At 38.5% G+C, this 72,089-nt stretch overlaps 3 non-coding genes across 3 annotated transcripts; all 3 read right to left on the bottom strand.

Annotated features, from left to right (window-relative positions):
- Positions 1-41,410: 41,410 nt before the first annotated feature.
- LOC149242276 (U5 spliceosomal RNA) lies at positions 41,411-41,529 on the bottom strand. The gene has a single exon (XR_016246864.1). It is a non-coding gene; the product is annotated as a U5 spliceosomal RNA (small nuclear RNA).
- A 14,126-nt stretch (positions 41,530-55,655) lies between these two features.
- Positions 55,656-55,773, bottom strand: LOC149242275 (U5 spliceosomal RNA). Its single transcript, XR_016246854.1, has one exon. It is a non-coding gene; the product is annotated as a U5 spliceosomal RNA (small nuclear RNA).
- A 14,253-nt stretch (positions 55,774-70,026) lies between these two features.
- On the bottom strand, positions 70,027-70,142 carry LOC149242274 (U5 spliceosomal RNA). Its single transcript, XR_016246862.1, has one exon. It is a non-coding gene; the product is annotated as a U5 spliceosomal RNA (small nuclear RNA).
- Positions 70,143-72,089: the final 1,947 nt, after the last annotated feature.

Here is a 72,089-nt window from a genome sequence, read left to right as displayed (position 1 = left end):
TGATCTATAAATTAGTGTAGTCATATAAATTAAATGGTTGGTAAATGTGGATATTTATTATAACACTTACTTCATCATACGTTGCATATTGCCTGGTAGAACTTTTCTCTGAAAGCATGATAGAAAATATCATATCACTTAGATATAATCTATATAAATTGAAGGTGTCAAAGGATGAAGGGATATTGTCATGCCTTTCAAAAGCATCTCAAATAAAAGGTCAAATGCCGGATCTATGAGAGATGGTATATGATAATGAAATGATATCCGTTATTCTAAATGAACTGACTGATGAACAAGGTAACCTCCTATCTACTAAAGAAGGGGAAGTTATCCCATTCATCAAATTATGGTCTCTTTGCAAGGTAGAAGAAGACAAGTTGAAGAAATAAAGTAACAAAAGATCAGATATAAGGGATCAATCAGTGGCAAAAAGAAAAGGGAAATTTGGAAATTTTGGTTCTCCAAAGAAAAAGAAGAATATAGCTAAGGAGAGATGTTATGGCTATCAGAAACATGGGCACTATAGAAGAGATTGTCCTAAACGTAATAGGGATGGGGAAGAAGCCCATATTATTGAGGAAGTGAAATAACCTAAGACAAAGAAGCTTAAAAAGAAAGAAGCAAAAGATCTCTACTATGACTGAGATTATATTCTTCAGAATGTATTTTTCACTTGTAATTTATAGATAGGAAGTAGTCTAAATAAGATAGGATGCATCATGATAGAAGCATTAGAATTAAGAGCTCTTGACATGGGAAGCATAAAGGATGTATGAAATAAATTCTATTGATCACAAATAAGAGCTCTTGGAAACCTCATTGAAATCTCTAGTGATACTTATAGAAAGAAGTAAGAGGTCATCATTGACTGGGATCATCATACAATAGTAAAAAAGGAAACATCCTCAAAGGATTCATCGATCTAAAAGGAAAGCAAGAGTTTCATCAGGAATTCTAACTCGTGGGATTCAAGGGATGATGGTATGATGACATAACAAGAAAGCAGGTATAAAGGATAAAGTTATTTCGTTCAAATGAAGCTGCTACAAGAAGTCTGGATGACTGATAGGAAAGATGAAATATGTATGCTTACATAGGATATCATGAAATTCATGTCATATGGTTGTAGATTAGATGGATCACTATTTCCATCTTGGGAAATATGATCAAAAGAAGAAGGGATCTCCTCCTCTGAAAGATTGCAGAAATACATAAGTCACACTAGATGAAATCAACATAATATGTTCCCATATGAATCATGAAGGAGATGACCACAATTGAGGAAAACTGATTAGAAGCTCCTGGGAATGAAGTGTGAAAGGAAAGGAAGAGATTGTGAAAATATGCAACAAAGGTAGACGACATTCAACATCTGAGACCAAGAAGAGTTGACTAGAATATCTCCCAGAAAGATATGAAGACTCTGATAGGAGTCGGAAAAAGATGGAGACCCTTAACAATGGATATCTTTGGGAGATATGTTAACATGCATGCAGGATGTTGATACCTACAGGAAGATGTCATGATAAAAGACCATCACAAAGGTAATGATTTATGTATTCATTTATTATTTTTGAACTAATATCTGAATGAGCTTATGTAGGAATACCAAAGGGAAGATATGTAGATAACTTCCAAGAGGACCATAAAGAAGGATGTAAGATCCTTCCGGAAAATATGGCATGAAGGAAGCAGCATGACATGAAGCAGATCCAGATGGAAATCTGATGGATCACTTCAGTGATGAAATGAGGACATGAATAACTCATGGATGAAAGTGATGGATGGTATGTGCCCTATGAATAATTCCCCGAAGATGAAGACTCCATGACAAAGAATAAATTCATGACATCAAAGGATGGAGATCTTCAAGCAACTAGTTGTTCCATGATCTCCACATGAGGAGTTGTTATAGGTCCCTAGTTAAGAGGGAGCCTGAAAAGAATTTTCTTACTCAGAAGAAACTTGGAAATTCCTAAGCTAAGAGGGAGCTTAGGTACATTCCTTTTGTAGGAATGAGTACATTCCTTTATTGGAATATGTCCTCCCTATTTGAGAGGGATAGATAGACATGTCATTTTGGTCTTCACCTGGGAAGACAAAATGGAGGATTGGGTAATCATTTGGCATCTGATACTCTTTGAGGATGAGGTAGGGCATCCAACAGGAGAGTATTCGCGAAGGACCGATATTCTTTGAGTGATGGGGATTCCAAGATAAGAATAGTCCTCATGGAACACACCCTGAGTACCTAGGTAGGGGATGTTCTAAGAGAGACAATGATGAGAGTGTCTATAAATCATTGGCCTCACCAACATTGAGCTCAGATCTTGTGGAGATATGGTGTTGTTAGTCAACGCCTTGTTATGTAACAATGTTAGTTGATATAATGCTATACAAATGAGTTACCAATATGAATTCTTCTTATGAGAATTTTTTCAGATTGAAAAAGTCCAAGTACCATTATGAATACCTTCCTAGTTAAGAGGGAGAGTTGAAAAGTGTAACAAGGTTCGATCTTCATAATGACATGTAATTATGATTTTATGTAATGTGATGTAAAGAAGAAAAATAAATTTATTGTATTGTTTGCTTCATGGGTTTCATGTGAAAGAGATTTTATTTTTGAGTCAAGGCTCCCATTGAGATTTTTTAGGAATTATTTGTCATCTAGTCATAAAATGATAAAGTCATTGTCATGTCATGAAGTCATGTTACACTTTGTAAAATGTCAATCTTGTCAATGTAAAGTATCCTTCAAGACCTTGTCACTTATCATCTTCAAGTTCGCCTACAACGATGGAAGAACATGCTAGAAGAAGTCGGCCTTACTACTTGTCATCATGTTTGCCTAAGGGTCATGAGTTGATGTGTATAAGTAGCCTCACTTGAAGGCAAGTAACTCGACCAACATTTGGTGAAGAATTACAAAGAAGAAGGCTACAAAGAGAAGTGTGAAGGAGGTTTCTTTTGGGGTAGTGAAAAAGAGGTTTCTTATGGGACAACGAAAAAGAGATTCCCCTGGGACAGGGATAAAGAGATTCTTCTAGGACAGCGAAAAAGAGTTTCTTCAGGGGCAGAAAAAAAGAGGTTTCTTCTAGGGTAGTGAAGAAGGATTCTTCTAGGGAAGCTAAGCAGAGTTTCTTCTGGGGCAGCGTAGGAGGTTTCTTCTAGAATACTTATTTTGGGTCACTGAAATAGAAAAATAGAGACCAAGATTCTCTATAGGAATCCAGTAAGATCATAGAGACCAAGTTTCTCTAGGGAAATTCGAGAAGAAGCAGCGTGAAGTATAGAGACCGAGTTTCTCTAGAAGGAGTCGAGGAGAGAAGTTTGAGATCAAGAAGAAAGTTGAGAAAGGGAAAAGGCATCAAGGTTAGTGACAAGGTTCTTGCGAGGATACTAGAGTCAAAGGTCTTTGTCATGGTCTTGGTACTTATCAATTGAAGATCTAGACTCAAGAATTTTGATCAGATTTTCCTCTCAAGAGGTGAGAGGTTTTGGCCCTAACTGATAAGCCTACATACTATGTCACTTGTCTTTTCTTGTGCATATTGGTAATGGTCTTTATGAAAAGAACTCAATAATAACATAACGAAGAAAAGACTGTAAGCTAAGAAGTAATAGTATATCACAAGAAATTATCAAGCAGAGAAATATTTTAACTATTCATGCCCTAGATTTCTCAACACTATCATGGGCCCGTCTCTCCCTTGAAGATGTCAACATGGCCGACAGAATGTGCATTCCCATGGGCACGACTACGACTGTGAATATGTCGGAGCTCCTTAAGCTATCACGTGAAATGGTGCATCCTATTCATTGTGTTCTAGTCATTTGTGTGCCTTTCGCTAAATCTTCATATTAGCTAATGGTCATTATCATCAAAATCATAATGTGTTTTTTTTTTGGTAGTATTAGTAGGCACTACGCATTGTCGCTCAATTTTCCCTCGCGGTCATGTATCTTAGCTTGCAGGCGGAAGGAAAGAGGTGGGACGATAGAACACGACTGGCTTTGAGGCTTTACAAAAAAATGAAAGTTGGGAGTCAATTTGTTAAGGTTGCCTTATATATGTTATTATACAAAAATTAGTGGCTCAGTGGCTTCTTCAAGTGGCACTGTAAGTAAGATCGTGCATCGGTTGCAAAACATCCAAAAAGAAATGCTCCATGGTTTCAAAAGCATGCAAGAATAAATCATTTCATAGGTGTTTACACTATTAGGTGAGGTGAGTTAAGCCGATAGTGTTAGGTCAATAGTGAGTGAGTCATATTCCCTTGGCTTTGAAGTTTAGCAATACAAAAGTGAGGCTAAGTAACTACACAAGACCATCAAGTTGGACTCATGGTATAGCCCCAACAATAATTTTTCCCTTCTTAAACATCCCTTTATTTCCAACCCCAAATTTGAGCCCCTCATTAAAACCCTCGACCCCTCATACCCATTCGTAGAGTTACCCACTCCAGGCACTCTTTTGGGGGCTCACTCGTCAAGGAGTATAGGTGGAGAAATGTGGATTGCTGCTGGGAGTTCCAACCACCCTAAACTTTTATCTTCGGACATTATCCCGAGTGCAGAGGATATTTGTGAATTTGTTACGACAACGTAAAATTTGTATCATCTTTTTTATGGAGAAATTACGTATATAACAACACAAGTCCAGGGTAGGGGTTGCACGAAAGAGAATAGATGGACACCAAGTCTCCAATCTAATGTTGTAACCGTACACTCTCCTCTTTCAAATCAAGAAGAAAGTTGAGAAAGGGAAAAGGCATCAAGGTTAATGACAAGGTTCTTGCGAGGATACTAGAGTCAAAGGTCTTTGTCATGGTCTTGGTATTTATCAATTGAAGTTCTAGACTCAAGAATTTTGATCAGATTTTCCTCTCAAGAGGTGAGAGGTTTTGGCCCTAACTGATAAGCCTACATACTATGTCACTTGTCTTTTATTGTGCATACTGGTAATTGTCTTTATGCAAAGAACTCAATAATAACCTAACGAAGAAAAGACTATAAGCTAAGAAGTAATAGTATATCACAAGAAATTATCAAGTAGAGGAATATTTTAACTATTCATGCCCTAGATTTCTCAACACTATCATGGGCCCGTCTCTCCTTGAAGATGTCAACATGGCCGACAGAATGTGCATTCTCGCGGGCATGACTACGACTGTGAATATGTCGGAGCTCCTTAAGCTATCATGTGAAATGGTGCATGCTATTCATTGTGTTCTAGTCATCTGTGTGCCTTTCGCTAAATCTTCAGATTAGCTAATGGTCATTATCATCAAAATCATGATGTGTTTTTTTTTGGGTAGTATTAGTAGGCACTACGCATTGTCGCTCAATTTTGCCTCGCGGTCATGTATCTTATCTTGCGGACGAAAGGAAGGAGGTGGTACTACAGAACACAGCTGGCTTTGAGGCTTTATGAAAAAATGAAAGGTGGGAGTCAATTTGTTAAGATTGCCTTATATATGTTATTATACAAAAATTAGTGGCTCAGTGGCTTCTTCAAGTGGCACTGTAAGTAAGATCGTGCACCAGTTGCAAAACATCCAAAAAGAAATGCTCCATGGTTTCAAAAACATGCAAGAATAAATCATTTCATAGGTGTTTGCATTATTAGGTGAGGTGAGTTAAGTCGATAGTGTTAGGCCAATAGTGAGTGAGTCATATTCCCTTGGCTTTGAAGTTTAGCAATACCAAAGTGAGGCTAAGTAACTACACATGACCATGAAGTTGGACTCATGGTATAGCCCCAACAATAATATTTCCCTTCTTAAACCATCCCTCTATTTCCAACCCCAAATTTGAGCCCCTCATTAAAACCCTCGACCCCTCGTACCCATTCGTAGAGTTACCCACTCTAGGCACTCTTCAGGGGGCTCACTCATCAAGGAGTATAGGTGGAGAAATGTGGATTGCTGCTGGGAGTTCCAACCACCCTAAACTTTTATCTTCGGACATTATCTCGGGTGCAGAGGATATTTGTGAATTTGTTATGACAACGTAATATTTGTATCATCTTTTTTATGGTGAAATTACGTATATAACAACACAAGTCTGGGGTAGGGGTTGCACGAAAGAGAATAGATGGACACCAAGTATCCAATCTAATGTTGTAACCATACACTCTCCTCTTTCAGACAAGTCTCTCTAATGGAGCAAGGTGGCTCTGACTTATTTCTCTTATCTATCTTAGGGAATTCCTATTGTTGGTAATAAGGGTCATAAATAACATCTTTCCTATAACTGAAATACCATACTTGACTGCTCCTGATCTTCCAAGGGTTGGTTCCACTACAGCACCTCTACAGAAATAGTTTGTTGTTCGATCAAAGGATTCACCCATCCCAACCTAGTGCATCTGCCTCGTGATAACTATATTGTTTTGCTCTCGCAAACCACCATAATTTTTCTGGGATAATCTCGATTATGGGTTGCGTTTCAATGGCTCTATTCGTGACTAACATATTTGTGTTACTATTGGATAAGTGCAGAGAGGGAAGGTGGGGTTCCACCTACCGCCTCTGTCTATGATAAATTCTTTCTTGGTTGGCGCTGGCCCTTCTGTCTCGTTTCACAAAAGTAAGTAAACCCAAATTTCCCTATTTGAATGGTATCGTATGCCAGTCAACCAACGACTACTCCGGGCACCAAACGACGGGCCAAAATAACCCATTTTCAAACCCAAATATCCCTGGACTGAACCGCACACCCCTGGCCATCAACACACAAACCTGAAGGTAGTTGGTATGCCCAGTCTAGGTGGCTCTCTCATTCGTTCGCTAAGGTAGGCATCATAAGCAAGTAAGTCACCAAGAAAGTAAGCAAAATAGAAATTGATTATCATAGTAGGTAGTGTAGGTTGGACCAACCAAGAGTCCTTGTCGATCTAAGAAGTGTCTTTCGTGCAAGGGGATGGAATGGGGTACTACACCTATAGTGGGTATATTGGAAACGGGGGGGCTTCTCTTTCTTTGATCGTACTGAAGCTTAGAGGAGTAGTATATTCGTTGTGCCACTCCACCTCATATTTTGTTTATTCTTCTTGGGCTACCATGTGGAATCATCAGCCACGTGCATTGTCTCCTCTTATATCGGGGAACTACCCCTCCCATCCAAGATTCGTTCGCTTTTCACCCTCCTTTGACTGATCCTTTCGACCCCATACTCATTAGGATGAATAGGCCTATTAGTGAAACATTCTTTGTTTAGCAGTCCTCACCTAATGTCTAGTGTGAGCGGTGCATCCAGTCTATTAGCGAGATTTCGTCATTTCCTCTCCTTAAATTGAGAGCCCTGCCAGGGACATCCTTTCACTCTCCAATACTCATTTCATGAATTAATATTATTTTATTTAGCCTATCTAATGTCATCTACTACTTATAATTTTTCAAAATCTATCAAATATTTGCTATTAGAACTTGAAATATCATCTTTGAAGATTAATAAACAATCTATAATGGAAAGGTTATATGATGGAGGAGCATCTAGCTCACCATGACCGGGTGAAGTCTCTGCCAGGTTGGAAGATTGTTTTAGTATCTGGATTTTTTTTTAAATTAGTTTATGAAGTCATGAGATAGGATTTTAGTTTATTTTTAGTTGCTATGTGGTCAAAGTTAAATGTCAGTTAGGGTTGTTATGGTTCAACAGTAATAAACAGTAGTTTAGGAATTGATCTGTCAACATTAGAAAAGAAAAGACAAAATTGTCTAAATGTAGATCTTGTAATGACAACCGAACTGTAGTTACACAACCATATCATTTCTGTTCAACTGACAAACAATTGCAGTTTCAATTAACTGTAACCAAAATGTATAAAAGCAGCAATGTAAGACAAGAGAAAGGTTCAACAATTCCATAATAGAGAAATAAAAAGAAAAGACAGATCTTATTTCAAAAATAGTCCATCTGTATCATTGCCTATCACTGTAATGTTATATTTTTATCTATTGTATGATTAAGAACAGTTCCAGCAGACCAAGATCGACCATTGCGGGTCGTATTTCTAAATATTCCCATCAAACAGCAATTCACGAATGAATTCGCATAACACAGCAGAACGAGAACACGCAATTGGAGAGCGTAACAAGAAAAACCAAGCACAGTGGGATTTCTAATGAAAGTATAGCGGAACAGAGTGTCGGAGGTAACAAAATACAACACAGGTAACTTCTGATAAACCTTCCAATTCTCACAAGTAAACAAATATTCACAGAACTGTATCCATAACATTATTGTTCAAACCGTACTTATATTACAGTTGCTTATAAACAAAAAGACGAGTATCAGTGTCCAGAGAGGACAAACCCTAGGTGAGGGTTTCATAACAGGGTCCGTTTATTTTAACCAAACAGAACAGCTAACCAAAAACAGAAGTCGAAGCCAGGTTCGAGTCTCATCCTTGACAACGGTTCGAACTGAATGTGACTATCAGACAGCAAATGACAAACCCTACAAGGACAAAAAAAAACCCTAACTGTAAATTGACGGGTCCCAAGAACCAGAGCCTACCGGCAAAGGGTCGTTGCATTTGAAGGTCGAAGCACAGACCTGCATCAGCCAAACAAAGTTCTGTTAATCTACTACTACAGCAAAGCCTGAATTATGAAACTGAATGGAAGGCGAGTGGAAGCCCTAACGTACCTGAGCAAGCCGGACCAAGGAGTTGTGGAACAGAGCCACTGACAAATTGACAGAGACAGAAGGAGCATTCCTGGTCAGATTCAACGCCAGACGAAGGTGGAATTAAATCAAGGAGAGGAGCATTTACCTGTTCGTAGTTGAAAAAGTCTTTTACCCTGTTACCTGTGTTCAAAATCACAAACAATTAAACCGTTTTACAAATCGAGCAGAGACCAGAAGCAGTGAGAACAACAGCAAGGGGAAAACACTGGACGAGAGACCAAATTCCGGAAACTAAACGACTGAACAAGGCCGAGGAACTTACTTCCTGGAAAGAACTCGAACAATCGCACCTCCAGAGCCCTGGCAGATTCGTGCCATAGAAGGGGTCCGTAGACAACCACACCGCCAAGCTGAGAAGGCTAGCATTCATTTGCAACCATAACCGAAAGAAAAACAGAGACTGCCATATGCGCCTGAGGCGAAGCCATACAGAGTAGCTATCAAACCCTCACCGGACCGCACAGTAGCATAGAAGAGTCGCGAATGACCAGACAACAAAGGCATTTTGGCAAAGAGTGAACGGAGGGAACCAGGCCCGAGGCTTGTAGTTGGGCATTGAATGTTGCATTAAAACATTCCCATTACCAACACAAAATATCTATTACCCACACCACATACAACCGCCGGTGACAACAAACAAAATCTGCCACGTCATAAAGCCCGAAACCAGGTGTAAAGTGTGGGCTCGTGTGGGTTGGGTCACATCAGAGTGGTATCAGAGCAGTTGTTTATGTTAGTAGGAAGAATGGAGAGAGGAAGGCAAGGTCGTGGCAGAGGTGCTCGAAGATTGGCTGAGGAAGGGTTGAGAGAGGAAATTAGAATTCTTGCTGCCCGTTTGGAGGTAGTAGAGGCAGGTAGACGAAGAGATCCAGAAATAGGCGATGACAGTGAAGAGGAAGTTGAAGTAGCAGCAGATGGACCAGAAGGTGAGTCTGCAGAAGTGAGATTGTTGAGATCTGTTTTAGTAGCAAGCAGTAAACCCAAGCCAGAACTCCCGACGTATGACGACAGCCTGTCTATCGAAGTTTTATTGGATTGGATCAGTGAGATGGATAAGTACTTTGAGTGCGAGGAAGTCAGCGAAGACCGCAGAGTTAAGTTCGTTGCGACAAAATTGAAGGGACACGCAGCCCTATGGTGGGATAGTGTCCAGAACGAGAGGAAAAGATTGAACAAGGCGTCGATTAAAACCTGGTCAAGAATGGTGGCCAAGTTAAAGGGCAGATTTCTGCCGAGAGACTATCAGATTGCATTGCACAGGCAGGTGCAGAATCTGAGACAGAAAGGATTGACGGTAAGGGAGTACACAAAGGAGTTCTATCGAGTGAATTTGCGAGCCGGATATACAGAGGATACAACAGAAAGAATAGCTAGGTATGTTAATGGGCTAAGGTTAGATATTTTGGATGAAATCAGTATTTTGTCCCCGAACAACACTCAGGAAGCGTATCAAAGTGCGATGAAGGCTGAAGAAAAAATTACCAGAAGGCAGAATGCCCGGAGAGGACGAGGAGCCAGCAGAGGGAAAGGCCAGTCCTATGACAGAGGCCGGACTGCTAACAGCAATGAGGAAGGCAGTAGTTCTAAAGCTTCCGGATCAGCAAACAGAGGTGATAGCACAAGAGGTTGTAGGTCATCCTAGTGAGGCAGGGGAAATGGCCGAGGTAGAGGGGCTGGTTACCAGTGTTATAGGTGTCATAAATGGGGGCACCAATCATTTGAATGTCCAGAAGCAGATCAAGCTTGACAGTGGGGTGCATATGTGGCGCAACCAGAGGAAGCAGCAGCACCTCCCCAAGAAGCAAAGAATGCTCCAAAGATAGGAGAAGCTCTGGTGTTGCACAAGGTGTTGTTAAAACCAGTCAAGGAGGTCACCGAACAGACGCAGTGGAAGGCTTTGTTTAGGACAATTTGTAAGTCGCGAGGTAAGTGTTGTAAGTTAATTATTGACAGTGGTAGTACTGATAATTTAGTGTCCACAGAGATGGTGGAAAAATTGGAGTTGAAACGCTCGAAGCATCCCAACCCTTACAGAGTTTCATGGCTGCAAAAAGGCCATCAGTTGCTGGTGGATGAACAGAGCGAGGTCGAGTTTCAGATAGGCAGATATAAGGACAAAGTTGTTTGTGACATCATGCCGATGGATGTATGTCACATACTGCTGGGCAGGCCTTGGCAGTACGATAGGAAAGTGGTACACGATGGATTGACGAACTGTTATAAATTTGTGAAGGATGGAATCAAGCATATGCTTGTGCCCATCAAGGAAGAAGGGACAACAGAGACTAGTGAACCAAGAACGTTGTTGGTTAGCGAAAAACAGTTTTTAAAACAGGTTGAGGACAGTGAGATAGGTTATGCGGTTGTAAAGAAAGCAAGGACAGTATTGTTGCATACAGAGGTATCAGATTTACCTATGGAGATCCAACAAATGTTGCAGGAGTTTACAGACATAGTTGTGGATGACTTGCCAAACAAGTTACCCCCCAAAAGGAGCATAAGTCATCACATTGACTTCATACCCGGAGCCAGTTTGCTGAACAAGGCGGCATACCGAATGAACCCAAGGACAATGAAGAAATCAGGAAACAGGTGCAAGAGACGTTGGATAAGGGATTGATAAGGGAAAGATTAAGCCCTTATGCTGTTCCAACGGTCCTCGCTCCCAAGAAGGGAGGAGAATGGCGGATGTGCACCGACTCAAGGGCCATCAATAAAATCACCATCCGGTACAGGTTTCCACTACCACGGATGGATGATATGATGGATTGTTTAAGCGGGGCAGCTTATTTCTCTAAGATAGACTTGAAGAGCGGGTACCATCAAATTCGGATACGAGAGGGGGACGAATGGAAGACAACCTTTAAGACGAATGAGGGGCTGTACGAATGGCTGGTCATGCCATTTGGGCTGAGCAATGTGCCCAGTACATTCATGAGGTTAATGAATGAGATGTTGAAGGAGTACATTGGGAAGTTTGTGATAGTATATTTGGATGACATACTTATTTTCAGCAAGACAAGGGAAGAACACCTTCAACATGTGCGTAAGGTGCTGGAGAAATTACAGTAGAATAAACTGCTAATAAATTTGAAGAAATGTACTTTTCTGCAGAAGGAATTGATTTATTTGGGGTTTGTAATAGCATAGAATGAACTGAAGATGGATCCGGAGAAGGTGGCAGTGATAGTGAATTGGCCATCTCTGAAAAATTTATTTGAGGTACGTAGCTTTCACAGATTAGCGAGTTTTTACAGAAAATTCATAAAGAATTTCAGTGAGATTTGTGCACCTATGCTAGACACCATCAAAAAGGCCAGCCAACCTTTTCGATGGATAGAGGCGGCGGAGAGAAGTTTCCAGTTGTTAAAGAGAAATATTACTGAGAGGTCGATCCTGAGATTACCAGATTTCAAGAAGTTATTTCAGGTTCACTGTGATGCCAGCGGGACAACAATTGGAGCTGTACTTAGTCAGGAGGATAAGCCTGTAGTGTTTTTCAGCGAGAAGCTGAATGAGAGTCGACAGAAATACTCATCGTATGATAAGGAGTTCTATGCTGTTATAAAAGCATTAAAACACTGAAGGCATTATCTATTGGGAAATGAATTTGTGTTATTTCCAGATAATTCTGCACTACAATATGTAATGCAGCAGCACAAGATAAACCACAAACACGCCAAATGGGTGGAGTATTTGCAGAGTTTCAATTTTGTATTGAAGCATATTAGCCAGCAAGCAAATAAGGTGGCGGATGCGCTGAGTAGGAAAGCTCTACTTCTGCAGGAAAGCACTGTGCAGGTGCTGGGTTTTGAGCACTTACAGGACTTATACCAGACAGATACAGATTTTAAGGAAGCCTATGAGGCATGTCAGAACCCTTTAGTGAGAGATAACAGTCCTTGGTTGGACTACAATCTACAGGAGAAGTTGTTGTTTAAGGGAGGACAGTTGTGCATACCTGACTGCTCGATGAGGGAGAATATTATTCGAGAGAAGCATAGTGGAGGTTTGGCCGGACATTTCGACATGGACAAGACCCTCGAGCAGCTTAGTCATTTTTACTTTTGGCCAAAGATGCGGAGAGATGTACAACGATTTGTGGCCAGATGCAAAGTGTGCCAGTTAGCAAAGGGTCACAGTCAAAATACAGGACTGTATACATCGTTACCTGTTCCAGGCAGACCATGGGACTCAGTCAGCTTGGACTTCGTCTTAGGTCTACCTAAGACACAGCGAGGATACGACTCGGTAATGGTAGTAGTGGACAGATTCTAAAAAATGGCGCATTTTATTCCTTGTAGAAAAACCAGTGATGCCACCCACGTGGCCCACTTGTTTTTCAATGAGATTGTCAGGTTACATGGATTGCCTAAATCTATCCTTTCGGACAGGGATGTGAAGTTCACGGGACACTTTTGGCGTACCTTATGGAAAAAATGGACACACAGCTAAGCTACAGTTCTGCATATCACCCGCAAACCGACGGGCAAACAGAGGTTGTAAACAGGAGTCTGGGAAACCTGTTACGAAGCTTGGTCGGAGAGAATTCTGGATGTGGGATTGAGCACTTGCACAGGCAGAGTTCGCTTACAACGACTCGCCTAACCGCAGCATAGGTTTCAGTCCATTTCAGATCCTGTACGGCATGCATCCTTGTGGAGTGCATGAACTGCGGGACCTTGGACTGCAGGAAAGGCGAAGTGCAGACGGAGAAGATTTTGCTAACGCGATCAGAGATTTGCATGAACAGGTAAAATTTAAATTATAGGACAACAGCTTAAAGTACAAACAGCAAGCAGATTTGAAGAGAAGGGAAGTACAGTTTGACGTGGGGGACGAAGTCCTCGCGCATTTGCGCAAAGAACGCTTCCCTAAAGGTACATACAATAAATTGAAGTATAAAAAGATAGGACCTTGCAAAGTCCTTCGGAAGTTTTTAGCGAATGCCTACGAGATACAGTTGCCACCTGGAATAGGCATTTCACCTATCTTTAACGTAGCAGACTTGTTTCCTTACACGGCTGACCCAGAGGAGAAGGAAGAAGATGGAACCACGCGACCTACATGGAGTACCCAGGAAGACGGAGAAGCTTGGAAGAGACAGATGCCTTACGTTCAACCTCCCGAGATCGAAAGAATTCTCGACACTCAGGTGGTTAAACGAACTCGGCGGAAGGAGTATGTGCAGTACCTGGTCAAGTGGAAGAACCGTCCTATTGAGGACAGTTCGTGGCTTGATGCCAGGCAAATTGAACAGACAGGTACTTCAGTCGAGAAGCTCATGGACCGGAGCCATGATTTCTTTTTGCCCCGGGAGCCTGATGCAGGAGCATCTAGCTCACCATGACCGGGTGAAGTCTCTGCCAGGTTGGAAGATTGTTTGAGTATCTGGATTGTTTTTTTAATTAGTTTATGAAGTCATGAGATAGGATTTTAGTTTATTTTTAGTTGCTATGTGGTCAAAGTTAAATGTCGGTTAGGGTTGTTATGGTTCAACAGTAATAAACAGTAGTTTAGGAATTGATCTGTCAACATTAGAAAATAAAAGACAAAATTGTCTAAATGTAGATCTTGTAATGACAACCGAACTGTAGTTACACAACCATATCATTTCTGTTCAACTGATGAACAATTGCAGTTTCAATTAACTGTAACCAAAATGAATAAAAGCAGCAATGTAAGATAAGAAAAAGGTTCAGCAATTCCATAATAGAGAAATAAAAAGAAAAGACAGATCTTATTTCAAAAATATTCCATCTGTATCATTGCCTATCACTGTAATGTTATATTTTTATCTATTGTATGATTAAGAACAGTTCCAGTAGACCAAGATCGACCACTGTGGGTCGTATTTCTAAATATTCCCATCAAACAGCAATTCAAGAACGAATTTGCATAACACAACAGAACGAGAACACGCAATTGGAGAGCGTAACGAGAACAACCAAGCACAGTGGGATTTCTAATGAAATTATAGCGGAACAGAGTGTCGGAGGTAACAAAATACAACACAGGTAACTTCTGATAAACCTTCCAATTCTCACAAGTAAACAAAGATTCGCAGAACTGTATCCATAACATTATTGTTCAAACCATACTTATATTACAGTCGCTTATAAACAAAAAGACGAGTGTCAGCGTCCAGAGAGGACAAACCCTAGGTTAGGGTTTCATAACAGGGTCCATTTCTTTTAACCAAACAGAACAGCTAACCAAAAACAGAAGTCGAAGCCAGGTTCAAGTCTCATCCTTGACAACGATTCGAACTGAATATGACTATCAGACAGCAAATGACAAACCCTACAAGGACCAAAACAAAACCCCTAACTGTAAATTGACGGGTCCCAAGAACCAGAGCCTACCGGCAAAGGGTCGTTGCATTTGAAGGCCGAATCGTAAGGAACCGCGTGCCCAGGTCGAAGCACAGACCTGCATAAGCCAAACAAAGTTCTGTTAATCTACTACTACAGCAAAGCCTGAAATACGAAACTGAATGGAAGGCGAGTGGAAGCCCTAACGTACCTGAGCAAGCCAGACCAAGGAGTTGTGGAACAGAGCCGCTGACAAATTGACAGAGCCTGAGACAGAAGGAGCATTCCTGGTCAGATTCAATGCCAGACGAAGGTGGAATTAAATCAGGGAGAGGAGCATTTACCTGTTCGCAGTTGCAGAAGTCTTTTACCCTGTTACCTGTGTTCAAAAGCACGAACAATTAAACCGGTTTACAAATCGAGCAGAGACCAGAAGAAGTGAGAACAACAGCAAGGGGAAAACACCGGACGAGAGACCAAATTCCGGAAACTAAACGACTGAACAAGGCCGAGGAACTTACTTCCTGGAAAGAACTCGAACAATCGCACCTCCAGAGCCCTGGCAGATTCGTGCCACAGAAGGGGTCTGTAGACAACCACACCGCCAAGCTGAGAAGGCTAGCATTCATTTGCAACCATAACCGAAAGAAAAACAGAGACTGCCATATGTGCCTGAAGCGAAGCCATACAGAGTAGCTATCAAACCCTCATCGGAGCGCACAATAGCATAAAAGAGTCGCGAATGACCAGACAACAAAGGCATTTTGGCAAAGAGTGAACGGAGGGAACCAAGCCCGAGGCTTGTAGCTGGGCATTGAATGTTGCATTAAAACGTTCCCATTACCAATGCAAAATATCTATTACTCACACCACATACAACCGCCGGTGACAACAAACAAAATCCGCCACGTCATAAAGCCCAAAACCAGGTGTAAAGCCAAGACCAGGTGGAAAGTGTGGGCTCATGTGGGCTGCGTCACATCATTATAGAATGTGTCGTAAGTGATTTCTCTTTATCTTCTAACTTTGAATGGCATTTTGTTTACTAATTTTTATCTTCAATGATATTTTATGTCATGATTCTTGCTTACTTATGCCTTAAGGCATTTGCTTTGCAACATCTGGTGCAATTGCTAGTATTATGCCATGTGGGCATTGAGATATTTTATTTATGATTGAGAGCGAGTAAAATATTCTTACCATATTGGGTTGTAATATCAACAACATATTAAATGATCATAGTGATGATAAGATTATTGATGTTTTATAATACTTTTAATTAAAACTAACTAAACATGCATATTCATTTTTATTTTTTTATTATAGTCGACACTGCTTTTCTATTTAGAGAATATTTTATTATTATTTTAAGGACACTTGTCAACTACATGTTGACGGAATCACACATTTCCCTCATACTGCGTTGTAAAATGCATCTATGGACGCACTAAATAAGATTTGTTACAATAGCATGGGCCTATACAATGGCTTATCAATATCACATGCAAAAAAAAGTCATAATGCATTTCATATGACTTGTTCATATTACATTTTTTCAAACATTCAATTTAATTAAAAGAGCAAAAAAAACATAACTATTTTGGAGATAAATCTCAACCTTTGATTTGTGTAGCTTAAATCACTACCATCCACCTATTAATTATTGATAATCGCTCAAAGAGGTGCTCTCCAACCTAGTATAGTAGAGATGTTGGAACCCTGTAAACATTTTTACTAGGTTAAAACAAAATAAAAATAACTCTACATTAAATAAAAATAACTTTAAAATAATAAATTAAACTTACATTAAAATAAAAATAACTTTAAAATAATAAAGTAAACTTGACTTGGTATTGACCCATGAGGTGCTCTCCAACCTAGTATAGTAAAAATGTTGGAACCTTGTAAACATTTTTACTAGGTTAAAACAAAATAAAAATAACTCTACATTAAATAAAACGAACTTTAAAATAATAAAGTAAACTTGACTTGGTCATAGTTTTTTTACTCGGTCAAAACAAAATAAAAATAACTTTACATTAAAATAAAAATAACTTTAAAATAATATAGTAAACTTGACTTGGTATTGTGACCCATGGTATCCATGTGGAAATGAGCCTATTTAAAGGAGGAAATTGAATTAGTGTAAATCTATCTTAACTCCGGATCTACCAAGCCCTCAGAGGGTCAAATCTCTATCAAATTTATTTCCAAAGAGATTTGATCCTCTGGGACTTGGTAGATTTGGAGTTCAAATAGATCTAGACTTGTTAAATAAAAATACTAGAAACCCTATAAATAGACACTAAGATTTATTTTCATAAATTTTTAAAATATTTTGGATAGTTGACGTAATTATTAAATATTTTGAATGTATTTTTTGGGTAAAATAGAATGTGGTAGATCTTTCCACCTAATAAAAGGTCAATAAAGTTAACCAATACATTATTAACACGATAATGTAAAATAACATTTTAGATAAAAGAGTTTATATAAACTTTTAATAAAAATTTATTTTTATTTTTATTTAAATATAGATTTTGTTCTGAACAATTTTGTATTGTTTTAAGAGTATGAGAAAAAATATAAAACTTAAAAACTAAGTTAAATATATTGAAATCCAAAAAAATATTTATTTTTAGCTAAGTTCCTACTCGATAAAGATAGTAGCGAACTAAAAACTAAGTTAAATATACTGAAATCCAAAAAAATATTTATTTTTAGCTAAATTCCTACTCGATAAAGATAGTAGCGACCACCTTTAATAAGTACCCTTTTAATAGGATTAAGTATTTCAAATTAATAATTAATTAACCTTTTTAATAGGATTAATTACTTACGCATTTTGGTCATTTTGTATAACATTGCCATTATTAGTTCTTATAACTCGAAAAGGGCAGTAACCCATTGCAGGTTTTATTACAATCTTTTTTAGCTGAACAAATTTTGAAATCTAAAGCAACAAATCTTGAAACATACCTTTCGACCCCATTACAGGTTTTATTACGATCTTTTTTGGCTGAACAATTTTGAAATCTAAAGCAACAAATCTTGAAACATACCTTTCGACCCCACAGCAGGAACTTGGAGAAGTCACGAAGATATGTGGAGATGGGTTGTTGGCAGGAATATCTACATGTCTAAAGGAAGGATTGTGGTGGAGGAGCTCCGGAGCGCGTTGGGACGGGAGGGCCTTGTACAGTGAGCAGCTGTTCTTTCTCAGCCAACCGGCATGAGCCTCAGTCATCCAGCATGAGCCCCAGCCAACCAGCTTGAGCCTCAGCCTTTCAACATGAGTCTCAGCCAACCAGCGTAAGCCTCGAGTTATCTCAAATCAGGCGTTTCGCCTCTCATATCTCACAGGCGTCAACTTATCTCTCTATGCATGGCCACCTAAACCATCAACTGGACACGTTTTTCTCGGTTCATCTTCATTGGAACAGTTTTTTAGTCCCCCATGCATGCAGGGTGACACCTGGTTGTCTTTCGCCTTACCACTCTACCTACGTTCCTCTCTATAATTATCGACTCCTGTGGGCAGTAAACGGTTTCCCCTCTGGCCTTCCTGGCCGGAGGTAAGGTTGTAGGAGGAGCCATTGATCAAACTTTCTGCTTTTTGCTCCCCATCTCGTGTTTTTCATGCTCAGACGCTCCTGTTTTCAGTTTTTCGACAAGGCTCTTTGGTTCAGACATGCTTGCGGACTCCTTTTTCTGGTTAGTTATCTTTCTTCCTTATTATGTCGTTTACAACATACAGTAGAATATCATGATTGTTAATGAGCTTGGAAAGTTTTTCTCAGGAAATTTTCCATATTTTGTTGTTAGACTTTGTGAGGATAGTTTTATTTTAAAGGATGATTTAAATGTGGATTTCTGCATATTGCTTGTCTTTGGCAAAATATGTTGAAATCTTTCATTAATAAGATTAAGGCGTCTATCTTCATCTATAGCCCATGCTCAGACATCTGTTTTCGAATTGGGAGGTGGTGGTGTATTATTCAAATCTATTGTTGCTGTATTGATTGTCATAATCAGCCAGCAGAATAGTTTCTTTATCCAGTAGCTCCTGGTATTTCAGTTTTTACGGTCCCTCTGGTTCGAATCATCCCTGGTCTCTTAGGTTTCTCGGCAGGATTCCTTTTGACGGAGTTTTTTTCAAAACTCTTTTCCGGCGATCCCTTGGGCTATCATTAAGTCTTCTGATCGTTCTGAGTCATCCTCAGAATAAAATTCCCATCAACCTCTGCTCCGATTTTCTCCCCCTTCTGCAGTTGACATTTTGACGGTTGGTTTCCATCCCCTCCTGTCTTCTCACAGCATGCGAGCAGTTGAACTGGAGCTTTGAATTTATTTTTCCTTGTCCTTGAAGCTTCCTTTTCGAGAATCCGGAATCCTTTTCCAGCAGTTCTTTTAATTCCATATCTAGCTTTGTCCTTCGTTTACTGATAGGATCTAGCGGGAAAGACTTCCAATTGTACTTTCTCCCATCGCTTTCCTTTTCAGTGGTTATTCCATCCAGGTTTTTCTTGCAGAAGGATCCCTTTTGGCTGGATTTGCTCTAGTCTCCGTGCTGTACTTTCTTTCCAGCACCTTCTGAGCCTTCTCTTTGTTCAAAGATGTCGGATGATAGTGACTCTCCTGCCACGCAAGCCCTATTTAGAGCTGCTATCGAGGCTGAATCTGCACGTGAAATTTCCAATCAAGGCATCAGCTGGCATGCCACGGTGGAAGAAATGCTACTCCCCGACATTCGGGACCAATCCATTCCTGCCCAGCCGGTACCGGATTTGGCTCAACAGAAAATTGGGTTGGACATCTCTAGAAAAGGCAAATCTCATGCCCATGCCCAGCATTTTAACAAATCTAGAATCCCGGTCAAAACGATCCCTCCGCCAAAGGTTGTATCTGTGGTCAGTGCTACACTGTCCGAACGTATTGACAGCCTGCAAAAGCTTGCACTGATTGGGAAGTGGCATTTTCCGGAGATGACTGAGGAAGAAATGAGGAAATGGCTAGCAAATAAATGGTCTCCACTGATTGGATACACTCCAGTCATATCTCGTCTAATGAAAGACTGGTTCTCCTTCCACTTTCTGAAAGCATCTGACCTGGAAATCGTCCTTAACAGACCATGGGTGTATGGTAGAAGTTTCTTGTCTTTATCTCGGTGGTTCATGGGTTTTGACCCTCTTAAGAATACGCCATCTAATTGCATGATTTGGGTAAAACTTCCTAACTTACCTCTAGAATTATGGTCGATAGAAACCCTTACTGAGATTGGCAATTCAGTTGGCAAATTTATTTATGTGGATCCCTGGGTCAGAGGTGAGAAGGATAAAAGGATCGCGTGGATTTTGATTGAAAAACCTTATAAAGGTGGTTATCCGGATCATATCGAGATAACCTGGGAGGGTGTCAAAATATGTCAAAGACTTGATTTTTGGGGCATCCCCTTTCGATGCTCTCTCTGTCATCGAACTGGACACCTCATCAAAAACTGCAGTCATCGTTTTAATCGCAGGCCAAAGAGGCATTCTCTTTATAGGGGCAGAATCTCCGGTTCTGATTCTCTTTCTGAAGATGCAAGCAATCATGATAATCAGTTATCCTTTCAAGCCGTGGATCTTCGCTGCTCTCAGCTCAATCCTCAAGATCAGTCAGAAGCTCCATTCACGGCGGAATTTGAATGCCCTCTTATCCCCGAGCCTCATGATGAGAATGCGGTGCCCTCTCCTCCTGCCATGAATCAAGGGGATTTTGTAGTGGGGTCTCACCCCATTCTGATTGCCTCTTCGTCGCCCTCTTCTGCCAATCCATCAACTGGTTTGTCAAAAGGAAAGGAGCTTATGCCATCACCGACACCTTTCAACTCCCCGACTGAATCCCCTGTGAATAAATCCGATAGTGACATTGATCTTTTCCTTCAGAGGAACCCATCGGTTCTTGAACCATTAACCATTCATAAACCCTCTTTCCCTTCTATCAGTCCCAATTCCGCAAAAAATATTACCGTCAGGAAAAAGCATAGAGGCGGCAGTCGCCACTTCAGAGGTAGAACAATTGTTTCTGATCTTGGTGTCACAAACCTGTCCCTTGTAGATGTTCCAATCCTGGAATCAACTGATTCTCAGCCTCTTAGAGCATGTATGGCTGGCCAGTCTTCAAAATGACATTCTTAATATCATTGAATATCAGGGGATTGGGCGCCCTCCCAAAATTTTTGGCGCTAAAAGAGATCTTTGTTCCAGCTCATCCTCATATTATCTTCATTCAGGAAACAATGCACTCAAGCATTGTTTCTTTGGCTTTCTTCAGAAGAATGTTTCCGACTTGGCATATGGTTGCCACTGAAGCTGATGGTATGTCTGGCGGTTTGGCAGTTCTGTGGGACCCAGCATGGATAAAAGCAAAAGCTTTTAAATGTTGCGCTGGGATTCTTATCTCGGCTTCAATCAGAGGCCGGCCTTTGATCCTCAACATCTTGAATATTTATGCGCCCTATAGGAACAGATCCTCCTTCTGGGATAATTTGTTTGCCTCAGAAATCCTAGATATTGAGTCGTTAATGATAGCAGGTGATCTAAACGTGACTTTAAATTCTGATGAATGTTGGGGCAATTGCAGGAAGAAAGACCCACTGGCTGATAGACTCCGACAGGAATTTTTGAATAGGAATCTTGTTGATGTCATTCTGAAAAAATGATTCCAACTTGGGACAACAACAGGTCAGGTCCGGCCTTCATTGCAAAAAGAATTGATCGTTTTATTATAAATGCCAGCATTATTGCAAAATGGGGGATGCCTGTTGCTAGTACCGGGAATGATTTTACCTCGGACCACAGACCTATCTTTCTTGAATGGAAGGATATGGATTGCAGGATGGGTTACTCCTTTAAATTTAACAGAATCTTTTTAGAAGACAAATCCTTTAATGATGTCATAACAAAAAAGTGGAAGGATCTTCAACAATCTGAAATGGCTCTCTTGTCTACTTTTCGGGAAAAGATTCAATCTCTAAGGGATGTTGCTAAGGATTGGCAAATTAAGCGGAGGAAGAAGGATAAACAGGAGCTGATCGACATCAAAAAGGAGATAGGTATCCTCACAAACTCAGTAAATTATGATTGCTTGTCTTTTGACCAAAAGAATCTCATCAGAATTTTGGAAAAAAAGAAACAAGCGCTGCTGCAAAAGGAAGAAGCATCCTGGAGGCTTAAAAGCAGAGCGACCTGGCTCAGGGAGGGTGATCGAAATTCAAAGTTTTTTCATAATTTCGCAAATGCAAGAAGGAGGAAAAACTCTATCTGGAAGATTGAAGACGGTAATGGGGGTTTCTTTTTCTCTCAGCATGACATATCGGCTGAAGCCACAAGATTCTTCCAGAATCAATATAAGAGGCAGCGGAGTGAAATAAATGACATCCTGTGGGCTGTGGATTTAGTGCCTGTTATGTTTGACGAGGATGCAAACGCTGAGTTTTTTAAGCCTATTACGGAAGAGGAACTCCATGATGTTATCAAGACATTCAAAAAGGACAAAAGTCCTGGGCCAGATGGCTGGCCGATTGAGTTCTTTTCTCATTTCTATGATATGTTCAAGGAGGACATGCTGCGGATGGTGGAGGCCTCTCGCATATCTGGGAATATAAACAGTGCTTTAACTGCCACATTCTTAGCTCTTATTCCCAAAAAGGACCAATCAGAATCATTATTGGACTACAGGCCTATTGCCCTATGCAATATTCTATTTAAAATCATCTCCAAAATTATAGCGGAAAGGATGAAGCCTGTTCTAAACTCTTTTATCACAAGGGACCAGCATGCGTTTTTAAAAGATAGGAACATACTGGACGCGGTTGCTATGACTCAGGAATGCTTATTTTCAATATTATCAAATAACATTGATGTGGCCATTCTAAAGATAGATTTGAAAAAAGCGTATGATTGTGTAGATTGGGGATTCCTTAGAATCCTACTGGCCAAAATCGGTTTGAGGTCTCAGGGTATTAACTGGATAATGGCGTGTGTCGAAAATGTTAAATATTCAGTTATTATAAATGGTATCCCTTCATCCTTTTTCCAAGCGGAGAGGCGACTTCGCCAAGGTTACCCTCTCTCCCCTCTCCTCTTTATTCTTGTGATGAACTCTCTCAGCACTCAGATCAATAATGCAGTGGCTGAACGAAGATGCAGGCCGATTAAGATATGCAAGGATATATTCCTATCTCATAATCTTTTTGTTGATGATATTCTTATCTTTGCCATGCTATGCAAATCAACTTGGCTCTGCCTAAATGAGATCTTTCAAAAGTTCCAGTCTGCATCTGGCATGGTCATAAACAGGGACAAATCTATGTTGTATCACAATGAGTCCAATCTGGAGTTAGTTCAATGGATTGCAGCGCTGTTCGGCATCAACCAGGCATCGATTAAGGAGGGCTTTAAATATTTGGGTTTCATTCTGAAAGCAAAAGGAAACCGCAAACAGGACTGGCAATGGCTGATTGATCGCTTCTATAAAAAAATATCAAGCTGGGAGATGAGATTCCTATCTCTGGCGGGCAGATTTATCCTGGTTCAGGCAGTTCTATCTCAACTGGCGGTTTATTGGGCCCACCTATATCTTCTTCCTGCTTCCATTATAAGCAAAATGGTTTCATTAGCTGCCAATTTTTTATGGGGTGGAAGATCTTATCAGTCCAAGTTCCATTTAGTAAAGATGGATTCCATCTCAAGGCCGAAGAAGGTGGGCGGATGGGGCCTTATGCACATGAGATCTTTTGGCAAAGCCCTTCTTTGCAAATCTCTTCATAGAGGCATCTATGGTGAGGGTAAGTGGAGCAATATCATCAATCAAAAATATCTAAAAGGCAGGAGCATGGTTTTCTGGTACAGAAGAAAATCTCTGGGCATTAAAAGAGGATCAGCCATCTGGCAAAGTTTCAGGAAGATTCAGTTTTTCTTCATGGGAAATTTAAGGTGGAGATTTTTTTCAGGCTCGAGCATCTATATCGGCATTGACTCAACAGTGAATGGTCTGGAATCACTGCTTCCCCCCGGATTGATCTCCTATTTCCACTCAAAAGGCTATTTTACGTGGAACAAGCTGATTAAATCTTGGTCCTCATCTTCTCCAGTATGGAAGGACGGGGATGACTTATCATTGCCTCTTTCTCTTCGTCCCATTTGGTTGTCGGTTGTCAATAATCTTGCAGGCAAAGGTATCAAGCAATCGGGCTCAAAGGATGTGCTGGTGTGGTCTCTGCAGAATTCTACACAGCCTATTCGTGTCAAGGACTTATATGCAGCATTTTCATCTGGCCTTCCGCCGCTCTCCGTTCCCATCTTTCCTCCCAAATTCTGGAAAGCGTCTTGTCCGCTCAAAATGATATTATTTTCATGGTTGCTCTTTTCTAACAGGAACCTCACATGGGAGGTCCTTCAAAGGAAGGGATGGCAGGGTCCAGGCAGATGTCCAATGTGTCGTTTTGCGGCTGAATCAAATGCTCACATGTTCTTTCAGTGTGCCTCAACTTCACAAATCTGGTATGAACTGTCATTGTCTCATGGTTTTCCTCACCGGTTTTTCTCATCTGTACAGGAAGGCTTCAAATGGTGGAGCGAACAGCGACCAGCTTGGCGATCATTATTCATCCTCACATGCTGGTTTTTGTGGAAATGGAGGAATGCTCATATCTTTCAAGATTCCAGGGTGCCCCTTGCCTCTATCCTGGTTCACATATCGGCATTCCTTGATCCTGCTGGTTAAATCTCCGGCCTATGGTTTCTGTTTATATGGCCATTATCGTTTTTCTCGGTTTTTTGTGGATGTTTTTCTCTTTTGAACTATCTCTATGCTTTTTGGATGGTGTTATAAAATGCTTCTAAAGAAGGTATATCTGTAAGCTATCTGGATAGTCATATTTTTTGTGGAAGTATCTATATAATCTATTGTTTTTGACCTATCTGATTTTGTTCCAGGATGGGACGGTCATGTTATGTATTCAGAACTTTATATTCTCTTAATATAATCCATGATGATTTTCTCTCTTAAAAAAAAAAAAAAAAAAAGATATTTGTGGGGAGATTGTGGGGAGATTTATGGAGAAGTGGTGTGGTTTCTTTCTCTTCTGGGCAGTTGTACGCTTTTAGTGAATAAATAGGTCTTGAAGTAGGATGGTGAGAAAAACGATGGGGTGTTTTGGTTTTTTTTCACAGCCTGTTGCTAATGTTATGCGTGTTATAGAATGGCACAACTAGATTTTTGTCAACAGTGTTTTCATGCAGGAAATATATTTTTTATCTGTTTAATTGGTCAAACTGATAAATTAAAAAAATAAGAGATGTGTTTCATTAGCAACAAGTTGTGGAAAAAAAGAGGGCACAACAACCCAATCTCTTTTTCAACATCATACATCATCACCTCTGGTTCAATATTTAATCAATCAAATTGATAAATTAAAAAAATAAGAGATGTGTTTCATTGGCAACAAGTTGTGGGAAAAAAAGTCCACAACAACCCAATCTCTTTTTCAACATCATCACCTCTGGTTCACTGAATATGTACAACTCCCCCAAAAGAGAAAGCAACCGCACAACTTCTCCATAAATCTCTCTCCAATCTCTAGATATCTTCCCCGTTTCTCGAAGTTCCTGCTAGGGTCAAAATTTTAATATTATTTCCTAATTATAAAATTAATTAATGGAACAATTATTAGTATAAATTCCATTTTAATCTTAAATCTATTAAATGTTAAAAGGGATAATAAAAAAAGCTTAAACTTTTTTTTACAATAAAAAATTTGAGAAAAAATTTTCACCTTAAAATATTTGATGGTTTTTTTTTTTTTTTTTAATAGATTATGTGTTTAGATGTTTGACAGATGAGTAACTAATGTAGGAATTTACAGGATAAGTTCTTGAGATAGAACACCAAAGGACACCGCTCACAAACAGATCACAGATCAATACATTAGTATTCTTGACGTGGTTAAAACCCTCAAAGAGGGAAATAGTCCATGGGCTGAGCCAACACGATCGCTTCAGGCAATTTATTAATGTGAAAGAAATAAAATTTACATAAACTTCTCTTATGAACGGTCACCTTACAAATGACCCTCCATGCTCTTTAAATAGAGATCATGGACCAATTGGGTTTAAAGCCACGAATCAAGTATCGCTAATACTGAGGAGAGAATGAACCGTCAGATCACTTCATGTCTAGAACATATCGTGACTTTCGGATTGTAAGTTACAAATTTACATAGTAAAGAAACACATTTTACCTAACTCTACACTAGACCAAGTTATACTTAACTATTTCCTATGTGTCGGAATATCCTAACATCTCCTCTTAAGAACAACTTGGGATAGGATTGAAGGATGTACAAATATGACACAATAGGAGAAGGAAGGAAGCATTAGAGCCTATCCCCCCTTAGTGACAACTTCCTGAACTCCAACCATAAATCAAAGTTTAGTAAACTTTGTCTCTGTGAGAGCCTTTGTAAAGATGTCTGCAACTTGATCATCAATTGAATAATATTGCACTTCAATAACATGGTCATGAATGAGATTTCTAATGAAATGCATGCGTAGTTCAATGTGTTTTTTGCGCTGATGTTGGACTGGATCTTTGCATAGTTGAATGGAATTTTGATTATCACACCAAAGTGTGGTCGGATTTTTCTACTGAAAGCCAAACTCTGACAGGATCTGACGAAGCCAAAGGACTTCCTTACTAGCTTCTATGGTGCCACGATACTCTGCTTCTACTGAAGAAAGAGAAATGACTCTTTGTTTCTTGCAAGCACATGTAATAGGTCAAGAACCAAGAGTGAAGACATAACTTGCAGTAGACTTCCGATCATCCTGGTCACCAGCCCAATCAAAATCAGTGAAACCAACCAATAAAGGAGATGCTTCTACAATGTAATGAATCCCAAACTGAATTGTACCTCGAACATAACAAAGTATTCTTTTAGCTGCTTTCTAATGACTTTCATGTGGGTTTTACATAAACCAAGAAATAAGGCCAACAACAAAGGAAAGGTCAGGATGGCTATGGGTTAGATACAAAATTTTTCCTACAAGTTGACGGTATAAGGTAGCATCAACTTAATGGGAAGTACAAGTGATTGAAAGTTTGGCTCCAGACTGAAAGGGAGAAGGGGTTGGCTTACAGTCTTCCATGTGAAAGTGGCGTAGAAGATCACAAGCATAATTAGATTGGGAAAGGGAAATACCTTCCTTGGATTGCAAGACTTGAAGACCAAGAAAATAATGCAAGTGTCCTAAGTCTGTCATTTCAAACTGTTTTTTAAGGTTGGACTTTACATGGTTTATAAGGTTTAGATCACTACCAGTAAGGACAGGATCATCAACATAAAGAAAAAGAATTATAAAAGACTAACCCATTTTCTTGGTGTAGCAGTATTGTCAGAATGACACCTAGAAAAACCAGTATCTAAAAGAAGGCTATCCATTTTGGCATACCAAGCCTGAGGGGCTTGCTTGAGACCATAAAGGAATTTCTTAAGCCGACATACAAAGCTGGAGTCTATTTGTATAAAGCGAGGAGGTTGTTCCATATAGATTTTTTCATGCAAGTCCCCATGCAAGAAGGCAGATTTAACATCCAGCTGATGAACTTCCCATTTGAAAGAGGCAGCAAGGGAAAGAACAAAGTGGATAGAGTTCATTTTGGCAACAGGGGAGAATGTTTCAGTATAGTCAAAGTCTTCAATTTATGAAAAACCTTTAGCAACAAGACGAGCTTTATGTTTATCAAATTTTCCATCTGGTCCAAACTTGGTTCTGTAAAGCCACTTGCATCTAACACATTTTCGTCCCTTTGGAAGAGGAACAAGATCCCATGTATCATTTTCCAATAATGAACGATATTCTTCATTCATAGCTACGTCCCAATTTGGATGGCCTGAAGCTTCTGCAAAGGTGTCAGGATCATAATTCGCTGAAGCTTGAGCTAGTAAAGAAGAGGCTCTATCAAACTGAGAACATGTGCGACGATGATCTATAGGATCACCTGCAAGAGCACCCGCTGCATCTCGAGTAGAAGAAATATTTTCAGAAGTTGAAGCGACAGAGAGAGGTGGCACATCCGCTGAACTAGGATCGTAGGCCGATATATTTTCAGCAAACTTTACATCTCTTCTAATGATAACATTTTTGGATTTAGGTGGAAGAAGTCTATATCCTTTGACATCTTTAGAATATCCAACAAAAATACATTTTTCACTCTTAGGTTCTAAGGCTTTATGTTTCTCATCTGGAATATGGGCACATGTTTCACTTCAAAAAAACACAAAAGTGACTTACATCTTGTTTAATTGAACTCCATGTTTCTTCTAGAGTGATATTCTTTAAAACCTTAGTAGGAGTGTGATTTACCATGTAATTTGCACAGTTAATTGCTTCTGCCCAAAAATTAAGACTAAGTCCTTTAGATTGAAGCATACAATTAGTCATTTCCTTCAAGGTGCGATTCTTCCTTTCAACTACACCATTTTGTTGTGGAGTATATGGAACAATATGTTGCATTTGAATTCCATGCTCAGTGCAAAAGTTGATGAATTTTCTGTTAACATATTATTTGCCATTATCAGATCTTAGCTTAAGAATTTGATGTCCAGATTGTTTCTCAACAAAGGCCTTAAAATCCAAGAACATGTTAAATACTTCACTCTTGAGTTTTAAGAAGTATACCCAAGTGCGTTTGGAGAAATCATCAATGAAAGTTAAGAAATACTTGTAGGCAGAGAATGAAACAAATGGAAGTGGACCACATAAATCACTATGCACAAGCTGTAAAGGATTTGAGGCATGCCAACAGGCAAGTTTTTCAAAACTATCCCGATTATGTTTTCTAAGTACACATTCGGAACAAACACCATCTCTGCAAGATAACATAAGAAGACCTGCCACCATATTTTATTTACATAGATTTTGAAGGGAGCGATAGTTTAAGTGACCAAATCGCTCATGCCAAAGTTTTCTCACTTCATCATTATGAGCAACAAATATCAAGGGAAGAGTTGATGACCCAAAGTTGTTAAACTTATACAACCTTGTAGAATCATCAGCAATTCCAGTAGCTAAAATCTGTCTAGGATCTCTTAGGTCCTTAATTACAATATCATGAGGTGAAAATTCAACAATTTTACCTTCACCTGAATGAATTATCTGATATACAAATAGAAGGTTGCAGGATAAGGTTGGAACACATAACACATCATTAAATTGACCATTGTCTAGATGAATAGTTCCAATCCCTACAACACTAAAAGATCTATCATCACCAACTTATATGTTTTTGGTGTTACAATCGTTTAAAGAAGAAAACATAGATTTGTTTTTTTCCATGTGATAAGAAGCTCCAGAATCAATGAGTCACTCATGAGAATGAGAAGAAGAAGATACATTTAGTGCATAACCAGACCGAGATGCTTGACAACCACATGCAAAAAGCGTTATTCTTGAAGATGAAGTTGAAGTTGAAGAGTGCTCCAAATGGATGTTATGCTTCTTCATTGTTACTTCCAAGGCTTCCATCTTCTTAAAAAATTTGGATTCTAAGTGGCCATCTCGATTACAAAAGTTGCAATGTCTATCAGTCTTCTTCCCTTTGTTTTTATTTGCCTTATCATTTTGTTGAATTGATTTTTCATTTTGAGACTGAAAGTGTTTAGGACCCTTAGTTGGTTTAGAACCATTCTTTTTAGGATGCTACTTCTTAGTATTCTTTGAACTTGGTTGTTGTTGGGTGGTTAAGGCTTTCTTAGAAGAGTTTCCAAGATTAAGAAGACCAAGATGTAAGAGTTTTTCTTATTCTCTTATTAAAGAATCACAAAAGGCATCAAAAGAGGGGGACTTGTAGTCTTGTTCTTGAGAAATAAAGGCTTTTCTAGTAGAATGGAAGGTGGAAACAAACACAAAGTAGGTTGGTCCCAACTTAGTAAGAATGTAATAGATAAGGCTACCATCTTCGTTCTTTACCTTAACACCTTCCAAGAGAAATCTAAGGATCTTGAACTTGGACAAAAAATATTCAATGGAAGAAAAATTATTGGGGTCCAACATAAGCAACTCACTTTCGAGTTGATGGGCTTTAATTTCATTTTTAATTCCAAAAACTTTATTGAGTTGTTTCATTGCTTCATAAGGGGTATCATGTTCTGCGATATGGAAACTAAGGTTTGGAGAAATAAACATTTCTATCAACCCACGTGCTTGATCTTTCATATTTTCCATTTGGCTTGCTTATCTTCATCTTTAAGTTTAGACTCTTGGCCCGAGGCTATTCTATAAAGACATTTACTTCTAAGTAAACCCTCCATGTATGACACACATTGGAAGTAGTTGGTGTTGTCAAGAATAACTTGGTATGGACTTTCCATTTTAACAGAAATTGAAGTTGTAGATGTTGAAACTAAGTGTTCCAATGGAAAGATCTTGAAAAAATAGGCCGATTAAAAAAACGACTCTAAAAACACCTTCCGGATAAAAAAGTTATGGTTTTTTGAAGAAAAGTTGTTGAAGATGTCGACGAAGTACGTGAATGTGCGAAAGTGAATGATAATATTATATTTTAAAAAAAATCTCTCATCTTTTCAAACTTAATCTAATTAACTCACTTAAAAGATATATATATATATATATATATATATATCTGTGTGTGTGTGTGTGTGTGTGTGTGTGTGTGTGTGACCCACTTTTATAAATAAGTGAAAGTAACTTTTACAATGGTACTTTACGAGCTACCCACTAAATTGTAACTTAAATAAAAGATAAAGAGACTTTAGAGTTATAAGTAACTCACTTTTTATAATGGGTGAAAGCACTTTTACATAAAGTAACATTAAAACATAAGTTACATGTGTTTTTTGAAAAAATAACTCAACAAAAAAAAAGACTTAAACTCAAGACCTCTATTCTCATAAAGTAATTTTAGACCAAGTGGGTTAGTTTAAAAGGTTAATAATTTTTGGAAAAGATTAAGGGTTATTTTTTTTTAGTCACTAAAGCTTTGGAGTGTGTGCTTACTTGAGAAAACCCTTTTTACCTACAAAACAAAAAACCACACGACTCAAAATGGACATGCAAAAATAACCAAAACTTACGGCTTGAAGTTAGATTTCACCAAAAACAAAATATTTTTCTCAATGTTTCTGATTTTCCAAGATCATACTAAGGCACGACAGAAAACAACATACGCATGAGAAAAATCCTTCATTTTTTATTTGCCTAGATCGCACAGAGTTGCAGGGCAAAAAGCATATGCATAAATGAAAGACATAGATTTGGTAATGAAAAACAGAGAAATAAATAAATCGAAATAAATAGAGAGATAAATAACTAAAAGTGCAAGTAAAGACTATATACCTCCAAATCTTAAAAACAACGTAGCTAAGGCTACCGAAAACTTTTTCGCGTGAAACGAAAGGGGTTACTCACTGGAAAAAATGCTCCTAAGATAATAGAGCAGTCCTCTCGGCCCGAAAGCAGTCAAAGACAGTAGATCTAGGAAACGACAGTTGGACGCAGTTGTACCAGCTTCGGATTTAAATCAGCAACGGATGCGGCCCTCAAATAACTTCGATACCATGTAGGAATTTACAGCGTAAATTCCTCAGATATAACACCAAAGGACACCGCTCACAAACAGATCACAGATCAATACACCAGTATCCTTGACGTGGTTAAAACCCTCAAAGAGGGAAACAGTCCATGGCCTGAGCCAACGCGGTCACTTCAGGCAATTTATTAATGTAAAAGAAAGAAAATTTACATAAGCTTCTCTCATGAACGGTCGCCTTACAAATGACCCTCCATGCTCTTTAAATAGAAATCATGAACCAATCGAGTGTTAAGCCACGGATCAAGTGTCGGTAATACCGAGGAGAGAATGAACCATCAAATCACTTCATGTCTAAAACATATCATGACCGTCGGATTGTAAGTTACAAAAATACATAGTAAAGAAACACACTTTACCTAACCCTGCACTAGACCAAGTTATACTTAACTATTTCCTATGTGTCAGAATATCCTAACAACTAAAATAGATTTTCTACCATATATCAACTATATATTGAGCATGGAAGAAATTACATATGTTTATTTTCAGAATATATATATATATATAGTAGAATTAATGGTCAAGGAATCTAGGAATTGAAGATAATCTAGGAATCAACAACCTAAAACCTCAAACTTTACAAGGGCTTCAAATCACAACAATCACCAATTGAACTACCCATGAAGACTATTCCACAACATATAATTAATAAGTATATAAAACTTAATAAATTTAATTAATAAATATATAATTAAAAACGAAAATATTTCTAAATAGAAATAGATAGATAAATTGATTTGACCATATAAATTAACATAATGATTCACCATATTTAAATTTAATTAACCGTTATAAATCTATTTTAACCACACCGCTAGAAACCCCATTTATATATGAAAACTCATCTTGGTGTGTAAAACTTGAAAAACAAACTATATCTCAAAAGAGTTAATTCATATATATATAGAGAGAGAGACCATGTGTAATTTTTAGTTATTTAAATTGCATTTTTGAATGTATAAATAAATACGATGTCTTGAAAGCGTTATTCTCAATTGATTGTGTAAACTACACAATTTAAATTTACAATTCTAACATTTCTTTTTCAATACTTTCATAAAAAAATTCATTGAAAACCATTGAATATTTTTATTTTTATTAATATTTTTTCAATGTCAAATAAATTTATATTAAGAATGGAATGAATTACACCTCATTTTATCAAGAAGTAACTAAATTCAACTACCATTTTCTTTTGGAATTGAAATATATATATATATATATAAAACAAGCATATTCAAACATCAGTTTTTATATATATAGAAAATCCCATTTTTAGCATGCGCCCAGATAATCTCATCCTCCCCCTTCTACAATTCTGATGTGTGATTCTATTAATGCTGAAATATAGCCTGCCCAATATTGATGCCAGTGCTATGGGATGTGTAGGCTGCAAGTATTTTTCCAAGCCTGATAAAATACGGTGGAATGTTCCATGTCTGCAATGTGGCTGATATGTGTGATACCTGAGTTGGCAAGATGGAGCTTGAGCTCTTCAGGCAGCCTGTGGGCGTTACCACACCAGATCCAAGGGTCTAAACCGATGCGCACTGATGTGCCCACTTGGATTCTCCAAGTGAGTCCTCCTTTGATGATAGACATAGAATTTAACACATCTTTCCAGATGACAGAAATCCTTGTTTTGTTCCAGTATGGTTGTCTGAGCCAGTCCATCAGGTTTAGGGGGGCTATGTATTTAGAAAAAGCCACCTTAGTCCAGAGGCCATTTGATGTGATCAATTGTCAACCCGGCTTGGCCGCCAATGCAAAGGAGAAGTCTTCCAGCCTTTTAATACCCCAACCTCCCCATTTCTTTGGGAGAGTAAGCGACTCCCAATTGGCCCAGGCAAATATTCTCCCTAATTGTTTGCCTTTTTAGAGGAACCTACAACAAAGGTTTTGTATTATGGAGAGGATTCCTCTAGGTATCCATGCCAGTGTCATCCAATATACCGGGGTGGCTTCAAGAACAGCTTTTATGAGTATAAGTCTTCATGCTCTGGAGAGGTACTTATGATACCATATGTTGCGCCTTCTTTCCGTATTGGAGATTAACCATGTCCAGTCTGCTATATTGTAGCCATGGGGCTTCAGCCTGTACCCCAGGTATCTAAGGCCATCCTCCATCTGTAGAAGGGTGAAATGGAATCTGTGGAGTGCATGTTGAGTCTCATGATGGGAGCATCCAGTGGCTGTAATGGTGGATTAGTATTATTGATGACCATATCTGTAGCAGTTTGAAATAGGGTGATGGTGTTATGTAAGATAGTCAGATCCCCAATACCACCATTGAGGAAGATCAATACATCATCCACGAAGAGTAAGTGAGTCAAAATGCATCTGTCAGTGATCCTGATTCCCTTAAGCCGTCCCCTGCTATGCTCTTCTTTAATAAGTCTGTTGAGCCCCTCCATGATAAGTAAAAATAATAATGGGGATAGAGGACACCCTTGCCTGAGACCTCTTTCAGAGTGGAAGAAAGGCGAAGCTGCTCCATTGACAAGGACACTAAAAGATATATTTGTTATACAACACATGATCCATTTTATAAACTCATAAGGGAAGCCTAGATGAGTTAGAAGCATTTTGAGGTATAACCAACTTACCTGATCAAAGGCTTTTGAGAGATCTACCTTTAAGATCATACCTTTCATCTTCTTCATCTGAATAGAGTGTATCACTTCTTGTGCAGTACCAACCGCTTCATGTATTTTTCTATCTTGGAGAAAGACAAATTGTTCAAAAGATATGTGGGTGGATAGGATGGGTCGGATGCGATTGGAAATGATTTTGGCGATGATTTTGTAGATACAGTTGCACAAGGAGATGGGGCGGAAGTCATCAAAGGAGGCGGGCATGTTTGATTTGGGGATGATGGGGATGAATGTAGAATTGAAGGCCTCATACATTCTTCCAGAGATCCGACAATCTTCAATGACCTTAAGCAGATCTTCTCCAAGGATGTCGAAAAAAGATGTGTAGAACTCCACCGACCAACCATCTGGTCCTGGGCTCTTGTCGCTCTTGAACCATTTCAAGGTAGCCTCAAGTTCCCCCATTGTGACCTCCCTGTTCAGCTCCATGGCAATCTCCTGATCCATAAACCGAGGAAATAGTTGTGCCACTCGAATGACTTCTGCTAGAGTGACATTGGGAGGTGCCTTGTAGATCTGCTTGAAGTGGGATGTGGCCAGGGAAGCTAATTGCTGGAAGGTATTCACAGTATTCCCCTGCTCATTTGTCAGTTGCCAAATGGAGTTGATAGCTCTTCGACCATTTGCATGTTTGTGAAATTTTTTTGTATTGTCATCTCCTTCCAGCAACCATATTGCTTTCCTTCTCAACCTCCAGGTTTCTTCCCGATCCTTTAGAATTTTACCTCTCTTAGATATTAAGATAGTGAGCTTTTCCTTCTGTTCATTTGAGGTGAAGACCCCCCTTGTTCATTTTCCAAGGCCACAATCTCTGTTTCAATGTCCCTTAGGGTTTGATCATCCTATTCTCTCTTGTTGTGAGCCCAGATTTTAGATAGTCCCTTCAGCTCTTTAAGGTTAAGTGCAAAACCTTCAGCTATATTCCCACTAGCAGCAAGAGGGTGGGTCTTCCAGTATTCAGTTACCAATCGAGTATAGGCTGCATCCTTCAACCAATTGGGGTTGAATTTGAAAGGGGATTTGGTTTGTTCAGTCCTCCTCTTATTTCAAGGTATATCGGGAGATGGTCTGATATACCTCCTGACTTGACCCACAGTCTGTAGTTATAGCCCATACACAGTAATCGCTCCTTGATGAGAAAGCGATCAAGTCTTCTAGCGAGGCTGTCTTCTCCAATCCTTCTGTTCCTCCAAATAGGTTGTATTTTTGCAGATGGGATATCAATAAGACTGTGGTTCTCCAAGATATTTTCAAAGTAAGCAGATAGGGGGTCAATCTAGGCATGATGTCCCCATGATTCTGAGAAGCCAATAGAGAAGTTTAGGTCCCCTCCAAGGATAATGTTGTCCTTTTGCAGAAGGTTGGAGTTCAATAATTGTTCCCAGAATTCTCCACGGTGTTGACATGGCCCTTATACATTGATAAGGCTGATTTCGGTGCCCAGTTCAGACAAGAAAATGTCAGCCCCGATGTGTCCAATGCCTCCCCATATGTTACAAATTCTAATAGTTCGAGAGTTGAAACCCATAGCAATGCCTCCCGAGCGGCCATTGACATCGAGGGCTTGAAAAGACCAACCAAGAAGCATGGATTCTAGAAGGTGAGAGATAACTTCAACAAGACCCAGGGTTTCTTGTAGGAATATGACATCTACAAGTTCAGTCCTAAAAAGTCTGCGAAGAGCTAGTTTTTTCTCAAGGCTAGCTAACCCTCGACAGTTAAAAGATAGCAACTTCATAGGGGAGATGTACCCAGGGTGTTCTATGCTCTAAGAACCTGATCAATAGCAAGTTGTCGCCCCGAGGTAATCTCATCCCCTACCTGCATCTTGCCTTTGGATAGGGAGGAAGGTATGCCTCTTGGTGGCTTCGAGGAGATGGAGGGAGATACTAGACCAATGCCTATGGAGTTAGGAGGTAGTGATCAAGATAGGGATCAGAGAGAGTATATGTGGGATGGAGACCCTTAATCAGTTTCAGAGGATTTAGATGGGGTCGTCTCTGGGAAAGATGGGGGAGTGCAAGAGAAAATGGGAGGAGGGGGGTGGCAGTATGAAAGCAGAGACCTGATGATTCACTGAAGATAAAGCTATGGTATCAGATGAAATAGAGAGATGAATAGAGCACGGGTTAGAATTGGACATACCCAAAGACAGGGCAACCTCCGCAGCCACCCTTTCCCTAGTCAGAGGAGGAGATGGAGGCCAATATGGTGTTTTGCCACACTTATTTGGAGGCTCCTTGGCCGGTGTTTCCACTGCTGCTTCAGGGGCGGAGTGTTCCATTGTTGCTTTAGAAGAGGTGTGGTTCACAGGTGCCTGAGTATCCTTTGTAGGGATTGTCTTTCCCTTTTCCACTGCTCTTTCTTTGCCATTCAAGGGGCAGTCCATGAATAAGTGACCCACCTTATGGCATCTTCTGCACCTAAAAGGGACCCCCTCATAATCGAGGATCTGTGTCCGAGTGAAATTTCTCCATCGTAATGTGATGTGTTCCTGCAACCCTTCCTTGATATCTAGATGGACCAAAATCCTCGCATATGCCATGATGCCTGTGGAGAGGTATGATTTATCATACTTCAAATAGGTACCCAGAGAGTTCCCAATGTGTCTGAAGTTGTCCTCAGATCAAAAATGTAGTGGCAGACCTCAAAGACAGACCCATAGTGGCCCAGCTCCTAATTGCTCCCTCTCAGGGTCAAAAAGAGGGTTCCATCGCCTAAGAAGCACAGGGGCCTGTTCAATGTGCCAGAAAGATGACAAGACCCAATTTGTATGCTCAGCTCTGACGAATCGCAGCGCAAACCATCCATGGACAAGGGTTTGTACGAAGGGTAGCTCAACCAAATGTTTCCCCCACACTTTTGTTGTCCATTGCTTTAGCCATGCCGCAATGTAGCTCCTCCCCCAAACCCTACCAACCAAGACTCAATCGGCAGTATCCATGGTTTCGCCCCACTGAATATCTTCTCCCAGGTTGATAATTATGTCTTGTGCTCTAGATTTGACACACTTTTGTCTTTTGCCCGACTTGTGGCCCGCATCGGTGGCGTCCTCCTGTGATCCGTTAAGATGAGGGCTTGGTTGAGGGTTTGAACGATTCAGACTAGGCCAAGAGGGGAAAGCATCTGAGAGAGGAGGTATGTCTGTAAAACTGTCGGAGGGGGGAGATGATAATGGTACCGAGAGAGGGGTACCTTGAGCAAAGACCGAGGGTTCCCCAAGGGGAGAAGATGAAGGGAAATGGGATCCGGCGGATGGAGGGAATGGTGGGCAGCGCGAGGAGAAAGTGGTGAGGTCCGAGCCTATGCAACGGGCCACAAATTGTAGGGAGGATGGCCGCGGGTGATGGGTAGCAGAGACCGACCAGGAGGAAGGGACCGCAGGTAGGGTTACAACCAAACATGAGGGCCCTGAGATCGAGGGTAAGGGAGCGATAACCTCTAACAATTCACTGTTGAAGGGGAGTAGTCCTTCCATGTTTGAGTGGGGGGATGTCCAGATGGAGACATCCTCAAGAGGGTCTTCCGAAAAATCAACTAAGTCCAAATCCATAACCGATCCGGGTTTTACGTGCCAACTGTCGTCATAAGTGTAGAAAATCGTTGCTGTAGGAGTGGCCGACTGTAGAAAGGTGAAAACGGTGAGGGGCACGACGGAGCCACGGAGGTAAAGCTCAAAACCGCAAATGGGAAACGGAATATGCGAAGAACGGCATCAAGGAGGTACAGCAGGAGGGAGGTGTTGGAGCTGGTCGAAAGCAAAGGGAAGGTGCAGCGAAAAGTCACTGCAATCAAACCCTAGCCTGTGTTATGCACTATTCGCAGAGGGTTTCGGAACTCCATCCTCCCCGTAACATGATGATCTCTTTTAAATAACCTCTTGAAATAAATGTTATTTAATATAGACATTTAAATTTTTTGTTCATGTTTTTTTTAACAGAAAGCAAAATATTTTAACTACATTACTAAATTATAAGATTAGTAATGAACCTAGCCACTGATGATTTTAATTAAAATTAACCAAATATTTAAATCTGTTTATGTTTTTATCATGACTTATATTAATTTTTATTTAGAATATATTTTATTTTTATTTTGTTTAGATAATAATTTTAAGTACAATTAAACAAATATTTAAATTCATTTATGTTTTTATGATAACTTACATTATTTTTTAATTTAGAATACATTTTATTTTTATTTTAAAATAAACCAGTATCAATTTCAGATTGAGCACTAATGAAATCACAAGTGTTTCCTACCCAGTTGTAAAATGCAGAAAAAAAAACTTTTTGTACAGCCACATCTCTCTGCCAGAGCAGTAAATGTAGGTGCTCTGACAAAATCACAGCATCGAACAAACTTGAAGCATCGAATAGCATCATCATGCCTGATACAACTACGATTTCCCATAGCCCATGTGGTTGCAATAAAAGATTCTGCCTTAAGGAAGCAATATAATCCTCCCATGGAAGCAATATAATCCTCCCATGTTCAGAACACAAATTTTGCATGAACAATTTCCAAAGTCAGCTGACTAAGGGAGGACGATGAAATTTTTTATTTTCGCATTGATTTTCTAAGATCTCTCTTTTCAATGTCCCTTTCCAATTTCTCATGTGCTTCCTTCAACATTGTGTCAAGCTACTAATCTAGCTAGTCAAGCTGATAACAAAGTACAGACATACATGAGTTTGGGCACATTGTTAAGTCACAATTTTTTTATCTTCACCAAGAATATAAATGGTCTGAACAGTGAAAAGTTTTAAGGTATGATAAAGGCACGCCCAAGACTCTGGAAAAAATATCAGTTTAGTCTCTCTAACATTTACAGTGTTCAATGTGACATGCTTGGATATATCCACTTTCAATTTTAGTGTCTTGGATATATGTAGAATATTTCCCCGTGGTGATTTGGATCTATGTTTTTGGAGTGAATTCTAATTATAAATTGGTCAAATCTTCTTTCTTCTTTACATTTCAAGTATGGTTATGGCACGCAATCAACAAAACCAGTGTAAAATTTTATGAACCATGGGAGAGAAAATATGTATTGCCTTCCGCTGTAAATTTATGCTTGGCAACATTTCAGGTACAAATGGATTCATATTTGTGTTCCTATTTTTCCAAGTTTTTTTTTATGTGTTAAGGTGACAGGGACTTATGACATTGGAATCTCATTATTTCTCAAAAATGGGACTCTGTAGATTGGTATATGAACCCTGCGAGAGAAAATATGTATTCCCTTCTACTGTAAATTTATGTTTGGCAACATTTCAGGTACAAATGGATTCATATTTGTGTTCCCATTTTTGTTAGATTTTTATGTGTTAACTTGAGAAGGACTCTTATGACATTGGAATCTGTTTATTTCACAAAAATGGGACTTTGTAGATTGGTTTTGGGTTGCCTTTCCTAGAACAATTGAATTGAGTCATAGTATTATGGCAGCGTGCACTCGACAATACAGTATGGATCAGATATGTAACATCTTGTGTATTGTTTGCAGATCAAATTGAAAAAAGTGACTTGTAATATATAAACAAACACCAACAATTACTACAATGTATAGATGACTAACACTATTAATTACTATAATGTGCAGATGACTAGATCTGACAGTTAAGAACGTGTTTTTGGAGGTCGCAGGTTTCCTCCGGATAAATTTCACTTCTTTTTTAGTAAATTAGGCAGTGAATTGCTTAAATAAAAGGTCTTTTATCCCGCAAATGAGAATTTTTCCCATCTATTTGATTTCTAACTAGACCATAAGATAAACCAACATAAATCTATCATAAATCCATCCTAAACACGATTTTTTAAGCAGCAACTTGGTTCCTAAATCTTTTCTTCATCCCTCTGCAATTCTGTCGTTGAATCTACTGGTAAGTGCCATCTCGGCATCCTTGTTGTCGGATAATTTATTACACAAATTCCTAATTCTATCTCAGTCCCTATTGCAGAAAACCCTTTGGTAGTGAAGACGTATTTGTTGATTTGAAGGAATGATCTTTTTGTAGACTTGTGATTATTATGATCTTTAAGAATTCAGAGGAGCTTGCGTTTTCTGTTGCACAGTTCGTCGAAAGCGAGGGTGCGTTAGAGACCTATGATATCTATCATTGAGGAACAAATTTTGGTTTTTCGGCAGGAGTCCCTCTTATTACTAATAGCAATGACTATGATGCTTCCACTGATGAATCTAGCATTTTGAAGCAACCTGAATGGGCTCACCTCAGTGAGCTACACAAAGCCATTAAATTTTGTGAAGTACCATTGGTTAATCAAGATCCGAAATACGCATTTCTGGCCCTGGACTAGACGCACATGTTTACTCGGTGGGACAGGAAATATGTTGAACATTTCTTGTCAAGTATAAATACAAAGTCTGACGCCACTGTGAAGTTCAATGGGAACGCTCACTATTTGTCAGCATCTTGCTTGATGCAAAAATGTGGCCTTTTACACAGCAAAAATTGGTTCCCAGAATACTTATGTATAAATGAAGCGAACAGATCAACCGTTGACAGGATCCGTTTATGTGAAAACAGAAGATTTTGGAATGATAAGGTCAAGTTGGAGTTGGCTGCATGAGTAAGTAGGAGTTTGGGGAAGGGACGCAAATCCCGAGCCTGATTTAGTTGAATAGGGACACAATTGAACACTTCAGCAACTAGTCATAACGCTTCAGCAACATAGACCTAAGTCTAGCAAGACAGACTAACTTTTTGGAGCATTGATGGGAGTCAACCGATTTTCCATGCGAAAATATTTGGAGCATTGAACAAACAAAACCAATCCCCAGTGCCCTCTCTTTTATGCAAGTAATAGAAGCACGCCACACGTTGCAGATGGATCTTAGTTACCTAACATATATATATTATATCATATAACGTAAGATCTTACAGATATACCATATTTATCAAGCTACTCTGGGAGTATAGCTCCCCGATATAACACACCTACATACCTGCAAATTGAAGAATACATAGAAATATATGGAAATATAGGGCGGGCATCCATTCCGCAAATTGAAGAGTACATAAGGCATTGATTCCGCTTTGGATTTACTTTGTGGGCTTCATATCTCGAAGTGAGAGAGAAGCCTCCAAAAATTGGCGTATGCCGCTGAGAGTGGCCAACACACGGTATTCTTTAGTAAAAGGCGAAAGAATAGTTCGCTTTGTGTTAACCACACGGCTCCGTGACTTACCAAATCAATCGCCCGATTATTTGTAGTCCATCCTCTGTCTCCTCTTAATCTCACATCGAATGTGGGACAGTTTATCACCATACACACCTCACTTTTATTTATTCATAAATTGATATTCTTAGTAAAAAAAAAAATTCAGAGGAAAAAAGCAGTATATCATTTATATTAAGATAATATAAAAGCCTTCATGAGAGACATAAAGGTGGCATGTGAAGCCACGATCCAAGATGTTTGAGAAGAAAACTATTGCAAATGGTCCAAAGATTCTCCAAAAAACAAGCTGACATGAGACATATGCTATCATATATAAAGCAGAATTCAAGGAATATATATGCAAAGTGCCTATTTAAGAGACAGCATCACCAAATTTCAAAAAGCAAAACTATATAGATGTATCTGTACAGACAGCTAAATTGAAATTGAATCAAATATAGCAATGATGCGATGGAGGATGTTAGAATAGGGAACTTTGGAATCACGGAAAATTTTGTGGTTCCTCCAATTCCAGGCGCACCATATCATGATGATGATGAGAAAACACTTTGGCTTATTTTGATTGCACCACTAGGCGAAAGCTGCATGGATAGAGTCAAAAACAATACGAGGAAAATCAAAGGTAATTGCCAGATCATACCAGATATGTTGTGAGGACCGACATTGGACGAACATGTGAAGATTTGATTCTTCGTCGGATTCGCACATCGGGCACCTGCTTGGGCCGTGCCAATTTCTTTTCCTCAGGTTGTCCCACGATAGGTTCTTGTTGTTGTATACCAGCCATGCAAAGAAGATCGTCCTGGGGGGGCATCCCGATTTCCAGAAGGACGAAGGAAAAAAAGAGTTGGCTTGCTGCGCCCTTGAAGAGATGAGGTCAAGGTAGATGTCTTTCACGCGAGCTGGAACCTGTGCATTTGACCAGATTAGGCAATCAGTCGTGCCATGTCGACGAATCCCGCTGTCTTTTAGAGAAGTTTGGACGGCATTCCATGAGGAGCATAGTTCGACAGGAAGGAAAAGGTCAACGGCGTCCTTCCATAAAGGAACAGGACCACACCAATCAGCGATGAGATGATCCCATGTGAAGTAGCCTTTTCTGTGGAGTGCGAATAAAAGAGTTTCAGGAAAAGTCATGGTTCCCCGGCAGCAGGCGATGGAGTCGAAACCAATAAAGATGCGTCGTCCCGTGTGAATCCTCCACTTTAGATTTTTTAGGAAGTGTTGCTCAACCTTTCGGAGACTGAGCCAAATGGCTGATCCCTGTTTGGAGCCGATAGATCCGGCTCTGTACCAAATTTCCAGATTTTTACCTTTTAAATATTTAAATTTAATAGTGGCGCTCCATGGGCTTTCCCCAAAGATCCCACGCCAGAGCGTTTTGCATAAGAGGGCCTTACCGAATGATCTCAGGTCCATTAAGCCCCATCCTCCCAGGTGCTTAGGCAAAGAGATATTGTCCAATTTGGAGAGGTGGAATTTCGATCTCTCTGACTTGCCACCCCAGATGAAATTAGCCGTGATCTTGTTCAGCTTGTGGATAATACTTGCCGGAAGAAAGAAGAGGTGTGCCCAATAAACGGCCATCTGTAACAATACTGATTGGGAAAGAATGACCCTGCCTGCCAATGGTAAGCTCCGATGTTCCCAAGCGGCTATCTTTTTATAATATCTTGTTGTTAACCATTGCCAGTCAAGTTTGGAATAGCCCTTTGCCTTGAGGTGAAGCCTAAATATTTAAGACCCTCATTAATCGGTCTAGACTCAATACCAAATAATTCAGATATCGATTTTACCATCTCCAGGTTGGCGCCATTGTGATAGAGGGAGGATTTCCCTTTATTGATATAGAGTCTTGTAGCCTTTTGAAATCTGTCCAAGATGTTCTTCAAACAAGTCCACGACAATCTACAGAGCATTGCAAATAAGAGTACATCGTCAACGAAGAGGTTATGCAAGATGTAGACTTGTCTGCAAATCTTTATAGGCATACATCTGTTGTCCGCAGCCTGATTCTTGATGTGGATACTTAGAGAATTCATGGCCAGAATGAAAAGAAGTGGCGAGAGGGGGCATCCCTGACGCAAGCCTCTCTCTGCCTGAAAAAAGTGGGAAGGAATACTGTTTATAATGATTGCGTAATTCACGTTCTCTACGCAGGCCATGATCCATCGAATGGCACATGCTCTCAGACCAATCTTTGCCAGAAGGCATTTAATATATCCCCAATCTAAGCAGTCAAAAGCTTTCTGCAAATCTATTTTCATAATAGCCGCCTCAATATTGTTTGTAGACATAGTGTAAAGGCACTCCTGGGTAAAGTAACGCATCTGATTCAACAAAAACCAAATATTTAGTAGTTAATGTTTAATGATATTATCTAGAGTTATTAGTTAGTATGTTATTTTTTATTTATATACATGAATGGTGTGCGTGTAGTTTTTTGTTTATTCTATTAAAATGATGCGTTAACACAAAATTATTTAAAATAAAAAAAAATAATAATAATAAAAATTTATATGAAATATTAAATATTTTTTCAGGAAAAAAAATAAGAAATTTTAAAAATATTAAACATTACACGAAACAATAATTAACATTAAAACTAATCAACACAACAAAGTTGATGTGATTTTTGATATAAATATAGTTTTCTCTACAATATAATTTAATAACCTTCATTTTTATAATAAAAGTTCAACTCTATGACGTCTTCATATCATATCATTTAGCGTTAAAACCTTTGTTAGCATTTAATCAATGTCATAATGAATTGATAAATGGAAAAAACTATGCTTTATTCATAAATCACCAAACTTTATGATTTATGAATATTTTAATAAATCATATCGAATATGTTTTATTTTAACTGTTATTTTTTTTACTATTTATTTTAACTATTATTTTTTTATTATAGAAAATGGATAATTTATATAGTAAAACCATGTAATAAGAAATTACTTGTGAAACAACGCAAAAGAAACGTTTCACAAAAGAAACATAAAAAATAAACCACATGTAAATTTTAAAAAACAACCATAAAATTAAAATATGAAATAATGATTAAACTAAACATTTAAAAAAATTCTCAAATAAGAAACAATTTACTAATATTCATGATCATTTAAAGATGTTAAACCAACAAACTAATATAATTCTCCCCAACTTAAAATATAATGCATATTTTTTTGGAAATGAGCATTTAAACCTGGGCCTTAAAATATAACAAATCAATACGTTCTACATTCCATGCCTGATAAGGCAAGAAATCGCCAATTGATTCACTCCAAAAGAAGAAAATACTCTGTTTTGATAATTTAGCATTAACTTAAAGAATAGTCCCTGTTTATTACCTTAATATACAATTGTATAATATTATTGAATTATTTTTCTTAATATGACATAAGATAAAAATAAATGAAATCTAAAAAAATTTACATAATTATAAGAGCAAATAAAATATATTGAATGGTTTAAAACATTATTGAATTATTTTTATTAGTATGACATAAGATAAAAATAAATGAAATAAAAAAAAAATCACATAATTATAAGAGCAAGTAAAATATATGGAATGGTTTACAATGTTCAAAAGATTTTTTTGCTTGGAGCTTAAATTTTATAAAATAAATATGAGAATATGTGAATTTAGATTTTAAATTACATTTGTTTTTCATGCATTAAGTTTTTAAAATATTTCCTATTTTTCTTTTAATTGGATTTTGGAATTTGAATATTATATTTTTAAATTATTTTTAATTTAATTTTTAAACAAATAAATAATTTATTTCGTTATTTTATTTATTTATTTTAAATATGAATGATAGAAATTAGTCAATAATAAATAATATATATTATTATAAAAACTATGGCTGGTTTATTTATATTTAAAAAAGTAAATTTAAAATTAACATTTCTTTTGGTTAAATTAACCATAGCAATTGGTTTTATTAGATAATTAACTTTTAATTTATAACATATCGATTAATGATAAATCTCAAAGAGATAAATAACTAAAAGTGCAAATAAAGACTATATACTTCCAAATCTTAAAAACTACGTATCTGAGGCTACCGGAAACCTTTTCGCCTGAAACCAAAGGGGTTACTCACTAGAACAAATGCTCCTAACATAATAGAGCAGTCTCTTGGCCTGAAAGCTGTCAAAGACAGTAGATCTAGGAAACAACAGTTGGATGCAGTTGTACCGGCTTCGGATTTAAATCAGCAATGGATGCGGCCCTCAAATAACTTCGATACCATGTAGGAATTTACAAGGTAAATTCCTCAGATATAACACCAAAGGACACTGCTCACAAACAGATCACAGATCAATACACTAGTATCCTTGACGTGGTTAAAACCCTCAAAGAGGGAAACAGTGCACGCCCTGAGCTAACGCGGTCACTTCAGGCAATTTATTAATGTAAAAGAAAGAAAATTTACATAAGCTTCTCTCATGAAGGGTCGCCTTACAAATGACTACATAAGCTTCTCTCATGAAGGGTCGCCTTACAAATGACTCTCCATGCTCTTTAAATAGAGATATGAACCAATCAGGTGTTAAGCCACGGAGTGTTGGTAATACCCAGGAGAGAATGAACCGTCGAATCACTTCATGTCTAGAACATATCATGACCGTTGGTAATACCCAGGAGAGAATGAACCGTCGAATCACTTCATGTCTAGAACATATCATGACCGTCAGATTGTAAGTTACAAAAATACATAGTAAAGAAACACATTTTACCTAACTCTACACTAGACCAAGTTATACTTAACTATTTCCTATGTGTCAGAATATCCTAATAACTAAAATAGATCTTCTACCATATATCAACTATATATTGAGCATGGAAGAAATTACATATATTCATTTTCAGAATATATATATATATATATATATATATAGTAGAATTAATGGTCAAGGAATCTAGGAATTGAAGATAATCTAGGAATCAACAACTAAAACCTCAAAATTTACAAGGACTTCAAATCACAACAATCACCAATTGAACTACCCATGAAGACTATTCCACGACATATAATTAATAAGTATATAAAACTTAATAAATATATAATTAAAAATGAAAATATTTCTAAATAGAAATAAATAGATAAACTGATTTGACCATATAAATTAACATAATGATTCACCATATTTAAATTTAATTAACCATTATAAATCTATTTTAACCATGGCTCTAGAAGCCCCATAGTGATCAAATCTGTTATATATGAAAACTCATCTTGGTGTGTAAAACTTGAAAAAAAATCTGTATCTGAAAAGAGTTAATTCATATATATAGAGAGAGAGAGAGACCATGTGTAATTTTTAGTTATTTAAATTGCATTTTTGAATGTATAAATAAATACAATGTCTTGAAAGTGTTACTCTCAATTGATTGTATAAACTACACAATTTAAATTTACAATTCTAACATTTCTTTTTCAATACTTTCATAAAAAAAAATCATTGAAAACCATTGAACATTTTTATTTTTATTAATATTTTTTCAATGTCAAATAAATTTATATTAAGAATGGAATGAATTACACCTCATTTTATTAAGAGGTAACTAAATTCAACTACTATTTTCTTTTGGAATTGAAATATATATATATATATGTATAACAAGCATATTCAAACATCAGTTTTTATATATATAGAAAAGTCATATATATAGATATATATATATAAACAATGTATTTAAGTTATATATATATATATATAGACATATTCAAACAATGTGTTTAAGCTTTGAAATATTTATAAGGAAAATTTAAGATTTTTTTTAAGTTGAAATAAATGTTTTTTTCCCCTTGGAAAAATCGTAATTTTCATTAATAAAGGAAAATTATATGTTGTAGATGTGATACGCATATGCAATATGTGAGGCTGACAGCCTATCTAGTAGAAAAAGAGACAAAAATAGCATAGTGCACTCCACGCAAAGAGGCACTGCCTTCAGTAATGTTCATGATAAAGTGAAACAAAATTCTCTACGCAGAGAGTATGTATGTCTATCATATTATATACATAAGATAATTTATGAAAAACTATTAACATATGCAAAAAATAGGCTCCTGTTGAGCCAGTTAAATTGTAAAATCCATGAATGGATGGTGGTAATACTGATAGTGTGCACCGTCCTTCTGCTCCTGGATCAGCCATGTGCCACAAGGCCGGATCACTGCTTCCTTGGATAACAGGTCGGTAGATGAGTTGTGTTCCCTATAGATATGATGACAAACAAAGAAGTCAAAATGTGTGATGAGTCTATGGGCCTCGTCCTGAATAGGTCTCAGAGTGTAAGCAAAACAATTTGTAGATTTGTTAATCCAGTTGCATACAATTTTTGAGTCCCCGAAAATTTGTAGATTCTTGCATCGTTTTTCCAAAGCAAATTGTATGAGATATTTAACAGTAATCAATTCTGCAAAATTGTTTGTGCCCCTTCCCAAGCCCATTTGTATTTGGAATGATGGGATTCTGAAAGATATAGAATGACACCGCCCCCACACCCAGCTTCCTGTGTTGAACCGTCAAAATATGCCTAGGGGTGAGAGTGATTGATGTTTTCAGGGACAATGTGCTTGCGGGGAGGATTATCATCGTCTTCGGGAATGGTGTGGTAGTCTACCAGAAGGTGGGCAGTGATGGAGGGCCAATGAGGAACGGTGTCCTAAAAAATGCATCGGTTACGGGAAATCCAGATTGCCCAGCAAATGAGGAGAGGAAGGTTTCTAGCCTTGGTCGGGGTTGCGAAGGTCCACCATGTGGTCCAAGCTTCCATAACTATCAAGCCCTGCCATGTGCACTGGGTGGGGATGGTCGAGAGAACAGAGTTCCATAGGTCCCTTGTGACTGGGCAGGTGAGGAAGAGATGGTCTATATATTCAGAACTATTCTTACATAAGCAGCACCAAAAAGGTCCATGCTGAGCTCTTTTGATAAGATTGTCACCTGTGGGAGCCTTTTTTTTATAGTTGACCACATGAATAGTCTAGTTCTGGAAGGTGCTTTTAGTTTCCACATGTTTTTCCACCAATGTTCGATAGCCTGTGGTCTATGAACATTTACTAAATAGAGATATCCCTCCTTAGGGGAGTAAATCCCATTTTTAGCATATGCCCAGATAATCTCATCCTCCCCCTTCTACAATTCTGATGTGTGATTCTATTAATTTTGAAATATAGCCCGCCCAATATTGATGCCAGTGCTATGGGATGTGCAGGCTGCAAGTAGTTTTCCAAGCCTGATAAAATATGGTGGAACGTTCCATGTCTGCAATGTGGCTGATATGTGTGATACCTGAGTTGGCAAGATGGAGCTTGAGCCCTTCAGGCAGCCTGTGGGCATTACCACACCCGATCCAAAGGTCTAAACCAATGCGCACTAATGTGCCCACTTGGATTCTCCAAGTGAGTCCTCCTTTGATGATAGACATAGAATTTAACACATCTTTCTAGATGATAGAAATCCCTGTTTTGTTCCAGTATGGCTATCTGAGCCAGTCCATCAGGTTTAGGGGGGCTATGTAATTAGAAAAAACCACCTTAGTCCAGACGTTGTTTGATGTGATCAATTTTCAACGTGGCTTGGCCGCCAATGCAAAGGAGAATTCTTCCAGCTTTTTAATACCCCAACCTCCCCATTTCTTTAGGAGAGTAAGCAACTCCCAATTGGCCCAGGCAAATATTCTCCTTGATTGTTTGCCTTTTCAAAGGAACCTGCAACAGAGGTTTTGTATTATGGAGAGGATTCCTCTAGGTATCCATGCCAGTGTCATCCAATATACCAGGGTGGCTTCAAGAACAGCTTTGATGAGTATAAGTCTTCCTGCTCTAGAGAGGTACTTATGATACCAGATGTTGAGCCTTCTTTCCATCTTGGAGATTAACCATGTCCAATCTGCTATCTTGTAGCCATGGGGCTTCAACCTGTACCCCAGGTATCTAAGGCCATCCTCCATCTATAGAAGAGTGAAATGGAATCTGTGGAGTGCATACTGAGTCTCATGAGGGGAGCATCCAGTGGCTGTAATGGTGGATTAGTATTATTGATGACCATATCTGTAGCAGTTTGAAATAGGGTGATGGTGTTATGTAAGATAGTCAGATCCCCAATACCACCATTGAGGAAGATCAACACATCATCCACGAAGAGTAAGTGAGTCAAAATGCATCTGTCAGTGATCCTGATTCCCTTAAGCCGTCCCCTGCTATGCTCTTCTTTAATAAATCTGTTGAGCCCCTCCATGATAAGTAAAAATAATAATGGGGACAAAGGACACCCCTGTCTGAGACCTCTTTCAGAGTGGAAGAAAGGCGAAGCTGCTCCATTGACAAGGACACTAAAAGATATATTTGTTATACAACACATGATCCATTTTATAAACTCATAAGGGAAGCCTAGATGACTTAGAAGCATTCTGAGGTATAACCAACTTACCCGATCATAGGCTTTTAAGAGATCTACCTTTAAGATCATACCTTTCATCTTCTTCATCTGAATAGAGTGTATCACTTCATGTGCAGTACCAACTGCTTCATGTATTTGTCAATCTTGGAGAAAGACAAATTGTTCAGAAGATATGTGGGTGGATAGGATGGGTCGGATGCGATTGGAAATGACTTTGGCGATGATTTTGTAGATACAGTTGCACAAGAAGATGGGGCGGAAGTCATCAAAGGAGGCAGGCATGTTTGATTTGGGGATGATGGTGATGTATGTAGAATTGAAGGCCTCATACATTCTTCCAAAGATCCGACAAGGATGTCGAAAAAAGCTGTGTAGAACTCCACCGACTAACCATCTGGTCCTGGGTTCTTGTCGCTCTTGAACCATTTCAAGGTAGCCTCAAGTTCCCCCATTGTGACCTCCCTATTCAGCTCCATGGTAGTCTCCTGATCCACAAACCGAGGAAATAGTTGTGCCACTCGAATGACTTCTGCTAGAGTGACATTGGGAGGTGCCTTGTAGATCTGCTTGAAGTGGGATGTGGCCAGGGAAGCTAATTGCTGGAAGGTATTCACAGTATTCCCCTGCTCATTTGTCAGTTGCCAAATGGAGTTGATAGATCTTCAACCATTTGCATGTTTGTGAAATTTTTTTGTATTGTCATCTCCTTCCAACAACCATATTGCTTTCCTTCTCAGCCTCCAGGTTTCTTCCTGATCCTCTAGAATTTTACCTCTCTTAGATATTAAGGTAGTGAGCTTTTCCTTCTGTTCATTTGAGGTGAAGAACCCCTTGTTCATTTTCCAAGGCTGCAATCTATGTTTCAATGTCCCTTAGGGTTTGATCATCCTATTCTCCCTTGTTACGAGCCCAGATTTTAGATAGTCTCTTCAGCTCTTTAAGGTTAAGTGCAAAACCTTCAGCTATATTCCCACTAGCAACAGGAGGGTGGGTCTTCCAGTATTCAGTTACCAATCGAGTATAGGTTGCATCCTTCAACCAATTGGAGTTGAATTTGAAAGGGGATTTGGTTTGTTCAATCCTCCTCTTATTTCAAGGTATATCGGCAGATGGTCTGATATACCTCCTGACCCGACCCATTGTCTGTAGTTATAGCCCATACACAGTAATCGCTCCTTGATGAGAAAGCGATCAAGTCTTCTAGCGAGGCTGTCTTCTCCAATCCTTCTATTCCTCCAAGTAGGTTGTATTTTTGCAGGTGGGATATCAATAACATTGTGATTCTCCAAGATATTCTCAAAGTAAACAGATAGGGGGTCAATCTAGGCATGATGTCCCCATGATTCTAAGAAGCCAATAGAGAAGTTTAGGTCCCCTCCAAGGATAATGTTGTCCTTTTGCAGAAGATTGGAGTTCAATAATTGTTCCCAGAATTCTCCACAGTGTTGACATGGCCCTTATACATTGATAAGTTTGATGTCGGTGCCCAGTTCAGACGAGAAAATGTCAGCCCCGATGTGTCCAATGCCTCCCCATATGTTACAAACTCTGATAGTTCGAGAGTTGAAACCCATAGCAATGCCTCCTGAGCGGCCATTGACATCGAGGGCTTGAAAAGACCAACTAGGAAGCATGGATTCTAGCAGGTGAGAGATAACTTCAATAAGACCCAGGGTTTCTTGTAGGAATATGACATCTACAAGTTCAGTCCTAAAAGGTCTCCGAAGAGCTAGTTTTTTCTCAAGGCCAGCTAACCCTCGACAGTTAAAAGATAGCAGCTTCATAGGGGAGATGTACCCAGGGTGTTCTATGCTCTAAGAACCCAATCAATAGCAAGTTGTCGCCTCGAGGTAATCTCCTCTCCTGCCTGCATCTTGCCTTTGGATAGGGAGGAAGGTATGCCTCTTGGTGGCTTCGGGGAGATGGGGGGAGATACTAGACCAATGCCTATGGAGTTAGGAGGCAGTGATCGAGATAGGGATCAGAGAGAGTATATGTGGAATAGAGACCCTTGATCAGTTTTAGAGGATTTAGATGGGGTCGTCTCCGGGAAAGATGGGGGAGTGCAAGAGAAAATGGGAGGATGGGGGTGCAGAGAGCATGCTAATGTAATGGGGGGCGAGGGTATGAAAGCAGAGACCTGATGATTCACTGAAGATAAAGCTATGTTATCAGATGAAATAAAGAGATGAATAGAGCAGGGGTTAGAAGTGGACATACGCGAAGATAGCGCAACCTCTACAGCCGCCCTTTCCTTGGTTAGAGGAGGAGAGGGAGGCCGATATGGTGCTTTGCCACGCTTCTTCGGAGGCTCCTTGGCTGGTGTTTCCAATGCTACTTCAGGGGCGGAGTGTTCCATTGCTGCTTTAGAAGAGGTGTGGTTCTCAGGTGCCTGAGTATCCTTTGTAGGGATTGTCTTTCCCTTTTCCGCTGCTCTTTCTTTGCCATTCAAGAGGCAGTCCATGAATAAGCGACCTACCTTATGGCATCTCTTGCACCTAAAAGGGACCCCCTCATAATCGAGGATCTGTGTCCGAGTGAAATTTCTCCATCGCAATGTGATGTGTTCCTGCAACCCTTCCTTGGTATCTAGATAGACCAAAATCCTCGCATATGCCATGATGCCCGTGGAGAGGTATGATTTATCATACTCCAAAAAGGTACCCAGAGAGTTCCCAATGTGCCTGAAGTTGTCCTTAGACCAAAATGTAGTGTTAGACCTCGAAGACGGACCCATAGTTTCCCAGCTCCTAATTGCTCCCTCTCAGGGTCAAAATGAGGGTTCCATAACCTAAGAAGCACAGGGGCCTGTTCAATGTGCCAAAAAGATGACAAGACCCAATTTGTATGCTCATCTTTGATGAATCGCAGCACAAACCATTTGCGAACAAAGGTTTGTATGAAGGGTAGCTCAGCCAAATGTTTCCCCCACACTTTTGTTGTCCATTGCTTTAGCCATGACACAATGTAGCTCCTCCCCCGAACCCTACCAACCAAGACTCGATCGGCAGTATCCATGGTTTCGCCCCACTGTATATCTTCTCCCAGGTTGATAATTATGTCTTGTGCCCTAGATTTGACACACTTTTGCCTTTTGCCCGACTTGTGGCCCGCGTCGGTGGCGTCCTCCTGTGATCCGCTGAGATGAGGGTTTGGTTGAGGGTTTGAAGGGTTCAGACTAGGCCCAGAGGGGAAAGCATCTGAGAGAGGAGGTATGTCTGTAAAACTGTCGGAGAGGGGAGATGATAACGGTACCGAGAGAGGGGTACCCTGAGCAAAGACCGAGGGTTCGCCAAGGGGAGAAGATGAAGGGAAATGGGATCCAGCGGATGGAGGGAATGGTGGGCAGCCCAAGGAGAAAGTGGCAGGGTCCGGGCCTATGCAACGGGCCACAAATTGTAGGGAGAACGACCGCGGGTGATGGGTAGCAGAGACCAGCCAGGAGGAAGGAACCGCAAGTAGGGTTACAACCGAACATGAGGGCCATGAGATCGAAGGTAAGGGAGCGATAACCTCTGACAATTCACTACTGAAGGAGAGTAGTCCTTCCATGTTCGAGTGGAGGGATGTCCAGATGGAGACATCCTCAAAAGGGTCTTCAGAAAAATCAACTAAGTCCAAATCCATAACCGATTTGGGTTTTACGCACCAGCTGCTGTCGTAAGTGTAGAAAATCATCGTTGTAGGAGTGGCCGACTGTAGGAAGGGGAAAACGGTGAGGGGCACGACGAAGTCACAGGGGTAAAGCTCAAAACCACGAACGGGTAACAGGATATGCGAAGAACGGCATCTGGGAGGTACAGCAAGAGGGAGGTGTCGTTGCTGGTCGAAAGCGAAGGGAAGGTGCAGCAAAAAGTCACTGCAATCAAACCCTAGCCTATGTCATGCACTATTCGCGGAGGATTTCGGAGCTCCATCCTCCTCATAACCTGATGATCTCTTTTAAATAACCTCTTGAAATAAATGTTATTTAATATAGACATTTAAATATTTATTTATGTTTTTTTAAAGAGAAAGCAAAATATTTTAACTACATTACTAAATTATAATATTAATAATGAACCTAGTAAACCAAATATATAAATTTGTTTATGTTTTATCATGACTTATATTAATTTTTATTTAGAATATATTTTATTTTTATTTTGTTTAAGTAATAATTTTAAGTAAAATTAATCAAATATTTAAATTCATTTATGTTTTTATGATAACTTACATTATTTTTTATTTAGAATATATTTTATTTTTATTTTAAAATATACGAGTCTCAATCAAATTGAGCACTAATGAAATCACAAGTGTTTCCTACCCAGTTGTAAAATGCAGAAAACAAAAAGACTTTTTGTACAGCTACATCTCTCTGCCAGAGCAGTCAAAGCTTCATCTCCTAGAAGACCAGTGGAGCAGTAAATGTAGGTGCTCTGCCAAAATCGCAGCCACGGTAACCATAACAAACTTGAAGCATCGAATAGCATCATCATGCCTGATACAACTACGATTTCCCATAGTCCATGTGGTTGCAATAAAAGATTCTGCCTTAAGGAAGCAATATAATCCTCCGATGTTCAGAACACAAATTTTGCATGAACAATTTCCAAAGTCAGCTGACTAAATTTTGGTAGTGAAGACGTATTTGTTGATTTGAAGGAATGATCTTTTTGTAGACTTGTGATTATTATGATCTTTAAGAATTCAGAGGAGCTTGCGTTTTCTGTTGCACAGTTCGTCGAAAGCGAGGGTGCGTTAGAGACCTATGATATCTATCATTGAGGAACAAATTTTGGTTTTTCGGCAGGAGTCCCTCTTATTACTAATAGCAATGACTATGATGCTTCCACTGATGAATCTAGCATTTTGAAGCAACCTGAATGGGCTCACCTCAGTGAGCTACACAAAGCCATTAAATTTTGTGAAGTACCATTGGTTAATCAAGATCCGAAATACGCATTTCTGGCCCTGGACTAGACGCACATGTTTACTCGGTGGGACAGGAAATATGTTGAACATTTCTTGTCAAGTATAAATACAAAGTCTGACGCCACTGTGAAGTTCAATGGGAACGCTCACTATTTGTCAGCATCTTGCTTGATGCAAAATTGTGGCCTTTTACACAGCAAAAATTGGTTCCCAGAATACTTATGTATAAATTAAGCGAACAGATCAACCGTTGACAGGATCAGTTTATGTGAAAACAGAAGATTTTGGAATGATAAGGTCAAATTGGAGTTGGTTGCATGAGTAAGTAGGAGTTTGGGGAAGGGACGCAAATCCGGAGCCTGATTTAGTTGAACAGAGACACAATTGAACACTTCAGCAACTAGTCATAACACTTCAGCAACATAGAGACCCAAGTCTAGCAAGACAGACTAACTATTTGGAGCATTGATGGGAGTCAACCGATTTCCCCATGCCCACTCTTTTTTTTAAGTACTAGAAACACGCCACACTTCGCATATGGATCTTAGATACCTAACATATATATATCATAGAACGTAAGATCTTACATATATACCATATTTATCAAGTTACTCTGAGAGTATAGCTCGGAAATCACACACCTACATACTACCTGCAAATTGAAGAATATATGGAAATATAGGTCATCGATTCCGCAAATTTTACAGTATATGATTGATTCCCGCAAACTGAAGAGTATATATGTCATTTATTCCGCTTTGGATTTACTGTGTGGACTTCACATCTCAAGTGAGAGAGAAGCCTCCAAAAATTGGCGTATGCCGCTGAGAGTGGCCAACACACGGTATTCTTTAGTAAAAGGCGAAAGAATAGTTCGCTTTGTGTTGACCACACGGCTCCGTAAATTTTCATACCAATCGCCCGACTATTTGTAGTCCATCGTCTGTCTCCTCTTAATCTCACATTGAATGTGGGACAGTTTATCACCCTACACACCTCACTTTTATTTATTCATAAATTGATATTCCTATTAAATTTGTTCAGCTGGAATATAAAGCAACGCATCTGATTCAACAAAAACCAAATATTTAGTAGTTAAATGTTTAATGATATTATCTAGAGTTATTAGTTGGTAGTTGGTACGTTATTTTTTATTTATATACATGAATGGTGTGCGTGTAGTTTTTTTTTGTTTATTCTATTAAAATGATATGTGTTAACACAAAATTATTTAAAAAATAATAATAATAATAATAATTTATATACTTGTATAGCATCAGGCAGATAGCGGAATTTACACATCAAAGGAAGGTTACATTCAGTTAATCAAACAGAAGAAGCCCGAAGTTTTAGACAGCTGGTGGCAGAACATTTGGAAACTCTCAGCCACGCCTCGATCCAAGCTCTTCACATGGTGCGTTCTTAGGAACAGAATCCCCACAGGGGAACATCTCATGCGCCGAGCTCAATATGGACCGACGAGATGTGCACTGTGCAAAGCCGACACCGAATCCACAGAGCACCTATTCCTGAGATGCAGTTCTGTACAGCTCGTGTGGAATAACTTAAAATCTTTTATTCACTATTCAGGGGATTGGAGCGGAACTGACCCATTAAACGCTTGGATCAAATGGGACAAGAGACACAAGGGCTCGAAGGCTGCAAACTTGCCCATCATAGTAAATTGGTCCATTTGGAAAGCTAGAAATAGTGTGATTTTCGAAGACAAGGAAATCCAATGGCCTCTCATCGAGGCTGGTATTATCTCTGCATTTAAAGAACTTCTGGATCCGCCTCCTCCAAAAAACCGAAGGCCAAATCCTCCCCCCAACATTGACCAGGGAACTCCTTGGGCTTATTTTGACGGAGCTGCCAATGTACAAAGCTGCGTGGGTGGTTTCATTCTGCACCTAACTGATAAACACTCCTATCAAATAAAAGCGGGTCTGGGTGCTGGAACAAATAACTTCGCTGAACTCATTGCTTTGCGCCACCTACTTCACTTTGCATTAAGTCATCAATGCACCAGCATCAACATATTCGGGGACTCTCAGATTATTATAAATTGGTTCAATGATTTATCTACATGTCACATGCACATACTCAGAAACATTCTTGATGAAGTTCTTCAGCTCAAGGAGGCATTTAATCATATCTCTGTTTCACACATCTACAGGGAACATAACAAGGAAGCTGATAAATTGTCCAAGGAGGCCGCGCTGATGGAACGAGGAGTATGGGAGATCACCGAGACTCTGGACCAACAGGAACAAAAATTTTATCACCGCCCTTATATAGACCTGGGTTATCCCACAGCGGGTCTACACCCTACTTAATTATACAGGAATATGGCAGCAGCTTTATACATGACAGTTTTTTGTACAGTTCTTTTTTGTAAACAGACTGAAGGATGCCTGAAAAGCATTATAGAAACACTCTGTGCGGTATAACCGAACATCATAACATGCAATTTTTTGTAAAATGTACAGATATATACAGTGAACATGGCATATGCGCAAAAACATCTACATATGTAATTTTTCATATTAATGAAATTTTACGGATTTTTCCAGTGAAAAAAAATAATAATAATAATTTATATGAAATATGAAATATTTTTTCTCTTTACTCTAAGAAAAAAATTAAGAAATTTTAAAAATATTAAACATTACCCATCATATGAAACAATAATTAACATTAAAACTAATCAACACAACAAAGTTGATGTGAATTTTGATATAAATATAATTTTCTCTACCATATAATTTAATAACCTTCATTTTTATAATAAAAGTTCAACCCCATGACGTCTTCCTATCATAATATTTAGCGTTAAAACCTTTGTTAGCATTTAATCAATGTCATAATGAATTGTTCAATGGAAAAGACTATGCTTTATTCATAAATCACCCAACTTTATGATTTATGAATATTTAATAAATGATATCGACTATGTTTTATTTTAACTATTATTTTTTTACTTATAAAAATGGATAATTTATATAATAAAACTATGTAATAAGAAATTACTGGTGAAACAACGCAAAAGAAATATAAAAAATAAATCACCGGCAAATTTTAAGAAACAACCACAAAATTAAAGTATGAAATAATGATTAAACTAAACATTTGAAAAAAAAATCTCAAAAAGCATTTTACTAATACCATCATCATCTAAAGATGTTAAACTAGCAAACTAATATAATTCTCCCCCACTGAAAATATAACGCATATTTTTTGGAAATGAGCATTTAAGCCTAGCCCTTAAAATATAGCAAATCTCTTACGTTCTACATTCCAGGCCTGATAAGGCAAGAAATCGCCAATTGTTTCACTCCAAAAGAAGAAAATACTCTGTTTTGATAATTTAGCATCAACTTAACGAATAGGGCCTGTTTATTACCTTAATATACAATTATATAATATTATAATACTGACTTCATTATATGATACATATTGCCAGAATTTTAAAAACATTATAAAAAATAAATAAATTATAATTTTATTTTAAATCAGTATTATTATTAATTATAATAAGAATTAATATATGGGTGGCAAGAGAGGGAAAGGTGATTTTTGGTTTCGGTGTACAAACAAAGATACAATTCGTATGGGGATTCGGATTAACAACCAATAGCCAAGTTGAGTTTCTCGCTATATGGTAAGGTTTAAATCTAGCAATTGATCAGAAAAGTCAGGAAATCATGATATTCGACGACTCAATCAGTGTCATCTAGTGAGTTTGGAAGGCATTATGTCACTCTAAAGAGACCTCCTCTTCAATAGAGGCAAGGATCCTCCTCCAACTTCAACAATTTGAAAAGGTTGAAATTATGCATGTGTTAAGGAATTTAAATTCCTTAGCAGATGTCTTAGCAAATAAAGGATCAAGGATGCCACAAGGAATATTGGAAGTTAACCACAAGCAAATAATTAATTCCCCTTTACCATGAGAATTCATATATGCACAATGGCATCAATGATTACAATTGATGAACAATTAACAAGGAGGAATTTGGAATTTATTATGAAGCATGGGATAAGACAACACTTAAGGTCTTAGGACTGAGGCTAAGAATGATTTGGCGTCCAATACTTAAGGATAAACCTTGATTATCTCTCGAGGCATACACCTGTCATTTTTCCATCACCACTTGGACGACGATCTCACTCTTGCTCTGCATGGCTCATCTTAAGTCTGGTGTTGGGTAGAGGTTAATTAAAAAGTCGAAGCCAAATCAATTAATTCATATTCATTCAGAGTCTCAGCTAGACGATTGTTGTAGCAAGTGGTTTTTCCAGCGATTATTTTCTAGTGGTTTCATCTGATATCTCCTAGGTCTACATTTAACGAAGGAGGCATTGGTAACCATAGTTGATATGGTTTGTTATAGTGGCATGATCTATCAGATTCACGTATGGAATTCAGGTATTAATACCCCCCTTCAGTCTTCATGTTGTGCAATTTTTTCTCACTTTAGCCATTCCAGAGTCTACTTCTATAAGTTGGTTCTAACATCAAATACATATGCCATGAACATTGAAGGTTCTTCTTCTCGTGAGTTTGAATCAATGGACATCAACTCTGTAGGTTTTAACCTCGTACAGAAATTACCCGCATACGAATTCTAAGAACATAAAATAAACAATGCAAGTGCATAACACATAAAACACATATACATAGAGATTTTCCCCTAGATCCCAAAACTGGGACTACCAGCTTGATTTTTCATTATGTTCCTTTCAATGTTACAATACATATATATACATGCCGAAGCATCCAATACCATGGACCGAAAACCATCGCGCCCAAAACCATGTGCGAAAACCATGCACAAAACCATAGATAGGTTTGCCCACCTAATATAGGGTACAAAAAAAACTTTCCCTGGGGCGCTACCCCGAACCCCATAGATGGGGGCTAACCGCCCCCATCAAACCCCCTATGACCCCCCCCGTTGCGCAGTCAGCACAACGAAGGGGGGGCGGAGTAACCCCCGGTTTAACTAGGGGAGCTAGTTGTGGAAAGAATATAACACAACCCAACAAATTCAATTATGGATAAGTTCCTAGCTATGATGGAAGACATGAAATTGGGGTATAGATTGAGGCAAGAAGTGGAGGATAAGACACGCAATTCTTTACAAACGATTTCCAATTCGCAATTTGAGCTCATGTACGCCAAGATCAATCAACTTCAACACAAATTAAGGATGGAGATAACAACAATTCATTGAAAGTTGGAGGAAATGGAAGAGTTGTTCATTGCCAAGCTACAACTTTCATTAGATGACCCCAAGTCATAGAAGGAGGTAGTGAAAAAGCAAGGAAGGTCGGCCCAATCTTCTGGCCACCCAGGTTGCTTACTTTTGATGCTTAGCATCGTGTTGTTAAATTTTGTTTTCTATGCAATGTAGATATAGGTTGCTTTTAAGCTCTTTCATCACGATATATTAGACATATCTTTAGAGTTACAATGAGAATATGTCATAAGCTTAGACTGTATGTGTCTTGGACTTCAAAATCCATACTTTTGATGGAGTTAGATGAATTTTGTAGGGGTTCTGGCCCATATTCTAGATTTTTCCTCTTTTAATATAAAACTCGCTATCTGTTTCTTTGAAAATAATAATAATAAGAAGAAGAACTAATACATGATCCCCTTGATTGGGGTGATTAGTGACGTGGTAAGGGAGGTTGGGGGAGGAGGCACCCTAGTACCTCCCACTGCATTTAAGAGGGGGGTGGCATGGCCATCCTGCCCCATGCATAACGCATGCATGTTTATTCTTCATTCACTATGATGTTAAGCTTTCGAGTGTTCTCTTGTCCTGTGAAGCATATCACTACTCTTTAACATTTATGGTGTGCCTAGACTCCTTCCCTACCACTTGTGGGATCATTTTCTTAGATATGTAATGCTATCAAACCTGTGCACAGAGGAAATTCTGCAGAACCATGGTGTGATTCTTAGCCTTTTTCTAAGAAGGGGTCACTTGTCTCTGGTGATGTAGTGGTAGTGACCTAAGATTGCATACTAGCCAGTTCGACTTTTGTTTCTAGTAGGAACAGTTGCTTGCTTAGGATGTTGGATTATGGATCAAAGTCATTAATTGGGCTTACAAAGATTATGTGCCTTGTAACTCTACGAATTTCACTAGAAATGAAGAGGGAAGTTGTCAGCGTCGCCACCCTACATTCTGTGTTTTAAATCCTATCAGCTCTAGCAAAATGGGTTAGTGCTTCAGGTTACAAGCTTTTCTCTTGAACCCTATTATTTGTTGTTATTACTATGAGTCTGTGTGGTTCAAGTTTGGGTATTTCATGTTAAAATTTATGGGGTTTTATTGTGTCTTACGCCTTGGGGTTTCTTGGTGAGCTGGTGTTTCTACCTAGAGGAGGTATTTTGCACCTGTGGTTTATTGGTCTTTTTATTTGTGTTGGCTCCAGCTAGCCTGTATTCCTTATATATTCTGGCCTTTCATCTATCTCGAACAGTTTAGTTTCAATCCCCTCAGTTTGGGTTTGTTGGGCTTTAGTAACCTCATCAAGCTTCATTCTTGTTAGTGCAAAATGCCCTGGAAACATATGCGTAGCCGCAAGGGAGCTAGTGGTAGAGGACCGTAATGGCGACTGCATGCCCAGGCCCAAGCCCAGGAAGCCATTGCTATCTTCCACTCTGCTACACCTTCTGATATTCATGAATAAATCTACCAACTTGAAACTCTCACCACTAATGACTGTTAGGCATATTCCGAATCTAAAATTCTGAAGGAGGTAGCAAATTGTTTTTGATCTGTAAACTATCGTGGATATTCCACTGGACAGTTCGTCACAACAAATCTAATAATATTATATTAAAACTATGAAAATTCTACACTATTAAAGTTTATTAAACTTTAAGATATGTGAATTTAACTGTAATTAGTGCATGCATGCGAATAAAAATTATGCAAAAAAGTATAGATCAACAAAATAAACACACACACACAGGACACAAGATATGCTTTGTGGGAAACCCTTTCGGGAGAAAACCCAGCTCCAAGGTGAGGTCGCTTCGCTCTCTTTCTCTGTCTAGAAATATGGTTGTAAGTACAAATAAGTAATGCTAGTGGTATGTGGGCTACTACAATGCACATATCCTCCCTGTGTATTCTACCTTCTATCTCTCCTGGATATATTTTCTCAGTTATAGAACAAAATTCTCTCGAAAGAATGGAATTCCTCTTCCTCCTAGTGGCCCGGTTATAATACAACTTGATAGCCTACTAGTGGTTAAGTTTGATTATATCAACTCTTAACTAGAGATACAAAATAGACTCTTCTAGAGTCTTTTACATCAAAAACACATGGCTAGCCCCTTTTCCATGAATAATGGGGGTTGACGCGACATCCTATCGAACTATAGGTGTGAAAACAGGAAGGTCAACTTTTGAGTCGCATAACTTTTGCATACGGACTTCGATTGACACGCTTCTTGCGTTGCTAGAAATATCTCTATGTGTAGAATAACATGAAAAGGTGTGGCACAAAAGCGACAAAGTTTTACCCCCAAAAAAATCGCTTGATGCCTCAAAACGCTCCCAGAAGGTTTCAGACCCTTTTTCACCAAACTGGGTCTCGCCGTAAAAACAGTCCCGTGAGCTGATTCCTCCACTTTTTCCACTCCAAATGCATCGAGATGGATGACAAACAATATAATGATCCAATTCAGATCACACCTCCCCATTTTGGGAGGCTTTTGACCCCAAAAGCTTTTACTAAATGAGGAGAGGAAAATTTTCCTCCACCTTCTCTCTGGTGTACCATTTAGCTTTGCCTGGTAGTTGTCCCTTCATCCCAATCTGCCAAAGGTCATGTTGCCCTTGTCTTGTAGTTCTGGACCTCTTCTACAAAAATGTATCTTCTGTCAACTCTACCTGAGCGTCTGGAGTCAAATCCTCCACATAAGGTAGGACCTAATCCTCTTTTTGATCTAGCATGGAAGGCTCACAAAGTTTCAATTCTCTACATCCACAACTTAGTAAATGCGCATATATGGTGGTAAACTGAATCGATAGGCATTAGCACCCACATTTTCCAGTATCTTAAAGGAAACATACCTTAGAGCCTTAATTTTCTTATCAGGCCTCTGCAACTTCTCCTTGTTCAACTATAGCCATACTCTGTCTCCCACCTTGAATGATTTCTTTATTTTGTGATAACCATGCTTGGCCTTATACTTCTCCTGTGACTTCTGCAGTGTTTCTTGTACATGTAGATGAATTTGCCTGATCTTCTCTATAAAATTTTCAGCCCTCAAAGCATCTCCTGTAAGATCTTCCTTCACTCCTCCTTACTACCCATATGCAATATCCAAAGGTGAAGGTGGAAAATATCCAAAACAAGTCTCAAATGGGGACTTTCTTGTAGAAGTGTGGATTGATCTATTGTAAGAATGTTGTATATATACCAGATTTTCATCCCAGATCTTCGAATGCTTCTAGTTGTATCCCCTTAGAATTTGTATCAAAGTCTCGTTGACTACTTTTGTCTGCCCATCTGTCTATGGATGGAATGATGTAGATCTCTTCAACTTTGTGTCCATCTTCTCCCACAATGTAATCCAGAATGCACTGAGAAATCTTGTGTCCCTGTCTGAAATGATGCTCCTTGGTATCCCAAAATGCACCCAGACCTGTCTAAAGAACAAGTTTGTTTCTTCTTGTCCACTAATAGTCTTTTTATAGGACATCAACACACATAATGTTGAACCTAACAACTACCAGGAACATGTAGTCATCTCCCTTCCTAGTTGTCAGTAAACCTCCCACAAAGTCCATGGAAATGATTCCCCAAGGATGAGTAGGTACATGTAAGGGATGATACAAACCTTGTTTCATGTTGCAAGGCTTGCTGGTACAACAAAGCATGCATCCTCTTATGAACCTAGCTACCTACTCTTGCATCTTGGGCCAATACACATACCTTTGCAAGTTATCCATGGTATTCCCTATACCAAAGTGCCCTGCAACCTTGGAGGTGTGAGCCTCTCTAATCAGTTGCAATCGCTCATCTTTAGGAACGCATAGCTTATCCAACATGTAGAGTAACCCGCCCTGGAGATGGTAGTCAACAACATTGTTTCCATCGTGCACATGACTCTGACTTTTCAACTGTTGATACACCTCATTGAAGTCCTCATCTTTTGAATATGCCTCTCTATATGCATCATGGGTGAATGGATCCATGTGCATAAGAGTCCCCAATGTTGTAATATTTGATGTGGGTGGCCTTGAAAGCATATCAACCAACTTGTTCGTGTTTCCTTTCTTATACTTGATCACCAAATGAAACTGTTGCAAAAATGACATCCACTTGTATTGCCTAGTCTGTTGTAGCTTACTCTGGGCCTGCAAGTACTGTAAGCACTGATGATCTGTGTGGATTATCATCTCCTTTCCCAGCAGATAGTGCTTCCACTTTTTCACAACTTACACCATGGCATATAATTCCTTATCGTAGGTAGGGCAGTTAGGAACTACCCCGTGAAATACTTCAGAATGGTAGCAAAAGAGCCTTCCTCCTTGCATCAAGACAACTCCCATAGCATACCCACTCGCATCTGTCTCCACTTCAAAGGGCCGCTGCAAGTTTGGTAATGCTAGGTTTGGTGCTTGAATAATCTTCTTCTTTAGCTCCTCGAAATCCTTCTACTGACCTTTTCCCCACTAGAAACTCTTTCCACTTGTTGTTATGGTATGTAGTGGTGTTGCTACCGCTAAAAACAAGGTTATGAATTTCCTTAGGTACTGTGATGCCCCAATGAAACTCCTGACCTCATAAACATTAGTAGGCACTGGGCCATTTCATGATGCCCTCCATCTTGGAAGGATCTATCTTCAACTCTCCTCCACCAATCACATACCCCATATACACCAAAGATTGTTGTGCAAACTTACACATCTTGAGATTTGCTAGCAGTTGGTGCTTCTTCAATATTTCCAACACTTGCGTCAAATGTGAAATATGCTCCTCCCAGGTAGCACTATATACTAGTATAACATCCAAATAGACAATAAAAAATGAATCTATAAAAGGGCGCAATGTATCCTTCATTAATCCCATAAACGTAGTTGGTGCATTACTTAGGCCAACTGGAAAAAGTAATTATTCATGCACCTTGCCTGGTTTTGAAGGCAGCCTTCCATGTATCTTCTTCTTTGAATCAAACCTAGTGATATCTAGACTTTAAGTCCATCTTGGTGAAATGCATTTCTTGTTGCAACTGATCTAGCAGATCATCTATCCTAGGCAGGGGGTATATGTTCTTGAGCATGATTTTATTCAACGCCCTATAATCTATACACATCCGCCAAGTCCCATCCTTATTTGGCACAATGATGATGGGTGACCCACATGGTGATGTACTTGGTCGAATGACACCTTGTTCCAGTATCTGCTACAACTATTTCTTCACCTCACTTGCTTCTATAACATATTGTCTGTACAATCCATATTTGGCAACGGGGAGTCTGAAAATAGTTGGATCTCGTGTTCTACTTATCTCTTAGGTGGTAACCCTTTAAGCTCTCGAAACACATCATTGTATGTTTGTAACAACTCCTCCAATTGTTGTTTCTGTTTCTTAGTACACCCCTCCAGAGATGCCTTGCCTCTTATTGACTCCTCTTCAAACTAACTTTCTCTTAAAAATAATAAAACATTCTTCTTACTGGAACTGATCAGTTTCTTGGCTTGGTTAGCACTTACCAATGAAATTTCGACTTGCCTTTGTGCGCATTGATGATGAACGATTTTCCATCCTTGATTAGCTGGTATTGGTTATCTCTCCTCATGAATATTGCATCACGCATGTACATGTATGGACTCTCAAACACGACTCCACAAACATCAAGGGGAACCACATCCAGATCTACTTCATCAATAAAATCAACACTGATAACAAATCTAATTTTGCATTGTTTTGTTACCTTTAGCTTTGAATCCTTATTTACCCATCCTAGTGGATATGGGTTTGGATGATCAAGAACTTCCAGCCCCAAATTCTTAACCAACTCTGTTGCAATGAGATTCGCCTGCGATCCTAAGTCAAACAGAGCATCAATATTTGGCTTCTTGACCTTTATCTTTATATGGAAGAGTTTTTCTCTTTTGTATGGCCATCAATGTTGCAGTGGTTGCTAGGATCTTTGCATTGGTGTACTGCGGCTACCGTATTTTTTTCTTTTCCCCTTTTTGCTTCTTCTTCCCCTCCTTAGAAGCTTCGTGTTCCTCCTTCTAATTCAATCCACTTGATTGTGTTTTTTTCAGGCCTATGTTCTCCCCGTATTGTGCCTGTACACAAGCCTCGTCCACCGATTTGGCTTGAAAAACATCACTTGCTCTCGCAGATGGCGTTGCAAACCCCTCAAATACTTGAGGAGTACATTTGGGTTCTTTGGAGAGATACCAACACTATAGCCATCTTTCTGAATTCTGTGGTATACTCCTGCACACTTTGGCCCGACTTTTGCCTGAAGTAATGCCACCAGATCCATTGGTCCTCCACGTACCCAATGGGATAAAATTGTGACTTAATGAGATATTTGAAATCCTCCCACTTAGTCACTGGAGGTTCTCCCTCCAACCTCAGGGTTTTCGTGTCGCTCTCCCACCAAGTCAATGCATGGCCCTCTAATTTCAACCGCGTGAATGAGATATTTTATCCTTCCTTGATCTAATGGACACCGAAATAAACTTCCAGTTCCTGCAACTAGTGGTTTAGATTCAGAGCTTCGATCTCGTCGTGGTACGACTTGATATCGACTTTTGGTTCCATTTTGAACAGGGATTGATTCACAACACTCGAACTGGGTTGATATTTTTTGGGTTCTTTCTTCGGTTGGTTCTTCGTGTATTCTCGATCTATCGATCCCCCTTTTGATTTGTCCTTTGCATTTGAACCCCCATCTTCTCCAAATATCCCAAGCTTATTGCTTAGATCCGCCATAAGGAGGTTTACATTACGGTTTATATTTGCGACTTGTTATTCAAGCCGCGAAAACTCACCTCTGCAGGATCACGGGGTTCATTTATAGATTCATCGACCATGATTAGGGCTTTACGATTTTCGACCACACCAACCTAGATCCCCTGCAAATATTCACAAATACCCAAAGAAACATGTTTTGATACCAAATGATCTGTAAATTGTCGTGGATATTCCACTGGATAGTTTGTCACAATAGATCTAATAATATTATATTAAAACTCTGAAAATTTTACACTATTACAGTTTATTAAACTTCAAGATTTGTAGATTTAACTGTATTTAGTGCATGCATGCGAATGGAAATTATGAAGAAAAGTATAGAATGACAAAATAATAACACGCACTCACACACACAGGATACAAGATATGCTCTCTGGGGAACCCTTTCGGGAGAAAACCCAGCTGGAAGGTGAGGTCGCTTCACTCTCTTTCTGTCTAGAAATATGGCAGCAGGTATAAAGAAGTAATGCATGTGGCCCATGGGCTACTACAATGCACATATCCTCTTTGTGTGCTCTACATCCTATCTTTCCTCAGCTATGGAACAAAATGCTCTCGAAAGAATGCAATGCCTCTTCCTCCTAGTGGTCTGGTTATAACACAACTTGATAGCCTACTAGTGGTTAAGTTTGACAACAACAACTCTTAACTAGAGTTATGAAATAAACTCTTCTAGAGTATTTTACATCACAAACACGTGGTTATTCCTTTTTCCATGAATAATGGAGGCTGTGCGACATCCTCCCGAACTGTAAGTGTGAAAACAGGAAGGTCAACTTATGAGTGGCATAACTTTTGCGTACGGATCAATGATTGACGTGCTTCCTGCGCCGTTGGAAAGATATTTGTGTGTAGAATAGCATGAAAAAGTTTTTGGCTATAGAAACAAACCCCCCCCCCCCAAAAAATGTTGTTTGTTGCCTCAAAACCCTTCGAGAAGGTTTCGAACCTCGTTTCGCCAAACTGGGTCCCACCGTTAAAACCGGTCCCATGCGCTGATTCCTCCACTTTTTCCACTCAAATGCATCGAGATGGATGAAAACAATATAATGATCCAATTCGAATCAGGGTTCCTAACCCTAATCACACCAGGGGAAGATGAAGATAGCATTTCATCTCCATCACCCCCCATTTGCAAATGAAAAATATTTTGGGTAAAGTCCTCAAAGAGAAGCATGAAGATCATAATGACATCATTTCTTCCTTAAATGAGATCAAGTGGATGCAACAATATCATAGTTCATGTTTGGCTAGCTTGGATGCTCGTCTGGCTCACCGGGAAAGTCACCTTAAATGTGAGTTGAAGACCTCTACTCCAACCAATACAAGTGCATAGGATCTTGCTCCAGTGACTTCTTCTCAATGTTGAACTCATGATATGTCTCTATGCAATTATTTTGATTCTCTATGTAACTCAATCTCAAATAGTTCTTGTAGTTTTTAGCAATAGTTCTTGTTGACAAAGGAAAAGATAGACCCCCTCAACATGCCTTTAATTTGGGAGTTGGAAGAAAGGGGCTTGAGATATGGGAAGCTGACGCAGGAGGTTGACGAAATGAGGTTATAATCAGAAAATAAACTAATGGTTAACTTCATAACCAATCAGCTTTACTTAAACGTATTTTGTACATGGCTTTCTTTTTCTTGAGGGTCCCGCTTTTCCTCCTAATCACTGCTGGTCCCACTTACTTTTTCTCAGAAGCGAGCACTTCGATCTGCACCATCGATTTCACCTTTCCAGATCCAATGGCTATTGCATCATATCACACGCCAACTAGCGAGACGATCACCACCGTCGATTTACCCTGCTTGATCCAACGTTCATCGTGCAATCTCGCACGAACTCTAGCACGGTCATTATCAAATTGAGAGCACGAGCGAAAAGTTGTTTTGGTGTGCTACGTGTCGAGTGCTAAGGCTAATCGTGCAGACTCGGAACAATACTAATTACCACTTTATGAGCGCACGATATACCGCTTCCCGCTCATCAAATAACCACTTTATGAGCGCACGATATACCGCTTCCCGCTCATCAAATACAACCCATGTGCTTATCACTTAACTTTAAGAAAGATGCTTTAAGTAAGGTTTAGCGTTTAACCCCAATATTAATCTTAAACACTAATTGGCGGCGATTAATGATAAAACACTAATTGGCATGAGTCCCTCTTATTACTAATAGCAATGACTATGATGCTTCCAGCACTGAATCTAGCATTTTGAAGCAACCTGAATGGGATCACCTTAGTGAGCTACACAAAGCCATTAAATTTTGTGAAGTACCATTGGCTAATCTAGATCCGAAATACGCATCTCTGGCCCTGCACTAGAGGCACATGTTTACTCGGTGGGACAGGAAATATGTTGAACATTTCTTGTCAAGTATAAATACGAAGTCTGACGCCACTGTGAAGTTCAGTGGGAACGCTCACTATTTGCCTGCGTGGTATGTCAGCATCTTGCTTGATGCAAATGTGGCCTTTTACACAGCAAAAATTGGTTCCCAGAATACTTATGTATAAATGAAGCGAACAGATCAACCGTTGACAGGATCCGTTTATGTGAAAACAGAAGATTTTGGAATGATACGGTCAAATTGGAGTTGGCTGCATGAGTAAGTAGGAGTTTGGGGAAGGGACGCAAATCCCGACCCTGATTTAGTTGAACAGAGACACAATTGAACACTTCAGCAACTAGTCATAGCACTTCAGCAACATAGACCCAAGTCTAGCAAGACAGACTAACTATTTGAAGCATTGATGGGAGTCAACCAATTTTCCATGCGCAAATATTTGGAGCATTGAACAAACAAACTAATCACCGATGCCCTCCCTTTTTTGCAGGTAATAAAAGCACGCCACACTTTGCAGATGGATCTTAGATACCTAACACATATATATATCATAGAACGTAAGATCTTACATATATACCATATTTATCAAGTTACTCTGGGAGTATAGCTCCGAAATAACACACCTACATACCTGCAATTTGAAGAACATATAGAAATATAGGTCATTGATTCTGCCAATTGAAGAGTATGTAAGGCATTGATTCTGCCAATTGAAGAGTATGTAAGGCATTGATTCCGCTTTGTATTTACTTTGTGTGCTCCATATCTCAAGTGAGAGAGGAGCCTCTAAAAATTGGCGTATGCCGCTGAGAGTGGCCAACACACGGTATTCTTTAGTAAAAGGCGAAAGAATAGTTCGCTTTGTGTTGACCACACGGCTCCGTGATTACTAACATCGATCGCCCGCTTATTTGTAGTCCATCCTCTGTCTCCTCTTAATCTCACATTGAATGTGGGACAGTTTATCACCATACACACCTCACTTTTATTTATTCATAAATTGATATTCCTAGTAAATTTGTTCAGCTGGAATATAAAGCAGCGCATCTGATTCAACAAAAACCAAATATTTAGTAGTTAAGTGTTTAATGATTATCTAGAGTTATTAGTTGGTATGCACATGAATTATTTAAAATAAAAAATAATAATAATAATTTAGATGAAATATTGAATTTTCTTCTTTTATTTTAAGGAAAAAAAATTATGAAATTTTAAAAATATTAAACATTACACATTATATGAAACAATAATTAACATTAAAACTAATCAACACAACAAATTTGATATGATTTTTGATATAAATATAGTTTTCTCTACCATATAATTTAATAACCTTCATTTTTATAATAAAAGTTCAAACCTATGACATCTTCATATCCTTTGTTAGCATTTAATCAATGTCATAATGAATTGATAAATGGAAAAGACTATGAGTTATTCATTAATCACCAAACTTTATGATTTATGAATATTTTAATAAATCAAACTTTATGATTTATGAATATTTTAATAAATCATATCGAATATGTTTTATTTTAATTATTATTTTTTTTACTATTTATTTTAACTATTATTTTTTATTGTACAAAATGGATAATTTATATAATAAAACCATGTAATAAGAAATTATTTGTAAAACAACTTAAAAGAAACATAAAAAATAAACCACATATAAATTTTAAAAAACAACCACAAAATTAAAGTATGAAATAATGATTTTTATATAGTAAAACCATGTAATAAGAAATTACTTGTGAAACAACACAAAAGAAACATAAAAAATAAATCACATGTAAATTTTAAAAAACAACCACAAAATTAAAGTATGAAATAATGTTTAAACTAAACATTTGAAAAAAAAAATCTCCAATAAGAAACAATTTACTAATACCCACGATCATTTAAAGATGTTAAACTAGTAAACTAATATAATTCTCCCCAACTTAAAATATAATGCATATATTTTCGAAATGAGCATTTAAACCTGGCCCTTAAAAAATAGCAAATCTCTACATTCTACATTCCATCCCTGATAAGGCAAGAAATTGCCAATTGATTCACTCCAAAAGAAGAAAATACTCTGTTTTGATAATTTAACATCAACTTAACGAATAGTGGCTGTTTATTACCTTAATATACAATTGTATAATATTATTGAATTATTTTTCTTAATATTACATAAGATAATAAAAATAAATGAAATCTAAAAAAAATTACATAATTATAAGAGCAAGTAAAATATATTGAATGGTTTAAAACATTATTGAATTATTTTTCTTAGTATGACATAAGATAAAAATAAATGAAATCTAAAAAAATCACATAATTATAAGAGCAAGTAAAATATATTGAATGGTTTACCATGTTCAAAAGATTTTTTTTGCATGGAGCTTAAATTTTATAAAATAAATATGACAATATGTGAATTTAGATTTTACTTTACATTTGTTTTTCATGCATTAGGTTTTTAAAATATTTTGTAGTTTTCTTAAATATTGTATTTTTAAATTATTTTTAATTTAATTTTTAAACAAATAAATAATTTGGTTATTTTATTTATTTATTTAAATATGAATGATAAAAATTAATCAATAATAAATAATATATATTATTATAAAAACTATTTGCTTGCTTATTTATATCTACACAAAATAAATTTAAATTAACATTTTTTTGGTTAAATTAACCATAACAATTGGTTTTATTAGATATTTAACTTTTTAATTTATAACATATCTATTAATGATAAACCTCAATTGGTTTGATTAGATATTTAACTTTTTAATTTATAACATATCTATTAATGATAAACCTCAGTTAAATAGTT

The sequence above is a fragment of the Pinus tabuliformis genome, chromosome 8 (genome assembly GCF_031772625.1).
Source record: "Pinus tabuliformis cultivar Carrire ecotype Pingquan chromosome 8, CPIR1, whole genome shotgun sequence".
In the NCBI taxonomy this organism is placed as follows: domain Eukaryota; kingdom Viridiplantae; phylum Streptophyta; class Pinopsida; order Pinales; family Pinaceae; genus Pinus; species Pinus tabuliformis.
This window is presented reverse-complemented; position numbering and strand designations above follow the sequence as displayed.